This window comes from Trachurus japonicus, chromosome 17 (genome assembly GCF_045865225.1).
Source record: "Trachurus japonicus isolate A0001 chromosome 17, Traja_1.0".
Classification (NCBI taxonomy): Eukaryota; Metazoa; Chordata; class Actinopteri; order Carangiformes; family Carangidae; genus Trachurus; species Trachurus japonicus.
This window is the reverse complement of record NC_140923.1, coordinates 11853709-11925797: the sequence shown is the minus strand read 5'-3', so window position 1 is coordinate 11925797 and position 72089 is coordinate 11853709. Positions and strand designations below refer to the sequence as shown.

General features: G+C 41.7%; 4 protein-coding genes across 4 annotated transcripts; 1 reads left to right on the top strand and 3 right to left on the bottom strand.

The window, feature by feature from the left end:
- Positions 1–7233: 7233 nt before the first annotated feature.
- LOC146970197 (myeloid-associated differentiation marker homolog) lies at positions 7234–14724 on the bottom strand. The gene is made up of 2 exons (XM_085804264.1): positions 12773–14724; positions 7234–7717 (listed from the first exon to the last, which is right to left on the bottom strand). Exon 1 carries the CDS (start codon positions 14669–14671, stop codon positions 13790–13792), a length of 882 nt encoding a protein of 293 aa, XP_085660390.1. The 5' UTR covers positions 14672–14724; the 3' UTR covers positions 7234–7717; positions 12773–13789.
- LOC146970198 (myeloid-associated differentiation marker homolog) lies at positions 8444–9352 on the bottom strand. Its single transcript, XM_085804041.1, has one exon. The coding sequence runs from the start codon at positions 9335–9337 to the stop codon at positions 8459–8461; it is 879 nt and encodes a 292-aa protein (XP_085660167.1). The 5' UTR covers positions 9338–9352; the 3' UTR covers positions 8444–8458.
- Positions 14725–24879: 10155 nt separating the features above from the next.
- pex19 (peroxisomal biogenesis factor 19) lies at positions 24880–38191 on the top strand. The gene is made up of 8 exons (XM_085804363.1): positions 24880–24955; positions 27009–27103; positions 28797–28959; positions 29069–29154; positions 30951–31124; positions 33150–33320; positions 36002–36046; positions 37704–38191. The coding sequence occupies exons 1-8, from the start codon at positions 24892–24894 to the stop codon at positions 37788–37790; spliced, it is 885 nt and encodes a 294-aa protein (XP_085660489.1). The 5' UTR covers positions 24880–24891; the 3' UTR covers positions 37791–38191.
- A 6830-nt stretch (positions 38192–45021) lies between these two features.
- Positions 45022–71655, bottom strand: LOC146970195 (inter-alpha-trypsin inhibitor heavy chain H3-like). Its single transcript, XM_085804666.1, has 23 exons — positions 71557–71655; positions 69432–69592; positions 69232–69336; positions 68182–68344; positions 67973–68083; positions 66732–66860; positions 66320–66436; positions 66027–66195; positions 65826–65936; positions 62366–62547; positions 60367–60546; positions 60186–60292; positions 59419–59660; positions 56348–56416; positions 55719–55844; positions 53774–53842; positions 51258–51515; positions 48152–48238; positions 47466–47573; positions 47176–47344; positions 45723–45874; positions 45455–45539; positions 45022–45233 (listed from the first exon to the last, which is right to left on the bottom strand). The coding sequence occupies exons 1-23, from the start codon at positions 71626–71628 to the stop codon at positions 45128–45130; spliced, it is 3078 nt and encodes a 1025-aa protein (XP_085660792.1). The 5' UTR covers positions 71629–71655; the 3' UTR covers positions 45022–45127.
- Positions 71656–72089: the final 434 nt, after the last annotated feature.

The following is a 72089-nucleotide window of genomic DNA, read 5'->3' as shown; positions in this document are numbered from 1 at the left end:
ATAAAACAAGAATTTTGAAAGTGGCTTTTATCCATTGTTCAGATTTCGGATATGCAAATTAGCGCATATTTAATGAGATATTGCCTCATTTACATATTCAAACATACAATTTGACAAAACTTGTAATACAAAAAATATTTGTCTTAATGTAAGTGATAAACTTTGGAAGTTTCATGGTGATATCTGTTAGTTAAAAATTTTACCCTATTCACCTGTGGTGTCTCCTCAGGCTTCCTATCCATCTTGGACGCCATCTTGAAAATAACACCTTTCTAGTGGCAAAATTTTGGTAAACTTTTAGTATGTTATTAAGGACATCTAATACTATAAAAAACAGCTGAGAAACCTTTTGTTAGAATTTTTTTTAGGGTTAGGTGTTTTTTTTTCATATATGCACCCGCCTAGTGTCTCTCTAAGGATCGACAAAAGTTACGCACTACAATTTTAAAAAGTTACTTGCCTTTTGGGGACCCCCCAATAGTCATGGGGCCCCAAGCAGGTGCTTAGTTCGCTTATGCCTTGGGCCGGCTCTTTGTGTGTGTGTGTGTGTGGGTTGGCCGAGGCTACATCTGGGCCAAGGCCAGCGTTGCGTTGTGACAGCGTTTTCCTGGATGTCACTGCGTCCAGCCAACAAACAATCCAGCACATGACCCGGCTGCTGTGAAAACCACAAACTGGTTTCCTCACGCACACACTCAGCAGCGGTTTGTCCCATCGTGACGAGTAAACTGAGCCGTTTTACGTATTAGAAGTTGGTGGAGTTCCCCTTTAAAAAAAAATGTGATGTTGGTGGTGGATTCCTACTGGAAGCAGCAGATTCATTATTGCAACACACGCCGAGGAGGGTGAACGAAGGGTCGGGAGACAAATGTGTTGAAATAGAGATGAGATTATTAGGAAACGACTCGACCACATTACTTCACTTGTTTCTCTCTCCAGCAGCGACTCCCACACTCTCTCACAGCTGTTTGAGTTGGACAGAGACGAGGTCAGAGATCAAACTCAGGCCCCGAAGCAGGGCCGTTGCTAGGAATTCTGGGCCCCCTTAAAGAATACTAAAGTGGGCCCCTCCCCCTGACTTTTACCTTTTTTTTTCTTAGACTACGTATGTATTATCGTTTTTTATTTAGCCTTCTTTGTTTTGATGCTAATGCAGCATTACACTGCAAAAACTCAAGTATCTACGGTATCTTACCAAGAATATTTGTCTTATTTCTAGTCAAAATGTAATTTCTAGTCAAAACAAATCTCATTATACTTAAAATAAGACACATCATATTAAAAGTAGCTTGTTTTTAGACACTTTTTACTTCTTTCAAGCATATTTTCACTTGGAATAAGTAGAAAAAATCTGATAGTGGAGCAAGTTTTTCTTCCTTATTACAAGCACAAAAAACTTACTTTCACTGGCAGATTTTTCTATTTATTGTGAATTTAAGTGAAAATGATCTAAAAACAAGTTAATTTTTAGGTAATGAGTCTTATTTTAAGTGTAAAGAGATTAGTTTTGACTAGAAATGAGACATTTGGACAAGAAATAAGACAAATATTCTTGGAAAGATGTTGTACTATAGTATATAGGCCCCTAGAATTATCATCACCTTTCTCCCCTATACAACGACCCTGCCCCGAAGAAACACACGCATCACTCTGTGTTGTGTTGTGTTGAGTGTCTATTTTCATTAGCTGTGTATATTTAGTGTTATCATTCAAGGGGCTTGTTTTTTTCCATATTTTTATTTTGGCTGCATGCGTAGAGAACAACACATCCGCTGTGAGAGGGGAAACACGATGCTGAGCTCTCTGTGTAGCCTCTTTCATATGAGATTGTATCAAGCTATTGTAGTGCCGATGACTTACACTCTTTGTTCTTTTTATGGGTCAGAGTGGGAAGGCCAAGAATTACTTTAGTTAAGGAGACTAAGGAAAAGACCACTCCCCACAGGGTTTTTCTTCTTTTCTTTTTTTTTTGCTGCTGCATGTAACAGTGGCAAAGCTTCTGTGCGATAGTGTAAAACAAACAAAAACAGTGCAGACGAACCTCGTGCCAGTAGAGATTTAGTCTCGCCAAAAGTTAAGTGGTCACAGAGATAGGAGAGAGGAGGGATAATAATGGAGGGGAAAGGCCGGGAATCAGTCTTTATACAGCTGTTGCATTTTCACCCCAGGGGGTCAGCAGCATATGAATAACGTGAATAATCAAAAAATAAAGCATATTTTCACTTGGAATAAGTAGAAAAAATCTGATAGTGGAGCAAGTTTTTCTTCCTTATTACAAGCACAAAAAACTTACTTTCACTGGCAGATTTTTCTATTTATTGTGAATTTAAGTGAAAATGATCTAAAAACAAGTAAATTTTTAGGTAATGAGTCTTATTTTAAGTGGAAAGAGATTAGTTTTGACTAGAAATGAGACATTTGGACAAGAAATAAGACAAATATTCTTGGAAAGATGTTGTACTATAGTCAGGGTCTTACGCAGAATAAATCAGTCATACAAAGATTAGACTACTGGGGTTTTTTATGGGCCCCACTGGGCGCTGGGCCCCTAGAATTATCATCACCTTTCTCCCCTATACAACGGCCCTGATCACATGTCTTATGATACTCTATAAAATGCATAACCTGCTTTATAGGGACTGGTTGTGACTATTGAAAATCATTCGATGGAAAGGAAGACCTTTTCACAATAAAAGTCCCCCCCCCGAGCTGATGACACAAGAGCAGCACTTACACACATTAATGACGATAAACCATAAATATGAGGGAAAAAAAAAACCCTTCACCTGTGATGTCATAGAGACAGATTTCTTACAGACATTAAAAAAAGAATAATATGTATATGTAAATTACTAAACTTGAATTCTCACCCTCACTCTGGGACTAACGGATCATAAAACATTAAGATTAAAGCTTTTACATTGAAAAATAATTTTAAAAATATATAAAATATGACACATTGTGGTAAATTAAACTACAAAACTGTAAATACAAGTAGAGCAGAAGTTATGGGTCATGCTTCTATGTCTCATTAGGCAAGAATTTGATTATCTTAATAATTAAAATTTTTTTTTTTTTTTTTTTTTTGTCCATTGGCATGTTTTGCTATTTTCTTAAATTTTAAAGACCAAACGGTCACTCAGCTATTGAAAAATAATAAACCGATTAATCCATAATTATTTCTATTTCAGTTATCTATTATATTAATTCTGGTGAATAATTTTAATTTGCTTCATCTCTACCATCTACAACAGAAAAACACTCACATGTAATCTAATGATATAATATTTCATAGTAATTCTATTTTTGGTAGGCTACTTCTGGCACTTCATCTACATTTTCCTTATGTTTACAGAGTGATATTATTGCTTCTCTTGAGTAAACAGCCTGAATACTTCCTCCAACGCTCTTTGCACATGGATACTTGTGAAGTTGAGTCATGATGTTCCTGCCTTCTGCTCCGGCCGGGGACACTAACTCTTAAGCTGCCAGCAGCCATTGTAGCGGCCACGTTCCCATGCCTGACGGACGGTACAACCCTTCCCCAAAGAAAAAACAAACTTCATGACATGTCATTGTGTCAGAGCTGGGCGTCGTTGCCGTCTCTCTTCCTGGCCAAAAGATTTATGGGTGACTAATACGTTCGTTGACTAATACGATCGTTGACTGTATTCCAGTTCGTCCTCCAGTAGCCACCAGCGGTCAAACCTCGGAGACCCGCGGGGAGCTGGAGGGAATCTGTCAGGAGAGGGAGGAGGTGAGGAAAGTAAAAAATGTGATGAGAGATACAGTAAACAGTGTAAGTATAAATAGGGTAGCCTACACTGCACAGATGCTGATACACTCAGATTGCTCTGTTTTGTCTTGTGGTCAATGAACTGCATGTAGGCTATACACAGAACGACCATTTAAAGTGCTTTATTTATACCTCTAGTCACGTTCATCCATTCAAATGCACTCATACAGTGCTTTATCCTACATGTGATTTCCTACCATGCATTTACACATGGCAGCAATTTTGCAACTTACAGTAACACAAATTTTTTGTTTAAGTGTCTTATCAGTTGGGGCGGTGTGTAGCGCAGTGGTTAAGGCGGCCGCCCCATGTAGAGGCTACAGTCCTCAATGCAGGCGTCCCCGGTTCGAGTCCCGTGTGACATGCATGTCAGTTACAAGTCATTTATTCAACCATCACATTACCAAAGTCCTTATACTCCGAAGCTACAAATGCAGCATAGTTAAACTAAAAATCCTGCATAATATAGCTAGGCCTACAACTTTTTCATCAAATAATTTTTCCAAAATAATACATCCACAGAACGTCTAGAGGGGTGTAGAATAAAAGTATTAAATTTACTGATTTTTTTTTTATAGTATATAATTATTTTATACGTTTTTACGGGTCTAAAATATATAAATATTTACATCAGGTTACGTTGAAATGATGTCACGTGAGGCGGAGCTCAGAGGAGCCAGATCGTGATAGCTCTGTCAAAGACGGTTTATTTTTTTATTTTACCTTTATTTTACCAGGCAAATTGCTTGAGATAAAACAAATCTCTTTTACAAGCATGGCCTGGCCAAGAAAGCAGCAACAAGATAGCCTATACACACAAAGAAGTGGGGACAAATATGAGAAAAGGGAGACCAGAGGCAGCCTGGAGTGTATTGACTCCAATGGGACAATTTAACGTGAACACCGATTATGGTTGAGTCTTTCTCCCCACAGTCACTGAAGTAAATTTTGGACTCATTTTTCACAAGCCACATCTCTTCTGAACAGTTTGACACCAAAATGGCCATTTTCAGACGGAGAGATCCGGAGAAAATCCACTTTGTTCCAGACCTGTCTCTGTCTCTACGACACACTCTCGCCAGATTTGTCACAGATCTCCTAGGCAACGTCAAACAAACGACCGCAAACTCCCATGAAAATGATTTAAATTATTTTTGTCATGCTAAATATGACTGTTAGTAGTGTTCATATTTAATGTTATCATAAGAAAATATAAACATCTCGCTTTCATCTACCTACAAATTGTATCCACACACACGTTCACAGCATAGACTGTAAAAAGAATGGACGTAGCGTCCGTGACGTCACCCATTGGTTTGGGGGAGTCTGTTTTGTGCCGCTACTACGGGGGTTTGAGCCGCGCCATGTTGGATTCTACTTGCCATATTTGGAGCGGTGCGGCCGTTAGCCGGCCAAGGGCCCGCCCACTGGCCTCGAAGCAGCGGTCTCCAGACCTGTCACTCAACGGTTCTGCGCCCTAATTGGCCAGAACTTTAAACCTAATAACAGTAAAACGGTAGAGTTTTAAAAAAATTCACCCCCCTCAGAGTGTGTGCGGGGGTAGAAACTATCGGTTGAGACCAAAAAAATGAAATGTACCAGGCTGTAAATATGTTTTTTAAAGCTGTAAAATCGGCTATTTTAACATGGGGCTCAATTGGAGTTGCTCCCTTCTGGAGCCAGCCCCCAGCGACAGCCGAGGGGATTGCAGCTTTTTGAACGCGGAAGTGAGCTTCACTTCTCAGACCGACAACTGCCCCCTTGGTTCACAGACGAGGTGGTGACGGTTGGCCACGCCCATTTAGAGAGACAGGAAGTGAAACCATTTCTATCACTGGAGCAGCCTCTCATGGAGTATCTTTCCATTTATTGAATATCTTTGGCTCTGTGGAGAAATGGCATGGTGCTAATGCTAATGCTAACTAACAGTCAGCTGGTACTGTAACGTTTCCAGTGCAGGCGTGATGCTGCGGGTTTGCTGGGTTCGTCTGCAGGTGAGTTAGTGTGAAATTATTCAAATGTGTTTTCATTCCGCTGTCAACACCAGAGCTGCTGCTCGTTAAATACGGTTAGCGTTAGCTTTAGCTACTAGCCACTCCCTACAGGTGTAGCTAGAAGGTTGGAGCGAGAGCGAGAGCGAGAGCAGGCAAGTGCGAGTGCGACACGTACTGGCCAGGAGGAATTAAACTTGTAGATAACCCCTTTAGATAAAACATCTTTACATCACTTTGCCAAGACAGTGGAGCATTAGCGAATCAGTTGGGAGCAGCATCATGGACGGCAGGCATGCTATCGTTAAAAAGAGCAGGCAACGCCACAATGACATTGCTTACATCCTCTACACTGAACTTTTTTATTTACTTATAATATACATAGGCCTATTAGTAAAAAATCATTTACTGCAGATCCAGTTATTTAAGTGGCTCAGTCTTAGTGAGCTCACTGCCGTGCAATAGACCGAATCTCCTTGTTGTTTACATTCTACTTCCGGGTAGAAAACCAGCACGTAATTTGAATGAGATCAATAACGAGAGTTTAGCTATATATCATATTTTTCACGCCCTATCACCGTTTAGACAAATCTGAAATGATTGAAGAAACATTACTATTTCTGTGTGTGTGTTTTGTGTTGCTATGTGTTGTATTTATTCAGTTTGGGGGAATCACAGTGTCTAGAAAGCATCAGTGGCTCAGCTGACAGGGACAGCTAACAGTAAGCTACCATCAGGACGTCAGCTGTTAAAACCCTCCCGTTGTCGGACACAACATGAAACTACTCCAGTTAGCTCAGTCATGTTGGAACTCAGATATCCGCTGGAGAAAATATTTTTTCATGGACCGTTTATTGAGTCACTGAGTTATTAAAGTTAAACAGGTAGCTAACCGTTAGCCCGGCTAATCTATGATAATCATGACTAATTACAAAAATATGCACACATAAATAGTAATGTTTGTCCAATCATTGGTTTTATAGACTTTACAAACATCAGATTAGTCTAAACGGTGATATAGTGACATGAAAAATTAGATATAGCGAAACTCTCGTCCGTCACTATTGTTCGAATGCTGGTTTTCTACCCGGAAGTAGTTGTAAACAACAAGGCGATTCGTCCTATTGCACACATCTCAAATTTGTTATCTTGGGAAAATGGAGGAAATAAACTGAAGTTGAACTATTAGACAAATTAAATCTAGTGAGGTTAGGAAGTTGTAAACCTGAACTACATGTGAATGTACAATATGGCCACGAGTATTTGACGAATTAAAATCCTTTAATTAGGCTACTGGTTGAGGTCTTTGAGTTGATTTCAAAGTGGTGCACGCCCCCCACTGTGGTGAGAGACTAAAAAGGAAAGTTTATTTAAGTTGATCATGTGACACCTTTAATCAAACCAGAAAACAACATGACACATGACACACACATGCACACAGCAACATCTGTTTACCATGTGGTTTTATTGAAATCCTGGGTTATCTTTCCCTACAACAGTGAAATATAAAAAAGTTAGAGAATATAACAACATCTAGAGAGAGAGAGAGAAAACCGTCTTCTGTGGTTTCTCCCTCTCAGGTTTTGTCTTTTTTGTATTTTATTTTACAGCAGTATAAAAACCAATAGACCCAATCAATATGTGTGTGTATAAATTTAGTGGTATGAGTTTTGTGTTAATAGATGTTTTGATATCTGTGGGACACCAAGCACAGAAAATACACAACATTAAGTGCACTATTACCATACATGTTTTGTAAATCCACTATCCTGCTTTATGTTCTTTTTCCACATATTCTTACTATACAATTGTAGCTTGTAGCAGATACAAATACCTCATAACAGGAGCAAAAAAAAAAAAGGAAGCAGGCCTATAGCATTCGTCTTAACGTCATGTAAACCTTTTTTTTTTGCACGTCAAGTCTCAAAACCTCGGAGCAGAGTTAAATGCACCGTGCACTGGGAAACCAAAGCAATCAATTACATTAATGAAACCATGAAAAAAAAATCTCCAATTGTTAATTTTTTCTTGGCTCCCTGCAGCTTGTATATAGAAAGCTGCCATTTACTTTGGTTTTTCATCATTTGTCATTATGGACTATGTTTACATGCACATAGTATTTTGATTGTCAGTTCCTCATCTTCTGTTAAAGTTCCTCATATCCAGACATCACAAACATATTATGATGGGCACTGGATAAACAGCTAATTTGATAATAATCATCATGGCTAATATCAGCATGTTCCAGCAATCACATTTTATCATAAGATAAGATAAGATGTTACATGACAGTTACATGCTCCAACACGTGAAGTCTCATGAATTTAAGGGAATATTGTTGTACACGTAAACATAGGCACTGACCTCTTCCTCCTTCTCGCTCTCTCTTTAAGCTCCTAAAGCTTGCAGGATACTTCACACAAAATCAAATCTGGCAGGTTTGCAAGTGAGTTTTGACACAAGAAAGTACAAAAAATAAAAAACAAAAAGTTTGATTTGTGTTCATTACACCTTAAGTCAACCATTACTCAAGTACTAATGAACATATTTCAAAGCAGAGTGACTGTGATCATGTCCCTCAAGCTTTTTCTATCTGGTGTGTGCACCATTAAAAGTGCGACGGCGCCATATTTGATTTTATTTGGAGTATACTGCTGGCCTGTAACGTCCCTCAAGCGCTGACAAACCCCAGGCGAGTGTAGATCAGGTCGGCCAGGTAGAGGACAAAGTTTGCACTGGTGAGCACAGCCACCGCCATGCACCTATCCCATATGCACAGCCCGTGCATGGAGGTGCAGGAGTACGGCCGTTCTTTTGATCCGCCGTTTCTGGGGTCAAAGTTGAAGATTGGCCAGATGAGGGTCGCCGACAGGTAGAGAACGGCAGCCATTATGGCGTAGCCAGACAGGAAGCGAGCGAACGGGAAAGGCAGGCAGCTGGTGCACTCACCAATGCACAGCAGGATGATGGCTGCGGACAGGATGAAGCAGAAGCAGTAGACGGACATGCAGTACCTGAGCGCCTCGTGGCGGTCGTAGAGCACGGGGTCGCTGATGAAGACGAATATGATGCAACCCACGAAGGTCTCGCCGACCTTCAGGAGGCCGGGGGCCGTGGCCATGTAGCCGGTCACCTCGCCCGGACGCGCCTTGCTGATGCTCACCTCGGTGATGTAGGCGATGGTGGCCAGGCAGGAGAAGATGGTCGTCAAGATTCGGAGGCCGCTCATCTCGCCGTAGCCCGAGGTTCCCTTGAGGAAGTAGAGCGGGAAGATGATGGAGGTGGACAGGCAGAGCAAGGCGGCGTAGCAGGCGAACGTGATGGGGAAGTTTTTCCAGGAGACGGGGGCTCTGGTCTGGAGGCCGAACAGCTCCACCAGGATGACGAGCAGAGTCCCGGCGAAGCTGAAGCCCCAACAGAAGATGCACCAGTCCCCGGTGCCGTGCCCCAGTCTGCCGCCGTACACGGCCACCGAGAAGGCCAGGCAGGAGAAGATCAGGGCCGCCAACCGCGTCCATAGCAGGGAGCTGGAGTGGAAGACGATCGCCATGATAGGTGGGTGATGTCTTTTGTCTTTTATTTTCTTTTGCAGAGTTCCCTCCTCAGATGTTCACCGTCCGCTGCTCAGAGCCGCAAGAAGAAACAACAAACAACCAGCTGGGCAGGTCTAAGGGCTTTATGTCATTTGTTGTGACCTTTAGATGAAGTACAAGATACAACCACATGATGGCGGCTCTCAAGTCTCTCAAGTAAACAGCCAGTGTACTCCTACGTACAGTTTGCTTGGACGCACAATGCTGTTATTGTGTTTTTATGAATGGCTGATGCAAGTAAACACAATTTCAAAACCAGAAATAATGACGGCACTGTGGCCACAGTCGTCACAGCGCATTTACATCTGGTCAAATCATCGGGTTTAAACACTCTGTCTCTTTTTCTCTGGTTCTTTTTTCTGCCTCCCATCAAAAACTCCAGCCTGCTTTCTTCAACAGCATTCCTTCGCTGAGAGCTGAGGCTGTTTCGCTCTGACATTCCTCCATGGCCATGGCCTCGGAGATGGGCGTGGCGCTGCAGCCTCCACTGACCCCCACAGTGTGTCTGTCATCATGATCTAAACACACCCCGCCCCCCTCCTTCGAAAGACTGTCACAGCTCTCTTTCTCCTCTGAAATGTGTGCCTTGGTCACACAGGAGCTTGTGGGGCTTTCCGCGTCGGGTGATGAAGTGTCTCAGAGCCATCAGGAACGCGTCAGTGTCTATACTGCTGAGAAGATCTACATGAACTGCTCGGGTTGTCACACATTTGAACAGTATCCCCTACCATTTCTCATTTCTGCGACCAACCTTGATGACATTTGGCCCGCCTGTGGATTAGGAGGCAGGCTCAAAGGTGTCCTCTCTAGCTGGGTAGAGGTCAGCCATCTTGGGTGGATCTGGTCTCTCTCTCAACTTCCTACACTCTATTCACTTCCTTTGGTGTCGACGCACTGCTTCACGTCCCCTCAGTATCCAATACCTCCTTCTGATTTTTGCAAACACTCTCTAGATGATGCAACCCACTGGTTTGCTTGCAGTTAGCAGAGAAGACTCCTCTGGGAACGAGTCTCTTGTTTCAAGGCTTCCAGTTCAGCAGCAGCATAGTCATTGGCGGTCAGAGGGGTTGAAAGGTCGGCCGCCCCATGCCGTTGGTGGGCAATGACCTTCAGATAGTCACTCAGGGTTTGATGCTGTTGTGGATCTGGCATCAACAGCACAGCCAGAGTAGATTGCCTCATCTCACTCTCTGGCTCATTATGGGGTAAACATGGGGGCTTTGGCCACTCCTCTGGTCGCTACTTCAGGAATGGTGGGCCATGGGTCCACCTGCCACCATTAGCCAGATCCTGGAGAGTGAGGCCTCGAGTGATGTCGTCTGCTGGGTTGTCTCCTGATGGCACGTATCTCCATGTAGCAGATCCTGTCAGCTCTTGGATTTCCGCTACGCGCGTGCCTACGAAAACCTTGTAGTGGCATGAATCTGATGACAACCAGGTAAGAACAGTTGATGAATCAGACCATAGGGTGAGACTATGGATGGTGAGGGTCAGCTCTGTGGTAATGAGTGCGTGTGAGTGCCTGAAGCAAGCCTTGTGCTTTTTTCGTCTCTCTGTGGTAATGACCTTGGAAAGCTGCGCACCAGTGAGGACCGCACACAATTCCAGAGGAGGGATGGACTGCTGTTTCTTGGGGGCCGCATGGGACCGTGCAGCATGAGACCTCTACTGTGCCCTGCGGGTTCTCAGTCATGAGATAGGCCACGGCTCCATACGCCTGCTCTAATGCATCAGATATGGTCATGGATATCTCTCACACTGTAGGAGTGGTGCATATCATCACTGGAGTAGCACCTGGGCAGGGTTACCTTTGGCAGGTGTTCAAGCTCTGCCTCCCACGAGCACCAGGAATGCAGCAGGTCCCAGGTCACTACCATGCATTTACACATGGCAGCAATTTTGCACTTGCACAAAATTTAGGTGTTAAGTGTCTTATCAGTTTGATTGAACCACCAACCTTCTGATAAATGGATGATCCACTCTGCATCCTGAACCACAGCGGTCTATGTGAACCCTGTAATTTGAATTCATGTTAAAGTTTGAAATCTTTACATGGACTCACCAATGTAAGACAATATTCAAATCGTTACTGTCAGATCAGATGACCTCAGTAGTGATAGTAAAGAGGTAGTTGTGTACAGTCAGCTTGTCTTTGAGTCTGTCCTGTTTTGGTTGTGCTCCAAACCATCAGCTATTTTCTTTACTAGAAATATGTTAAACACAACATTTTTGTATCACTTTTCAGAGACAGTGACTATAGCCACGTAGGAGCATTAGCTAATCAGGTGGGAGCAGCATCACGGACAGCAGGCATCTTAGCATAGGTATGGAAGCTCCCGTTAAACTCAGCAGGCTAACGTCACAATGACAATGCTTACATCCTCTACACTCAACTTTTTAACTCCTACTTTATATCTTATAGTAGACAATATATGCATCATAAAAGAGGTTAGAGAGGCTTCAGTTAGAGAGGCTTCAGTTATTTCGGCGGCTCAGTCTTAGTGAGCTCACTGCCATGCACACATCTCAAATTAATATCGTTATCTTGGGAAAATTGAGGAAATAAACTGAACTATTAGACAAATTAAATCTAGTAAGGTAAGTAAGTTGTAAGTCTAGTGAACTAGATGTGAATGTCAGGGCTTCTTTAGGTCATAAAAAAGTATTTGACCGATTAAAATCCTTTCATTACTGGTTGAGGTCTTTGAGTTGATTTCAAAGTGGTGTGCGGACCAACACGCCTCCAGCCGCGCCCCCACTGTGGTGAGAGACTAAAAAAGAAAGTTTATTAAAGTTGATCATGTGACACCTTTAATCAAACCAGAAAATAACATGACACACGACACACACATGCACACAGCAACATCTGTTTACCATGTGGCTTTATTGAAACCCTGGGTTATCTTTTCCTACAACACTGATGTGGTAAGCACACGTAAAACATGAACAGTGAAATATAAAAAAGTTAGAGAATATAACAACATCTAGAGAGAGAGAGAGAAAACCGTCTTCTGTGGTTTCTCTCCCTGAGGTTTTGTCTTTTTTGTATTTTATTTTACAGCAGTATAAAAACCAATAGACCCAATCAACATGTGCGTGTAAATTTAATGGTGTGAGTTTTGTGTTAGTAGATGCTTTGATATCTGGGGGACACCAGGCACAGAAAATACACAACATTAAGTGCACTTGAACCATACATGTTTTGCAAATCCTGCTTTATGTTCTTTTTCCACATATATATATTCTTGCTATATGATTGTAGCTTGTAGCAGATACAGATACAAATACCTCATAACAGGAGCAAAGAAAGGAAGCAGGCCATTAGCATTCGTCTTAACGTCATGTAAACCTTTTTTTTTTTTTGCACTCCTTCAAGTCTCAAATCTCAAAACCCCGGAGCAGAGTTAAATGCACTAATGAGGGACACAACCCGCGCAGCTGCACCGGGAAACCGAAACAATCAATTACATTAATGAAACCATGAAAAATAAACTTTCTGTGAAGTCTTAGATCTCCAATTGTTAATTTTTTCTCGGCTCCATACAGCTTGTATTCAAATTTATTTTTCTACATTTCATCCACTAGAAGAAAAACTTAAGGCAGAGCATTGACATATACATTATGCAAAAATAATAACAATAATAATCAGAGATAACAATATAGAAAGCCGCCATTTACTTTGGTTTTTCATCATTTGTCATTATGGACTATGTTTACATGCACATAGTATTTTGATTGTCAGTTTCTCGTCTTCTGTTAAAAAGTTGCTCATATCCAGACATCACAAACGTCCCATGAAGAATAGTAATCATGTAATTATTTGAAGTACTATGATGGGCACTGGATAAACAGCTACTTTGATAGTAATCATCATGGCTAATATCAGCATGTTCCAGCAATCACATTCATGGTCTCTCATAGATAAGATAAGATAAGAATCTATTCAGGTCACCGGAAGCAACGTTACAGGACAGTTACATGCTCCAGCACGTGAAGCCTCAGGAATTTAAGGGGATATTGTTGTACGTGTAAACATAGCCATTGACCTCTTCCTCTTCCTCCTCTCTTTGCCTTCTCTCTCTCTCTTTAAGCTCCTAAAGCTGGCAGGATACTTCACACAAAATCAAATCTGGCAGGTTTGCAAGTGAGTTTTTGACACAAGGAATTACAAAAAACAGAAAACAAAAAAAAAATTGGATTTGTGTTCACTATATCTCATCAGATACACCTTCAGTCAACCATTACTCAAGTACTAATAAACAAATTTCAGAGCGTATTTCAAACAGAGTGACTGTGATCATGTCCCTCAAGCTTTTTCTATCCGGTGCGTGCACCATTAAAAGTGCGACAGCGCCATATTTGATTTTATTTGGAGTATACTGCTGGCCTGTAACGTCCCTTCTCCTCCCTCAAGCGCTGACGAACACCAGGCGAGTGGAGTAGATCAGGTCAGCCAGGTAGAGGACGAAGTTCACGCCGGTGAGCACGGCCACCGCCATGCACTTATCCCATATGCACAGCCCGTGTATGGAGCCGCAGGCGTACGGCCTTTGTTTTTCTCCACCGTGCTTAGGGTCAAATTTGAAGATTGGCCAAACGATGGTCGCCGACAGGTAGAGGATGACAGCCAGCATGGCGTAGCCAGACAGGAAGCGGGCGAACGGGAAGGGCAGGCAGCCAGTGCACTCGCCAATGCACAGCAGGATGATGGCTGCGGACAGGATGAAGCAGATGCAGTAGACGGACATGCAGTACTTGAGCGCATCGTGGCGGTCGTAGAGCACGGGGTCGCTGATGAAGACGAAGATGATGCAGGCCACGAAGGTCTCGCAGACCTTCAGGAGGCCGGGGGCCGTGGCCATGTAGCCGGCCACCTCGCCCGGACGCGCCTTGCTGATGCTCACCTCGGTGATGTAGGCGATGGTGGCCAGGCAGGAGAAGACGGTCGACACGATGCGGAGGTTACGCGTCTCGCCTTGTACGTTGGTTCCCTTGAGGAAGTAGAGCGGGAAGATGATGGAGGCGGACAGGCAGAGCAAGGCGGCGTAGCAGGCGAACGTGATGGGGAAGTTTTTCCAGGAGACTGGGGCTCTGGTCTGGAGGCCGAACAGCTCCACCAGGATGACGAGCAGAGACCCGGCGAAGCTGAAGGCCCAGCAGAAGATGCACCAGTCCCCGGTGCCGTGCCCCAGTCTGCCGCCGTGCACGGCCACCGAGAAGGCCACGCAGGAGAAGATCAGGGCCGCCAACCGCGTCCACAGCAAGGGGCTGGAGTGGAAGACGATCGCCATGATGCCAGATGTCGTGGGTGATGTCTTTTGTCTTTTATCTTCTTTTGAGAGTTGCCTCCTCAGATGTTCACCGTCCGCTGCTCAGAGCTGCAAGAAGAGACAACAAACAATCAGCTGGGCAGGTCTAAGGGCTTTTTGTCATTTGTTGTGAAGAAAACCTGCATTGCAAGCTACTGATGGTCTTCTACCGCTCTACCATTGAGAGCATAATCACATACTGCCTTACGGTGTGGTACTTATTAGCTGATAGAAAAGCTCTGCAGAGGGTCATAAGATCTGCACAAAAAATCATTGGCTGCCCTCTTCCCACACTCAAAGACATTGCAGTCACCCGCTATGGTACCTCTCCAGGGCAAAAAACATCACTGAGACCCCTCCCACCCGAGACACGTCCACTTTGAACTCAACAAAACTCCAACAGGTTCTTGCACAGTTTTTCCCCCAAAGCCATTCAGACTCTCAACAAACACACACAGTAATTCCACAACTCCATACACATTCACCCATATCATGTCACCAATTACAAGCACACTCACAAGCACTTTATCCCATGTAACCTGTCATGTTGTGTTCATCTCCTTATCTTAATCTACCTCGTTCCTTGTTTTTCTGTTTCCTGCTTTTATGTTGTGTAATGATTGTAATGTATGCCACCATTGTGATGGGCAGTTGCAATTTCATTGTATTTTAATGCAGTGACAATAAAGGCCTCTTAATCGTAATCTTAATTTACATCTGGTCAAATCATCTGTCTCTTTTTCTCTGGTCCTTTTTGGTATTGACTCACCACTTACGTAATACTTTGAGCATCTTACTCTAGACTACTAGAATACTAGAATATTAAGAGATTAAACTTTAAACACAACAGAATACTACAGGACATTGTTTAGGTCAAGATAAGCACAACACAAACAACAAAAACACATTTTTTTCCGTCTTGTACACTGATTTATTGGAGTGGAATTTCTATTAAATTACTATTTCATTTGCTGAGAAGTGGCCACAACAGCCACTATTGACAATACGTCTCAGTCAGGACAATGGTAAATGCTTAAACGTGGTGTAACAATGCCACACAACTATGTACAGCAATATCTTCAATTAAATTAACTTGAATTTGCCAACAACAGCCAGAGTGGCTACGAGTCACGAGGGTGTAGCAGTTAAACCAATGAGTATATTGCGTTGAGCAATGGTGCGTTTAATTGCCCAAGAATGCGGCTTTTCATTTACAATCGAATGACTGTGTGATGATTGTGTATGTACTGAATCATTAACATCACTAATACCAAGAGCAAAATAGTAAATGAGATTAATGCTTGATCAAACCTTTGTTTATTGATAGATATTGGACTATACTATCTTTATTGACTGATGGATCTCTTCTCTCAAAGCTAGATTTTTAGAGGCGACTAAAAAACCTGAGGAAATGGTGTCTAACTTAGCTTCAGACTTTAATGACGCACTTTCTTAAAAAGTCCAGGTGACATCATGTTTTCAACAAGGGCCCAGAGGCGAGCGACCAGGTGTGGACAGCTGTGTTCAGCGAGGCGGAGGTGAAGGGAATTTCCATTTGAGACAAATTAGTCAAACCACAACTCGTTCTGCAGATGCACCGACCGCTCTGACTTAACAACACGATATGAACGATACGACAATCATTTACACACCGCAGCTCGTGTCTTCCTGCTCCTCTACAATGGCTTCGTATTGAATGTTTGAGCATAATGGCATCTACATAAGGAAGGATGGACACTGGAACAACCAAAATTTGTTTGATATCAGCATCAGAATGTCAAATGTGCTTGTTTTAAAATAGAAAATAACATCTTTACAAGTCAGAGTCATCAAAATACCAGAAAACTTTGAACATTTTCAGGTGTTTAAATCCTTTCTGCTTGCGGCCATAATGATCAATAGTGTGCAATAAGTTGCTCTTACCTCAATTAGAGTTTTTAATTATTATTATTTTATTTAATGGTTGTATTTAATGGTTGCTGTTTTCTTTTGTGTCTGAGATACTGCTGCTGTGACACTACAATTTCCTTTATGGATTAATAAAGTATCTTGAATCTTGAATCAGTTGCTGGGGCGAGAACCCTTTTCTCTCCATGGCTGACAAATCCCAACTCTATCGAGGCCTATAAAATGTGGTTAGGAAACTTTTTTTTCAATTTAAGTGACTAGTGTGTTAAAATTTTAATGGGATTTTCTGTCCATTTCCAACACTTATCTGCACAAATGAACTGTTCCCAAAACTAAATCACAGTTGAATATACGTAACACACCTGCACATACATAGCCCACCACCATGAGGACTGGTGATGGCAGCAAAGACAAACACACAGTTTAAAACCATCTCAACACTTACAAATGTTACATCTTAACGTAGACGTCTAAATAAATAAACACTTTGGACCAAACGGTGCTCAATAAATTTGGTCGCCTTCCCAGAGAACACGTATTGCTTTTCAGCAACAGGTCACCAAGCCAACGCCTCTCACCTAACTACAAGAAGCTCGTTTTCTGTTCTCAGTTTGTTCGTCATGGCCGAAGAGACTTAAGAAAGAAGTTGGAAGGAGAGAGAGGAACAGAAATCTTAGACTGGATGTTACTCGTTGGCGAGAAAGGACAGGATGTAAGACTGACGCCATATTGTTGCTAGACTATCTAGAACTAGAAAGTACCCTATAACGTCTTTAACAATGACTAATGCTGCCTGTGAGTGAGGCTCGATTCACAACTTTTATTTTTTTGGCAATACTGTAAAAATCCTAGAGAAGAAACCAAAAAAAAAAAATTAAAAGTCAGACACATTTTTGTCAAGATTGATGTTTTTACAGTTGAGAAACACCCCGACCCGTCCGCCTGTCCTCCCTCCCATCGCCCACCCTTGCACAGCCAACGCCGCAGTGCTTGTTCCCAGTTTACACAGAGAGACAGATATAAACAAGGAGAAAATGCCTGTTTACATTAGTCTCTTTAAACACCTGTGAAACAGTCGAAGACGGCGGAGAAGGAGGGAGGGAGGGAGGAGGAGGGAGAGAGGGAGGGAGGGAAACTCTGCGCTCTGTGTCGACTTAGGAATACAAAGAAAGAGACAGATTTGGGGGGGAAAAAAAGAAAAACTCTTAAAAAATCCTGCAGGATGACTCACATGAAGCCAAGAGGGAGGAGGAGGGGTGAGGAGGGGGAGGAGGGGGAGGGACACGGGGGAAGCCCTGTGCCTCGGCCGCAGAAGAACACACAGTTTAAACACAGTGATGATGGAGTGGAATAGCAAAAGAGTGAGTCACCAGCGGGCCCCTCTTGTCTTTCACCACTCCTCTCTCCCTCTCTCTCCCTCTCTCTCTGACCCCCACCTCCCCCTCCTCTTCCCTTATTTCTTGTAAGATTTTCCAACTTACTGATGTGTTCCAGATGTGCTACAGTCTGGCTGTTGCCGAACAACTGGTAACTTTGTCATATTTGCCAGCTCCTTTCCTTTCCTTTCCTTTCCTTTCCTTTTTCTTTCCTTTCCTTCTTTTCCTTTCCTTTCCTTTCTATTCCTCTCTTTTCCTTTCCTTTCCTTTTTCTTTCCTTTCCTTTCCTTTGTCCTGTTACCTTTTCACATCTCTTCTGTTTCCCTTGTCATCCTCGTCCATCCATCCTTTCCTTTCCTTCCCTTTCCCTTTCCTTCTTTTCCTTTCCCTTTCCTTTCCTTTCCTTTCTATTTCTCTCTTTTCCTTCCCTTTCCTTTTCTTTCCTTGGCCCTGTTACCTTTTCACATCTCTTCTGTTTTCCTTGTCATCCTCATCCATCCATCCATCCATCCATCCATCCATCCATCCATCCATCCATCCATCATCCATTCATCCTTACCTTTCCTTTCCTTTTTCTTTCCTTTCCTTTCCTTTGTCCTGTTACCTTTTCACATCTCTTCTGTTTTCCTTGTCATCCTCGTCCATCCATCCTTTCCTTTCCCTTTCCTTCTTTTCCTTTCCTTTCCTTTCCTTTCCTTTCCTTTCCTTTCCTTTCCTTTCCTTTCCTTTCCTTTCCTTTCCTCTCTTTTCCTTTCCTTTCCTTTCCTTTCCTTTCCTTTCCTTTCCTTGGCCCTGTTACCTTTTCACATCTCTTCTGTTTTCCTTGTCATCCTCATCCATCCATCCATCCATCATCCATTCATCCTTTCCTTTCCCTTCCTTTCCTTTCCTTTGCCTGTTATCTTTTCACATCTCTTCTGTTTTCCTTGTCATCCTTGTCCATCCATCCTTTCCTTTCCTTTCCCTCTTTTCCTTTCCTTTCCTTTCCTTTCCTTTCCCTTCCTTTCCTTTCCTTTGCCTGTTATCTTTTCACATCTCTTCTGTTTTCCTTGTCATCCTCGTCCATCCATCCTTGTTTAACCATCCTCTCGTTTCCTTTCCTTCTCGACTACTCCCTCTCTTCTCCACCTCCGCCCACCCACCCACTCACTCCAGCCTTAAACTCAAGGTACCAATTATACCTCGTGTAAACCACTCAAAACAAACGTATATACAGAGCGGCCGTAATGGAAAAATCAATCGCGCCACTCCCGCTGCCACCGTTACTCTGCTGCTTATGGAATCAGGTCAGGAAAGAAACGGGAGAGGAAAATGGCAAACGAGAGGAGAGGAGAGGAGAGGAAGAAGAAGAAGAAAAAAAAAAGAAAAAGAAACAAGAGCTCAGTGTGGAAAAAAAAAGTCTTTTCACAGCACAGCACAGCATGGAAAACACGACACGATCTCACAAACAGGGACACACTTCCCCAAATGGAAGAGGTGCTGAAAATAGGTTCACCCATCAGGCATTGCAGCAGCAGGACAGCAAACAGGATGTGACACACACACACACACACACACACACACACACACACACACACACACACACACACACACACACACACACACACACATGTACAACATACTATAAGGCCAACAACAGTACACACTCAGGAAACAGTGTTTGTCTCAGGCTGAGAGGTCATGAGCGCTGCGTTGTTTGGTTGTCATGACACAACATCACTAACTTAATTTTACCCATAATTCACTTACGGGGGATCCGTGGGTCGGAGCACAAGACGAGCTCTGTTGGGAAACCATCCCAACATGTGTGTGTGTGTGTGTGTGTCAGGAAGACCTTAATTCACCTATATTGGCTTATCAAGGTACAACTCTTCTTAATTTGGAATGATTTCACCCATTTTTTCACCTTTTTAAGACAAAAAAATATAAATATTTATAATTTTTTGTCTTAAAAAGGTGAAAAAATGGGTGAAATCATTCCAAAAAATATAAATATTTATAATTTTTTCCCACTGAATACCAACGACATGAACCCACCCTGATTATTTCTTAAATCATCATTGCCTTTCCTTCTTTCTTCCTTTCTTTATTTTGCAAGGCAGACTGACTCATCACATCTAATCTACAGGACGAAAAAAAAAACTTGATTTAGTTCCTCTTTCCAATCAAGAACAAAGTGGGACTAAGAGTCTAAATCATTATCCTGATTAAGTCAAGTAAAGAGTAAAAGTCCCCTCTGAACTGCAGTGACAGCTGAGCTGTGTTTCCAGGTTCATGCAGAGGTTCATTCATTGACAGTGAGGGTGGGTGTGCCGCCTGCCGCACCCAGCTCCCACCACACACACTCTCCACAGAAACACACTCACACTCACACACACGTACGATGCATTTAGAAAAACATACTGCACACAGTCACACACCGAACATAACTATGGTGGAAAATCATTTTGAGTATATAATAGTATAGCCTAAACAGTATAATAAAGTTGCTGAACTCTCTGAGAAGCAAATAAGAAATAGAGTATTTCAAAGATACATTTAGATTTTTTTTTTTTAACATGTAGCCTATAATCACTTTTTTGGGTTTGGTCACAATAAAATCTCTTTTTTAAAACTTTGAAAGCTGTAAAATAGATTACAAAAAAAAAAAGTTGTCTGATTTGTTCCTATAAGGCAAAGATGCAACAAGTGGATGCAGAAAACAAAACAACAAAAAAAAAGAAATCTCTTCCCCTTGTCACAAGTTTTCACTGAAACTTTCCCTGACAGAAATAATCTCAGTAGTCTGTATGAATGTGAGAGTTGGTTTGTTTGTTACCTTCGTGCTGCTGCTGCTGCTGCTGCTGCTGTGGCTCGTTTCTCTCTGTCTTGTTCTCCAGGTCGCAGACAAGTCGTAGTTTGCAGTGCACCTCCTCAGCTCCCTGACTTTGGATTTACTAGCAGCTCCGAGGAGCAGCTCCCCGCCCAGCAGAACCAAATTAGGCATCAAATGTCCGCACCGTTATTCACATCTGTCTGGATTCCCCCTCCTCCTCCTCCTCCTCCTCCTCCTCCTCACACACCCACCCAGCCCTCAGCCGAGCTTCACCCTCCTTTACGCAGCACATTTCTGGAGCACTTGGACACAACAAGTCTCCAGGATGTAGAAACAAAACCTCGAGTTACACTAATGTTATTATAATTACAGTCTACATTGATTTATGCGTTAAATATTCACGCGGAAATGTGAAAAAGAAAAAAGAAAAGAAAAAAAAAGTTTCCCCCTCCCGCCCTTTTGTTGAATTACTAATGAGGATGTCGTCATTTTTTATTTTAACGCCTCTCCATCAGCGTTACTATCGATACGGGCCGGATAAGCTAAATATTTGTCATCGTTCCGGCCTCGTGTCATCGCACTCCTGTTGTTATGTGTGTGCGCTGCTAAGCAACGGCAGCAGCTGTAACCCCTGGCAACCATATTTATTTCCTGAGAGTTATGAATCAATCGGCGCGTTTCCTGTGCGTGAAACAAGAAGAAAACCCGAGAGAGAGAGAGAGAGATGCAGCAGCAGCATGCACAATGTTCTTTAATGCGCTTAAACTGCACATTTCACCGAGTCATTATTATCTATAGGTGCACAATAATGTCAATCTGTGCTCCTGTAAATACAATTAGATATATTATATTCTTTATTTATGGTGGTTCATTCTCAAATGTGCTTTTATAAAGTTTTATAAAGTTGGTTTTGGTTTCTCAAGAAGGATTACCGGTATACTTTTGTACTTTTTTTCCCCCACATCCCTTTGGCAAAGATAAGATAAGATAAAAGTAACATTGTCACACACTGAAAAATACACAGAGAAGGTATGTAGGCTGAGAATTGTCCATGTGTGATTCTCTGTTGATCTTTAACCAGCTAAATAAATAAATGAAAAAGATCCGAGATGTTAATAACACTCCTAAATCCTCACCCTTTTTAGTAGGTATGTCTGAAATTAAAAGCCCGTAACACTGTAGCCTATATTATAGCTTAAGGAATATTTTTGAAAATTTTCTTCGAGCAAATTATAGGCTTTTTTTGTTTGTTTTTTTCGCCGATATCCATATAAGTTTGTCGTCTTGTCGTTGGTCTTTCACAAGGTAGCTACATCTTTATGTCTCATACCAAGGTCACATTACTCTCTCAATATCAGTTATAACACGTTCCCTATGTGATAAATAATGTATTATTTCAAGTGTGTTTTACTGCTTTGTAAAACATTACAGTATTTGTTTGCAGGGCCGTTGCTAGGAATTCTGGGCCCCCTTAAAGAATACTAAAGTGGGCCCCTCCCCCTAACTTTTCCTTCTTAGACTACGTATGTATTATCGTTTTTTATTTAGCCTTCTTTGTTTTGATGCTAATGCAGCATTACACTGCAAAAACTCAAGTATCTTAGCAAGAATATTTGTCTTATTTCTAGTCAAAATGTCATTTCTAGTCAAAACAAATCTCATTCTACTTAAAATAAGACACATCATATTAAAAGTAGCTTGTTTTTAGACACTTTTTTACTTCTTTCAAGCATATTTTCACTTGGAATAAGTAGAAAAAATCTGATAGTGGAGCAAGTTTTTCTTCCTTATTACAAGCACAAAAAACTTACTTTCACTGGCAGATTTTTCTATTTATTGTGAATTTAAGTGAAAATGATCGAAAAACAAGTTAATTTATAGGTAATGAGTCTTATTTTAAGTGGAAAGAGATTAGTTTTGACTAGAAATGAGACATTTGGACAAGAAATAAGACAAATATTCTTGGAAAGATGTTGTACTATAGTCAGGGTCTTACGCAGAATAAATCAGTCATACAAAGATTAGACTACTGGGGTTTTTTATGGGCCCCACTGGGCGCTGGGCCCCTAGAGTTATCATCACCTTTCTCCCCTATACAACGGCCCTGTTTGTTTGTAAAGTCAACTGCTCAGTGTCCACTATAGTATCGGAGCAGTTAAAGTTGTCAGCAAATACACGAATAAATTGTGAGGGTGGGTTCAGGTTGAGTGTGACACTTAATGGATGGTCCAGTGTGTGAGTGCTGATGGCCGGTCACAACAACAGCTCAGTGTTTTCTGCTGAATGCCTGCAGCAGGACAATAAACACAGGTCCTAATTGGTGAAATGTCACAGCTGTGGAAGTTATTACCCAGGAAAGTCTCACGGTGAGCGGGCCGACAAATCTACTAGAGTGATGTGGCCCTGCAAACAATTTAACAATATAATTATATAAAACAATAATCTAAATTATACTTTTAATATTCAGACTCTTTGTGTGTGAATATATTACGTAAAAGGCTGATGAAGAACATACTAGGAAAGAAAAATACAGCGTCTCACTGAACATGTGATAGATTAGATGGTGTTGTGATTAGATTACATGGGACTATGGGGATTTCAGGTTGAGCGTGACTAAGCAAAAAAAACAAAACAAACATTTAAAAAACTCATAAAGTAATGTGTATATTTATTTTCTAAATGTGTAACTATCGGTAACTATGCACACGTAGCTACAGGGCATTGGTAATTCATATTTCAAGGAGTGTGTATGTCTATGTAAATGTGTATTTATTCTTATTTATTCTTTTGTCTTAATCATATTCTTAATGATACTCTATTACCAAAAAAATGGATTATAATACCAGTGATTAATTAAAAGCTTGAGTATAAAAATAGGTCTTCAAATAAATAGGCTAAATGATTATCTTATTTTATCTTATCTTTTATATTAGACCTATTTATCCTTCAGGGAATGACATACACATTGCAAAAAGTGAAATATTACGTAATACAATCTTAATAGAGGAAGTATAGAGTATGGACTATATTCTTATGTGGTTAGATGCTGTATAAACAAGTAGTGATAAGTAATCGTTATCTGCGTAATGATATGTGTGATGATGCTGCTACGTTCTGTATCTATGGTAACATCTTCTTGTGCTGCAGAGTCAGGCTGGTCCTGAGTAAACGTCTGTGAAGTGGAGCCTCAACATTGCGTGCATGCACCGCTAGTCTACTTCCTTTTAAATATATGTTGTTAAAGACACAACATAAAGGTAAGATAAAAAAAAAGAAGAAAAGAAAACACAAAGTATATATTAGCCCACTTATAAATGCTAAATATTGTGGTGTATAAATAAAGTAGTACCTCTGTGATTCTTTTTTTTTATTTTTTATTTTTTAACAACTTTATTATTGCTTTACAAAATACATAAACAGTGCATAAAACCATATGATGAGCATCATATTAATAACAATTGGATAACAAATAGACGTGACAATAAAATAAATACAAACATAAATAGAAATAAATAATAGTAAAAAAAAAAAAAAGGAGAAGAAAAAAAGTAAGACACACCAGGGGGGTATGAGCAATGGAAATTAAATTGAATTAAAGATATTAAAGTGGGAGCACAGATTTATAGTTTTGATAGCTTTTTTGTTATTAGCAGAGGAAACTGACTTGAAATACACCTCCAGTTCTTTCATGAAAACACAAAAAAATGGGTTTTACTTTGGCAAATTTACACTAGTTGTGGATATAAAACTTTGCAAGAATTAAAATTAGATTAATTAAAAAATATTCTTTTTCAGCTGGAGCGTCACTCTTTATAAATCCAAAAAGGACATTTTGCCAGAGGAGCTCAAAATCACAGCAGATATTATCTAAAATAAATATTGTGGTGTATAAATAAAGTAGTACCTCTGTTGTGATTCTCGCCGCTGCCACCAGATGACGCCACGTGAGTCAGAGTTCCAGAACGTCCAGCTCAGCTCGTAGCTATGACGACCTGATTCCGCGACGCTGTCGTCAGTTTTCGGGGACTTGCGCTCGGCGGTGCTCGGTCGGTGTTTGTCGGTGTTTCACAGCAGCAGCAGAAGGAAGGAAGGAAGGTACCATCATGGCGTCGGGAGCAGGAGAGCCGTCCGCCGCACACGACGCAGAACTGGACGAATTACTGGACAGTAAGAGATGACACTACAGTATTTACTCCTCTACTTAGACGTTACCGACGTTAGTTAGCTCGGTCGGTTGCGGTTAGAAAAGAAAAGAAAGGGCCCCGGTCGGTGTCGTACTGGGACCCCACATCTCTCTCTGTGTGTGTGGTTAGCTTAGAGGCTCAGATTGAGTCCCTAAAATCTATAGATTATTGCCAATATTCACTTAAATAAACGAATAGGTTACGAGTAGCGTTGCAATAAAACCCCCGTGTGTGGATAATGATAGCTACCTTAGCTGTGATCCAGCTCTAAAACGTTACACAGCGATTTTTATACATGTTTTATCTTTGCCCTTGAATCAAGTTGCTCAACAGAGAGTTGTTGTATAAAGTTCATCATTAGATCTGCTAATGAATGCACCAGTGTTTCTGTTTGAGCTCCTGTTATCTGCTAGATGTGTTTTTTTGTGTGTGTTTTTGGCTGCAGGTAATGGTTTTTACTTACTGTAAACACGCTGCAGTGAACACCTCATGGCTCCACTGACAGTGCAGAAAGAAATGCTCACTCCAGTCCTTTACTAAAACATATACCAATACAAAAACAATGTGAAAGTACTTTATTACAAGTACTTCTTCTTTTTCTTTTTTTTTAAGTAAAGAAAAATGATCTGTATTTAAACATTTTCAAGTAAAAGTGAAGCACCCACTCTGCAGAAACGCATCCCTCATCAGTGAATTTACCATCTGTTATGATGCATTGTTGTGTTGTAGCTGTCCCATATGCAGTGATGATCCCTCCAGAGACCCACAAGATAAATAAATCTGAGGGATTCAGCAAATGATTATTGAGGCTTTGACAGATGCAAATTTATTGTCATTTTATGGATTATTTGTCAGTGTTGTAAGGCTGTTTGGACATTGGACTGCAGTGGGTTCAGTGTTGTGCCTCTTGAACTGACATCTGAGTGTGCATTTCATGAGATACTTTTGCTGTATAAGAAGTGAAAATCATTACAATAGCCTATATGTTTGTGCAAGAGCTGAAATGATTGTTAATCATCAATTGATCATTAGATGAAACAAAAATGAGAAAAACTCCAGCTTTGAAGCATGATTATTTTCCAGTTTTCTTCGTCTGTTCTGAAAAATATTGGGGTTTTTGACTATTTGTGAGACAAAAACAAGCAGCTCGAATGTGTCTGAAATTATGATGGGCTTTTTCTCTATTTTCTTACATATCAGAGACTGACAATAATCTGTAAAGTTATCTTTTTTATAAAAACGATTCTTAGTTGCATTCACCTCTCAACTTATATTTCCTAATATTGAAGGAAAGAGTCATAATGTAGAAATCATGTGTAGAACTGTTTCTTAGGTGGCCCCAAGGCAGGAATGAGGACCACCACACTATTTTTTAGTTAGTTAAAGTTTATTTCGGACATGTTAAAAGAAATACTAAAACATAATACAGAAATGACAGACAGACATAACATATAAAAACTTTGCAAAAACAACATATGAACAACAACAAAAAAATAAAAAAAAATATATATATATATATATATATATAATAAAAAAATAAAAGAAAATAATTGAAAATAAAGGTAATTTGATTTTTTTTTGTTTTGTTTGTTTATTTGTTTGTTTCATATCCGAAAAGGAGTGGGAAGAAGTAAGACTTATTTACTCCCACCCCTTATTCATAAATTATCTATCAAGTTATCTAGTCATTATTACTTGAATTTATCTATCAAGTTATCTAGTCATTATAATCTATACAGTAAGTTAATTTATGAGTTATTTAACTGGATTTATTCTAATATATTCTTATATTTATATTTATATACATATAGATTTATTCTAACATATGATTACTAGTCTTTATCTCTCTATATAGGTAGTCATACTATAAACTGTATTACTGTATCATACTGTATAGGGTTAATGTTTAGCTTTAGACTCAACTGGAAACCAACTGGAACATGCTGCACACACACGGCGCTATAAAATGGAAATGAGTAGAAGAGCCGGTCTGGTTTCTGGCTGTGGTTCTGATGCTGTGTGTTTCTTTCATCCAGGTGCGTTGGATGACTTTGACAAGGCAGCGGCGCCTCCAGCTCCTGAACCTGCAGCTGCTTCCTCCTCTGCCAACAACAGCGGTACAGCGGAGAAGGTCTGTATGTAGGAAAATGACATAATCATCAAACAACTAAACTTTTCTTTGACTTGTTGCTTTGTCATTTTGTTGCTTGAATTTATCTCAAAATATCGTTAGTTAAGTGTCCAACGTCATTTCATTATGTCAACATCAGGCGATTCTCAACCCAAAGATCAAGGGGTGTGAGTATAGTGAACCGTGTAAGGGAAAGGTTTTGTTATTGTTGTCAGTTTTTATGGTCTTAAAGGGATAGTATCATTTTTTGAGTGGGGTTGTATGATCTACAAATAGCCCCTAATATGTACTTTAATTGCAGTAGAAGACTCTCTGCACTCCTCCCGTTAGCAACGCCAGCCCATAATAGCCCTGCCCAGAGATTTACAACATACAGTGTTGTGAACAGACCCAAAGAAACGGCCTACTTTCACGGCCTAAAAGAGGTTTTACCTGGAAAAAAAAAATACACAGTTCAATTGTTCGCTATAATATAATTTTTTCCAGCCCTTCAAAGTGCAGGAAAAACACAGTTTTTATTTGGACCTAACCAACTGCTGATCGGCGGCGCTAACCCTGGGCGGAGGGATACGTGAGTTGGTTAGGTCCAAATAAAAACTGTGTTTTTCCTGCACTTTGAAGGGCTGGAAAAAATTATATTATAGTGAACAATGGAACTGTGTATTTTTTTTCACGTGAAACCTCTTTTAGGCCGTGAAAATAGGCCGTTTCCTTGGGTCTGTTCACAACACTGTATGTTGTAAATCTCTAGGCAGGGCTATTATGGGCTGGCGTTGCTAACGGGAGGAGTGCAGAGAGTCTTCTACTGCAATTAAAGTACTTAGGGGCTATTTGTAGATCATACAACCCCACTTTAAAAAAAAATGCTACTATCCCTTTAAGTTTCTAGCTGTGCTGTCTGTGCCTCATTTTCATTAGGAAACAATAGATTGTTTTTTTTTTAGATCATGTCATGTTATTGTTTCCAGCCCTGACTGATGGACAGTATTTGTGTTTGTCTGTTGTCAGGAGAACTTGACTTGGTCGGTTCCTTGTTCTCTTTTGGTGTTTGTTTCCTAAACTTGCCCCTGCCATATGTTTAAAGGGATAGTTCAAAATGTTGGCAAATTGGCCCATTGCCATAATCCCCATAGTCATAGCAGTAGGTTCGTTACCTTTAATTGTGGGTGCAAGCTATTTTTAGAACGGCAGAGCAGAGCCGTTGTTTTCGAGGCAAATGCAGAGACTGCTCGCGGGAAAAGCTGCCCCCGACGGGAACACGCATCAGCAGTTTTGCATGAATTTCCCTCTAAAACAACTCTGTCTGGTAACGTTGTGTTATTATCTCATAGCGTGGTGAATGTGCAGGTCACAACTTGTCCACCAGAGCGTTGTGGAGTTGTTGGATTGTGTATTTGATGAGTTTGATGAGGGAAACCAAGAAATCCCATGAGCCTCCGTAGTGTAGCTCTGAGCAGCTCACGGCTCTGCTCCACCGTTCTAAAAATAGCTTGCACCGACAATTAAAGGTAACGAACCTACTGCTAAGACTATAGGGATTATGGCAATGGGCCAGTTTGACTAAATGTTGAACTATCCCTCCAAAACAAAATTTCCCAATTGGAAAAAACTGAACCTTTGCAACATCTATGGAAAAGTGCAGCTTCCTCCAGGTCTTTAGAGAGACCCTCATCTGTCCCGTGTCCCTGTGCAGCCCCCCCTGCTGGAGGACTGTAAGCTCTTTGAGAGTCTCTTCGAGGGAGAGATGGCCTCTCAAGCCAAGGAGGAGTGGGAGAAGGCCATGACCGAGCTGGCCCAGGAGGAGCCCGAGCTGCTGCAGCACTTCCAGAAGCTGTCGGAGGCTGCCGGGAAAGTTGGTGAGGGCTTCCTTCCTTCTTCATCCGCATCGCTGTTGTTAGAGGGCATGTTACGTCGTATTGTTTTTGTGTTTCCGCTCTCAAACCGTTGCCTGTGTTTTCTGTGCAGGCAGCGACACGGCCTCCCAGCAAGAATTCACCTGCTGTCTTAAAGAAACCCTGCGTGGCCTGGCCAAAAATGCAGACAACCTCCAGGTGGGTCAAAGGTTTAATGCACAGGGTTCTTACGGATCCTTAAAAAGTCTTAAAAGGCATTGAATTCATTAATCTAAAAACAAGGCCTTAATTGGCATTAAAATGTCTTGAATCAATTTTTCAAACGTCTTAAAAATGTTAACACATGGTAAGTGGTATTTTATGGTTGTAATTAGTCTCAAATCTCAAAATAATTGGTAACATTCCGACATAGAGAAGTTAGTGGCGGCCGTCAACGCTAAATTTCTCACCACCACCAGCTCCCAAGTCAGTTTTTTTTTTTTTTTCTGGACTTTTTATGCATTTATTTTGAAAGGACAGCTGCGGAAAACTTGCACGAGTTTGTAGTTTTCACCAAAGTCCGTACTTTTAATGGAAACACACAGAACTCAAATTTCTTTTAATGCGCATTTCCCAGTTATTTGAATCACTTTGGATGGAAACATACGAACGAGCAAACGTGTCCTTTTTAGTTTATCATCTCCTCTCCACAACTACACAGCTGTTAAATGATGTCACTCACTCACTCACTCACACCCCCCCCTCCAATCATTCATGTAGCAGTCACTTTACCTTGGACCACATAGGAAAGTGGGTAAAATTGTCCCTAACTCTATGTAATATATGTGGTGACGTTTTTGTTTTTTCTGCATTTGTGTTTATTGTGAAGTCGGTCTTAAATTTCATTTCAAGTGGCTTTAAAAACGTCTTAAAAAGTCTTAAATTTAACTTGGCTTAAGCTGTAGGAACCCTGATGCAGTGGTTCCCAACCTTTTTTGGCTCGTGACCCCATTTTGACACCAAGATGCGCAAGCTGAGATATTTATATATGCTGCATTTTATTTGAACTCGCTTTATATTTGAGAAGGTGAAAGTATAGAATGCTGTTGTTTAAGATTGTGTGTGGTGTTTTTAATCATCATTTTAAAAAGAAGAATAATTAGTAAAAAGAAAAAATTTGATTAGTAATTTTATTTTATCAATTACTAGACATTTCAGGCGACCCCATTTGAATTCCAGGTTGAAAAACACTGGTTTAATGTTTTGAATCTCTTCACTGCAGGGCCTCATCGCGACCGTCATAACGACCTTGAACAAAAGATTAATCTTAAGATCGATTGTTAGAGTTGCCCCAGTGTTAATGGATGTGAAATGAAGAGGTCCTGTGAAAAAGAACTTTCTTAAAGGGACAGTTAAAGCAGATATCATCGGCACGGCCGTTTCGGCTAATGCTGTGTTCAAGGCAGGCTTTTGAAACCGTAAGTTACAGCTTCAAGTCACAACTACGACTTGGTAGCGTTCCAGGTAACCCGTAGCTCGTGTTTTTACCGTCCTGTTGTCTGTGAAAGTTCCCTATAACGGCCACTCGTAACTTCCGACCCGTGAACTCGTACCAGATCGAACTGGTATGACTTCACAGGAAGGAAAAACACAAAGTACGAGTTTCCTTGAACGCACCATGAGTTAGCAGCCCCCGCCCTTGTCAGGCATCAATTGGTCCTCGTGCTACGTCACCACATTCACGCGCATCCCTTGGCTGCACACACAGCCCTTCATGCCGTTCTCTCTCCTCATTGGATAACACTTGTATCCCACAAGGAAAATTTTCTCCTCGGGTTACAGCAGAGCAGAGTGACGGAGAGACTCGTGTTTAGGCTGAAATACTTCATGTAAGTGATTGCTGACGGAAAATAGGACTATTTAGGACTTATATTAACAAAAACATTCCACTGATATCTGCTTTAAAGCCCAAACTAAAGTCTCTCGTCTAACCACATGGTCCTGTTGTGTCACAGTCAGCGGGACTGGCCGGGGACGACCTGGTCAAGGCGCTGGAAGGCCTGGGACTGGAGGAGGGAGGTGAAGCCGGCGGCGAGGAGGGAAACATCCTGCCCATCATGCAGTCCATCATGCAGAATCTCCTCTCTAAGGAAGTGCTTTATCCGTCTCTCAAAGAGATCACTGCCAAGGTTTGTCCTCACAGCGCTCGCTTTACTCTAGGATTTATGTACACAATCAGCTTTTTTGGGGCTGATTTGGATTTGTGAATAGAACAACAATTGTTGTATATACTGTATTTATCTTACACGAGCCCTTTGATCCAGAAGTGCGAGTGTCAGAAGAGCGACAGACACAAACAGAGCAGCTTTCATAAAAGACGCTGGATCTCCTTTTCTAGAAAAAAAGCAGGGATTTTGGTGAAACCCAGCCATGTTTAGCTTGAGTTTTCTCAGGAACAGAGGCACCTAGAAACAAACGGTTTGTGGCCATTTGAAGCATAAAGTTTCACCTTTCAAATGAGCTACAGTATGTGTTGGTGGCAATAATATAGAATACACTGTGGCTCTACAAAAATCGTCAAAAATGGTCTAAATTGCCGTTACACTTGACTAAAACTTTGGAAAGGAGCGCGGCACTCGATGAGTTAACTAACGTGTTTATTTACTGTATATATACGTATCTACTGAGTATCAACAATGAGACGTGTCTATTTTGCTTTGTTGGTTTGTTTAAAGCAAAACAAACTCGTCTCATTGGTTTAAATGTTTGTTTTATGTCTTTGTGGCGTTTATGTTTTGAGCCCTGTCACTATGTGATGGACAATAAAGCTTTTTGAATCTCGAATCATTAGCTAGCAACATCATCACCACTAGTAAACAAACATGTCGGTGCCGTGGAACTTCTTAAGGTGCAGCCACATTATACCCGACTAAATAGCAGACCGTCGTGTCGCTCTCATTGAAAAAACATTGGGTTGCACCTTCGGGTGTCGCCGTCGCTGCACTAAGCATGCTGGGATACCCGAAGGCACGACTCAATGTATTCTCAATGAGAGCAAAACGACACTCCACGATTTAGTGTGGCTGCACCTTTAGGAGCAAATGGGACAGATTAAACACAAGCCACCTGCAATCGAATCTGCAAAAAGTTTCAACAGGACAATGACGTCATTGATCGAATCGGTCACGACATTTTCCTAAAATAAAATCTCAAAAATATTAAGGGAATAGCTGTGACCCGATCCATCAAAATGAGTCACAGTGACCCAAATTTCAAAGTTGAGATTTTGGTATCAATGGAAAGATTAGAAAATAAGCTTTAAAATGATACCCTAGTCAGAGTCATACATTTGATGGTTTTCGAGATGTGGCCATTTGAATTACGATCTCCTACTCTCTTATTCCGTTCTAAAATCTGAGAAAATTGCAGTTAAAGTTTTTGCCAGTGACTCTAGAATCTGTTCCTGTACCACGTGATTACACGCACCCTATACGGCCCCTTGTTGTCATAGAGGTAGCATTCAATGACCCTCGGAAAGCAGGGAATCTCACAATTCAGATGCTTTTTACAGCTCGTCTCTATCATAAACGGTTCAGAAGTTGTCATGTTTTGTTGACATTTTGTAAAACATGTGCAAGCGTGTACGTTCGGTTTAGCGTCGATGCTACGCTCTGTTAGCGTCGATGCTACTCGGTTTAGCATCTGTTTCTGTACCCGTCCCTTCTCGTCATAGAGGCACCATTCAATGACCGTCGGAAAGCGGAGAACCCCGCGATTCAGATGCAGTTTACAGCTCGTCTCTATCATGAACGGTTCAGGAGATATTTCATGTTTTGCACCGATGCAACGCTCATTTTCAGAGGGCTTAAGTTGCAAGTCAACTTTAATCATCATTTACCTGCCTTTTCTCAATTATCTGGACTGTGAAACTTTGCGAGATTGTTTTTGAATGTCATTGCTTTGAAATTAGGGTAAAACATTTTTTTTGATTTTCTATGGGTTTTCCATGTTATCAGCTGATTATCTAAAAATAGAACGTTGCGACATCCGACTCATTTTGATAGAACGGGCCACATATGGCATACGGCCGATCTCACGAATTGCGCAAAGTGCAAAATATCGGCCGATCCCATACAGCCGATCAGATCAGCGGAAAGCTACTTTCCTCTTTATGTTACTGGAGCTCCTGTAGTAACTGTCCCTCGCCCTCTCAGTACCCAGACTGGCTGGACGCCAACAAGCCGAGCCTCAGCGCCGAGGACTACCAGCGCTACGAGCAGCAGTCCAAGATCATGGGAGAGATCTGTAAGCAGTTTGAGAAGGAGGGGGAGGGGCCCGAGGAGAAGGAGAAGACGTTCGAGGGCATCATGGACCTGATGCAGAAGGTAGAGACGACGCATCTCACTTCCTCAGTGGTTCGTTATAGTCCAGTAATTTTACGCCAAAAAAGGGGTCAACGTTAAACAAATTGCAACAGAAGCAAACTCAACTGATTTTGTATCCTCAACATGTCCTGAGTGAGGGAAAAAAAAAAGCCCCGAAGAATCCCATCAGGGGAAAGTTTAGAAAAACACCCAAACATATTCCATTTATACGCATAACATTTTTTTCACGTGTATAGAGCAGGTATGACATGCTCCGTCTCTATTAATGCTCATGGGCCTAAATTGGTTCCATTCCTTAAGTTTTTTTAACTGTAATATCATATTACAGTTAAAAAATGTCTTGTTCAATCTTGTTAACATATTATATGTTAACAATCTTGTTAACATATTATATGTTCACAAGATTGAACAAGACATTTTCACCTGCTCTACCCAATGTTTAGATCAGGTGTTGTATGTATGCAAATTAGCCATACGTAATTGGATTATGCACTGTTGGCTCATGTCATACCTGCTCTACTAAGGATGTGGCTGTCTTGAAAAATTGCAGTCATCTTGAAATTTAAAGTGGTCAACTTGTGGGTTGACCGATGGAGTCGACTCATTCCAGTTTTCATGCCGGTACCACCACAGCAACTTCATATACATGTGCCGTCAAAACGGTGGGATTTATGCTAATTTATGCAAATGTATGCAAATTTGCTCATGTTAACAAAGAATTTCAAAAAACTTGTAATACATTTTTTGTTTGTCTTAATGTAAGTAATCAACTCAGTAATTTTCATGGAGATATCTAAAGGTTCAAAATTTTACCCTATACACGTGAAAAAAATTTTTTTATATGCGTATAAATGGGATATGTTTGGGTGTTTTTCTAAACTTTCCCCTAATGGGATTCTTTGGGGCTTTTTTTCCCTCACTCAGGACATGTTGAGGATACAAAATCAGTTGAGTTTGATTCTGTTGCAATTTGTTCAACCTTTTCTCATAAAATGACTGGACTATCTAGGTTGCTTCTTTGTTGTGTATATTGTCTAGACATTGCAGGATATATTTTTGTCATATATTTTCCTCCTTGTATCCTATTTATTTCTTTAATTAAGTATTTTCTCTGGAGCGGCCTGGCCAAATAATTTCCTTCGGGATGAATAAAGTTCTATCTATCTATCTATCTATCTATCTATCTAGAGTTAGGGTTGATACACGTGAGTCTGTATCTAATCAATACTGTGATGGATCAAATACTGATATGATACAGATACTTACATTAAAGGGCATTTCCAGTTGTAATCAATGTTTACCTCAGATATCATATCACCTATGATCAGTTAATTTCATACCATCCATACTCCTACCTAACTGCATAACTGCTATCTATATTTTTTTCCAATATTCATTAATGGGCTCCTAATGGACTAATTTTAAAACTGTTCTGTGGTCGCAACTAACGTCCTTTTGACCATCAATTTTAAAATTTGCTTTACAATTAAATTAAATCAAAATTCGGACCTACCGCGGCTTCTGCATTGTTCTTTTCTGGGTCAGAGAACAAACGACACTGTGGCTCAAATTCAGCGGCTTCAGCCTTTAGTCTGTTGTGTTCTCTGACCCGGAAAGGAACAATGCGGAAGCCGCGGTAAGTCCGAATTTTGATTTAATTTAATTGTAAAGCGAATTTTAACATTTAAATGATGGTCAAAAGCACGTTACTTGCGACCACAGTTTAAAATTAGTCCTGAACCCATTAATGAACATTGAAAAAACGACAGATTCTTGAACAAAAACAAATCTAAACGTCCACACGCTGCAGTTGGGAGTATGGATGGTATGAAATGAACTGATCATATGTGACCTGATATCTGAGGTAAACATTGATTACCACTGGAAATGCCCTTTAAAAAGCTGTTAGTGTGAGAGGAAGCCCTTTACATTGACAGTGGAGGGCATCGGCTTACAAACTGTTGTACATGATTGAACCTTAAAGGGATAGTAGCATTTTTTAAAAGTGGAGTTGTATGATCTCCAAATCGCCAAATAGCCCCTAAGTACTTTAATTGCAGTAGAAGACTCTCTGCACTCCTCCCGTTAGCAACGCCAGCCCATAATAGCCCTGCCCAGAGATTTACAACATACAGTGTTGTGAATGGACCCAAAGAAACGGCCTATTTTCGCAGCCTAAAAGAGGTTTTACCTGAAAAAAAAATACACAGTTCCATTGTTCACTATAATATAATTTTTTCCAGCCCTTCAAAGTGCAGGAAAAACACAGTTTTTATTTGGACCTAACCAACTCACGTATCCCTCCGCCCAGGGTTAGCGCCCGCCGATCAGCAGTTGGTTAGGTCCAAATAAAAACTGCGTTTTTCCTGCACTTTGAAGGGCTGGAAAAAATTATATTATAGCGAACAATGGAACTGTGTATTTTTTTTCACGTAAAACCTCTTTTAGGCCACGAAAATAGGCTCTTTCTTATGTTGTAAATCTCTGAGCAGGGCTATTATGGGCTGGCGTTGCTAACGGGAGGAGTCCAGAGAGTCAAAGTGCAATTAAAGTACTTAGGGGCTATTTGTAGATCATACAACCCCACTTTAAAAAAAATGCTACTATCCCTTTAATGTGAAGAGACTTTGTCTTGTTGAGAATGAAACGCATCAATGTGTTTGTTGTGTTTTTGTTCACAGCTGCAGGACCTGGGCCAGCCGCCCAAAGAGCTGGCAGGGGATGCGGTGAGTTTTACTGTTCTCAGTCAACAACAACAGCAACAACAACAACAGCAACATGTATATGACAATTCTTAAACAACATGACATCACTTTTACAGCATGTCTGTGTTTTCTAACCTCATTTCGAGCAAACGAGTTTTTTTTCTTTTTCTTTTCTCTCACCACATCGACAGAAGACTCCACATGGTTTTAGTTGGACACATTCCTCTGTGGGTGTTTGGTCTCAGCTACAGACTGAGACAGAGCTCAGGCTCCACAGAGGACGGTCATGTTGACATTTCAAGCAAAGAGTAGATAAGATACGGTCGCACACATCCAGTTTAAAAGGTGCTGGCCTCAAAATTGTAGACAGGAAAGGCAAAAAACGGAGACCGCACACATCAGCTCCCTTATGTGCAGATTTATTAGCACATCAACAATAGTAACGTTTCGAGCGCATTGCTCTTCATCAGACTAACTCATACAAATCAGACGCCCCATTTTTGAACCATCCCCTGAGGGTCACATGATGAGTCACATGGTAAAGGGAATGTATAAATCAGAACACACCTTGTGCAAAACAAAAACATACAAAAATATATCAGTCAAAACTCCATCATAATTTAAATAGATCAACACCCATCAGGCCGACTGGCCGTCATACAGATCTAATAAATTAGAGGCGCCTCTTAGTAATAGGATGGCTAATTTTCAAAGTCTAAAACAAGGTTATCATTATTCTTTGGGCAAGTCAAGTCCAAGTCAAGTCACCTTATTATTGCAATTTCACCCGCAGAATCTGATCTAAATAAAGTGTAGACAATAGAGTAGAATAGAATAGAAAATCTATTATATTCTATCATGACAACACCATTCTCAGCCTGCACTCATACCAAGTAGTTTTAGATATTAATTTGATATTTTATATTCAAAAGTCAAAGAATGTGGAACATTGAAACATCCCTGGATGCTATGAGTGACAGGCAAACAGCCAATCAGCTAACAGCTGTGTAGTCACTGCAGATTCTGCAGCAGTGAGAACTTGAGGTCTGAAGGAGAGGATATTAAAAAAAAGGACACGTTAGCTCCTCGCTATGGTAACGCTGGTAACAGGTGACTGTTACTGTATGTCTGTGGTTACTGTGCGTCTGCCCCGACTCTGAACAGCGGCGGCGACGCGGCGTTAATGAAGCAGCGTCAGGCCGCTCACCGTCACTGAAACTCCGGATGAAATCTCTGATTAAAAACACTGAGCTGTGAGCGTCATAGCACGCTATGGATGTATTATATTATAATAGATATGTAGCACCAAATAGCACGCCCGCTGCAGCGACCCTGGTGGCCTCTTTGCTCCGTATCAAATCCCAAAGTCAGGGGAAAAAAAAAAAAAAAACACCGACTGAGCTGGTGCCGTGCCGGTGAGAAATTCAGCGGTGGCGGCTGGTCATTCAAGTCATTCAAGTCATCGTGTCTCAAGTCAAGTCCCGAGTCTTTAACCTCCAAGTCCGAGTCAAGTCGCAAGTCTTTTATTTTTTGTCAAGTCAAGTCAAGTCGCATCAAAATAGCGACTCGAGTCGACTCGAGTCCAAGTCACAGTGACTCGAGTCCCCATCTCTGGTATATGGTATTGTAATGTTGCCCCACTCTTAGTGTGTTGTTCCTCTTTCTTCCTCCTCCGCAGCCTCCTGGATTTAACTTTGACATGGAGTCTCTGAACCTGCCTGGGGGGCCGGGGGCCGGGGCGGCAGAGCAGTGCTCCATCATGTGATGACGAGGCGGCGGCGGCGGCGGCGGCGCGGTCCATCAGCAGCACTGCAGCCAGAGGGTCACGTCACTCTGTGTGTGCGTCAGCGATGAAGAGGAAGAGACAGAAGCAGAGAGTCGACCGGACCGTCGACTCTGTTTCTCTCCTCGAGCAGAAGAAGGTGTGTGGACGGCGGCAGCAGCAGCAGCATCATCATCATCATCATCATCAGGAGGAGGAAGAGGAGGCACGACAAAACCACCAGGAGCCACAAATACACACACACCAACAAACCAACAACAAAACAAACTCTACACACACTCTACTCTGTAAAAATCACTGAACGCACAACTGAGAACATCTGAACATCTCTGCATTAGTTTGTCAGCAGCTCCTCCACGGTTTAGGTTTAACTGCATTCCTTCAAAAAAACAAAAGAAAAGAAAAGAAAATGCCACTGCCGTTTCCATTTCGTTTTCACGTACTGTTTAGCCTCAAGGTAAAAATCTATCAAAAACCACTTCACGGGTATAAACGGTGCCTTTACACACACAAAAAGAAAAAAAAAAAGACTTTAAGTCTCATGATGAAGTGAAATACTCTGCTGTCACTCAGCTCAGCACCTCAGATCATAGTTTTAGAGTTTAGAGCGATATCATCCACCGACGCTCATGATCGATCATTCATTGGTATTTTAACGCACCTCTGTCTCTCTGTGCGACGTGGACAGGAGCCGACGGTTTATAGACATGTAGAGGAACTGGAAGAAGAAGAAAAGAAGAAAAAAAAACGTGTGTACAGTACATGTGTTAATTATTTAATGAATTAAAAAGACTAAAAAAGGATTCGTGACGAGTTTCCCCAGCACTTACTTACTGTAATTCAGCCAACTAATAACGACGAGAAAGACCCATTCCCTGAGTGTTATTCCCTCATTCCCAGGTGTTGATTTGAAGTGTTTGAGATGATTGATTGATTGATTGATTCCCGGATGCCTTTGCTGTGGTTACAGTGATCATTATAGTGTAGAGTTTCCAGTGCAAAGTGCTTCCCTTGTGATGATTTCCCCCCCCTATGTTTTTAATGTGCAGAGTGGTGGTGTTTTCTTTGCTATGGGGTCTCCCCCCCTGCTAGGAAAGAAAAAAACACTTTGAGTGGCGTTCAGGAGCGTTTACCGCCTGATAGCGCATATGTATTGTATGTAGATCCTCGGTACCCAGTCCATTTTAAAAGTACATCATGTTCTTTCCTGAAAAAGCTGACCGACAAAGAGGAGGAGAAACACAACTGTAATGATCGATGCTGATTGATAACTCTCGATGAACCACGCACGCTGCTGGGCTGTGGTGGTCGCCGGGTTTGTTTACTCCCAGCGGCCGCTACTGTTTTGCCAGTGAACAAAAGTTAAACCGCAGAGAGAGAAGAGAGAGAGGTCTGGAAATCACACGACCATCAGCTCATCAACAACTGTATAATAAAAGGGGTACTACTACTGTGAAAGGATTCAGTCAGCCGTGCACTGAAGAGAGATCAGATTTACTTCAAACACAGCTACAGTAAGAGGGGGGAGGTGGGGGTGGAGGGTGCAATCGTTTGAACTCTCAGGGCCGATGCAAACATGCCCAGAGCACCGTTACAAAAAAAATGCAGCCTGTCGTTTGACACTATTTTGTTTTTCTTTTTGTAAATATGAAATAAAATAACGATATATTGCAAATTAATTTTGCTGTTGTTTTGAATTATTCTTATTCATGATTGCTTTGATGTTTTATCGTATTCATAGTATCAAGTGGAAGAATATAAGAAGTACATTTATTCACATACACGACTACTTACAAAAAGTTAGGGATGTTTGGCTTTTGGATAAAATTTCAGAATGCACCTGAAATGCACTATAAACCTTTACAGGTGAACTTAAAGCAGAAGTAAGCGACCCGGTCGTTTTGGCTAATGCTGCGTTCCAGGCAGGCTTTTGAAACCGTAAATTACAGCTTCAAGTCACGACTTTGTAGCGTTCCAGGCAACCCACTCGTGTTTCTCCGACCTGTTTTACCTGTGAAAGTCACTATAACGGCCACTCGTAACTTCCGACCCGTGAACTCGTACCAGATCGAACTGGTACGACTTCACAGGTCGGAAAAACACGAGTTACGGGCTGCCTTGAACGCACCATAACGTCTTGTCAGCCGATGGAGTTAGCAGCCCCCGCCCTCGTCATGGATCTATTGGTCCTCGTCCCTACGTCACCACATTCAGGCGCAGAGAGGACTGCCCCTTTATGCCGTTCTCTCTCCTCATTGGATAAAACTTGTAGGATACGAGAAAAGTTTTCTCCTCGGCTCAGAGCAGAGCAGAGTGACTGACAGACCCGTGTTTCGGTCCAAACACTCTATGTAAGTGATTGCTGTCGGAAGATATAACTATTTAAGACTTATATTAACACAAAAATATCGCTTACTTCTGCTTTAACTTTCTCTAAACTTTTGAATTGTTTGAGTTGTTTCAGTACTTTTATTGAATAACGTGCTGTTCTCTAACAAGGTGATTAACCACAAAAATCACAAACACTATATAGGATATGTGCAGTTTGGTGGATTGGTTTGTGTGTGTGTTTTTAGTGTGTGTGTTTTTAGACAAAAAATAGATATGAAACAAGGTAATAATCAGGCGAGACGGTAATAAAAAACAAAAAAACAATAACAATTAGAAGAGGAGAGAAACAAACAAAAAAAAGAAAAAGGGTACATACATACATTGGTCACGCATAGAATACATAGTACACAAAGACTATAATCATTGATTTAACAAAAATCCATGAAGTCATTAGAAATAACATTAAGATTAGACATTCATCAGGCTGTCGTAATACTGCAGAAATAGATAATTTTTTTTGTCATTTATAATTCTGAGAGACTTAAGATGAAAGTTGAATTCAAGTAGAAACACCTTAAACTTTGGTTTAGTTTTGAGAAATCTGTGTTTGTGTATAAAGAATTTACAGGAAAGAATTAAGTAATTAGTAATGAATTCAACAGACTTGCTGTTATGAGAAAAATAACAAAGAACATCTTTTTTGGTGAACAGGTATGAGACACTAAGAAAGTTAGAAAAATGATTTCTCAGGTCGATCCAAAAACACAACATTCATAAAATACATGAGCGATAGATTCCTCTACATCACAGAAGACTTTTTACTGTTCACATCCATAAACTTAGATAGGAATGCATTACAGGGGTACATTTTGTGTAAGATTTTAAAATGTATTTCTTTGACCTTATTAGAGATGCAAAACTTATAAGGCAGTATCCATGCTTTCTTCCATTTAACACCATAAATTAACTCATCCCAGAAGAATTTCCCTCTTGGAGAACACTTCTTTTTAGCATGGATGGCGTTACGTATGAATTTATTATTACATTTTTTATCCAGGAGAGGGCGACCATCAATAATTAGTTTAGAGTCAATTCTTCCATTTGTGCAGTAAACAGGAGAAGGTGAAGACGCACATGTGCTGTAGTTAAGCTAACTAGTGAAGTTAAGGACCAATTTAAGTGGTTACAAAGTGTTCGAGTGTTCAAGGAACAGCCGAAGACCAAAGATAATTCCCCCTTTACACGGCACGCAGCCAACGAGGTAATTAATGTGTTTTCTGTATTTTACTTTGCCGAGTGTTTTCATGTTTATGTTTACTTTGGTGATGTAATCATTAATATTGTGTGTCTGTATGTGTGTATGTTATAGTTTTCACGGTGGATTTGGAGAGAGCTTCAAATAAACCAGTACCAAGAAAGCCACTTGTGTTGTTCGTGCCTCGAGGGAGTTATAGAACTAATACAGTGTAGAGAAAGCCATTTGTATGTGTTTCTACTGAGGGTTTAACTATGTGTTGTACAGTAACCTGACAGTGCCAGAGGCTGTAGCCAGGTTCAAAAAGGGACCAAAATATGAACCATAGTAAGATGAATATGTAAAGAATTAATGATAGACATATTTCAAATGCAACATGTAATTGAAAACCTTTCATGTTTGTTCTTTTTTTGACAGTGAATTGAAAATGATGGAGGAAGCTTTGGTCGGGCACCTCCACCATAGGAGGCAACAGTGAAGCTCCAAATGTTTCCTATAAGATAAATAACACAATAAATTGTGTGAGAAGCCTTGAAATGTTTTGTATTTTTTTCTATTTATTAGATATTTTGTTTTTGTTGAACATATTCAGTTTCTATACTTCACAGACAGAGCCATTCACATGACATGAATTCATAAAAAAAAAAACTTAAGTACATAAAGTACCATCCAAATTAATGTGATAAGATCTCCCTCTTCACTACAATTATCTATTTAGTATTTAGCTCATGAATTCTTGTCTGTTAATATCTTGTGTTTTTTTCTCGTGGCAGAGTCAAAGAAAAAATTCTATCTCAATCCCTAAGACTAATGGAAAATAACGTTTTCTGAGTCTAAAGTAGCCTAATGCCAGCTTTTGTAGGCTACTTTAATATTAATAAAAGCCTGCCTTAAAAAAAAAATCTTAACATTTGTACGCTTTTGAATACATTTATTATAGGGCAAAGAATGCGTGGGCAAAATCGTTGACTTTTGTGTAGCTGGAACATGCTCAAACTGTACTTGGGCTCATATCCCTTTAAAGGTGATAGCTACAAGTTTAATTCCTCCTGGCCAGTAGGTGTCGCTCTCGCTCCAACCTTACGTTTTACTGGTCGTCAGTTACAGCAGAAGACACATGACATCAACGTTCTAATGCTGTTGCCACAGAGATCATTCCATGCCGCCGTTGCCAACGTAACCAGATGTAAATATTTATATATTTCGGACCCGCCAAAATTTATTAAACAATTATTTATATACTTTTTTTTTTTTAATTCAGTAAAATTAATACTTTTATTCTGCACCCCTCTAGACATTCTGTGGATGTATTATTTTTTTTAAAATTAATCCTTTTGATGAAAAAGTTGTAGCTATAACCTTTAAGAACTATGTGTAGGGCGTTCCTTGTAGTGGCCGGGGGGCGTGTCGTGTAATGACGTCACTATGCGACAGGCCCCCTATTCGACACGCCTCTCTCTTGCAGGCTAGAGCCTAGAGCACTGGAAAAGAGAGTAATAACGACACCACCATTGACTCCTGTGGTAAGGGTTTAAGCAAGGGGGTGGATCGGACTACACGCGGGCGTAGCTCACAGTCGGCCATATGAGGACGGGCAACTTGCTCTGACTCTGGCTGCAGTTACAGTGCAGTAGATAGGTGATCCAGTCATCTTCACTAAAAAAACTATTCATAACTCTGTGTAAAATAAATCAGTAGGCTATGTAGCTATTTCTTTAATTATTTGCATAATGTCACTATAATAGTCTACTTGCCAACAATGAGTACCCGGAAATGTTGAGTACCCCAAAGTTTTATGTTAGAAATGGATAGTATGGGTCCCCAGTATTCAGAAACTGCCGGATGCTAATTTATATATATTGGGCAATTAGCACAATTGACATAATTAGCATAAATTAGCATATTTTGCCTATATGGGCAATATTTCAACAAAATTGACTTGGCTGATCTGGGCAATATTGGAGTGGTTTTAGGGGTTATTGTTGATGCTGAATCCATTTCTGACATTTTCAAAATTCAAAATGGCTGTCTAAACCGGAAGTGACCAGATTGAAATCGATCAAAATCGGCCCACTGGCGGTTAAAATCTGGTCACTTCCGGTTTAGACAGCCATTTTGAATTTTGAAAATGTCAGAAATGGATTCAGCATCATCAATAACCCCTAAAACCACTCCAATATTGTCCAGATCAGCCAAGTCAATTTTGTTGAAATATTGCCCATATAGGCAAAATATGCTAATTTATGCTAATTATGTCAATTGTGCTAATTGCCCAATATATATAAATTAGCATCCGGCAGTTTCTGAATACTGGGGACCCATACTATATATTTCTAACATAAAACTTTGGGGTACTCAACATTTCCGGGTTCACAATGGGGCCCAATGGGCTGGCAAGTAGACTATAATGTTACTTTTACAAAAAAAAATACATTATTAAAATGATCCGTGATTCTAAATATGCTGCATCGTAACTGCATAAACGTTCATAAAAATCAAACCGTTTTGAAATCGGACAAAAACTGAGCAAGTTCTAGTCATTATATCAGAACATGCAGCATAGGCTTAATGCTCTGAGGGAGAGAGTTGCCCGTCCCAAGATGGCCGCCGTACTGGCTACGCTTTGTCATTGGGAAACAGCTGCGGGTGAGTCATCTAGTTCTCATATATATCTATGGGTTTAAGGGTTTTGCGCCCCGAGTGGCAGGATATGGGTATTGCAAAAGCGCCCAGAAAACCCATTCACTCCAATGTATGTGTGTTGCCCACTTGCTTGTAAATTGATGAAAACGGCCGTGTTTTTGTTTTTAGGTGTCTTGGTCATATCAAATTATACTTATAATTTGTTTATTACAAAATGTAGATTGAAACATGAATGTAGACAACTGTTCTGTTTTTTTGTTTTGTTTTTACTCGCCTATGTGTTAATGTTTATCTGTAAAGGATCCTCAATGATGCTATTAACGTGGGTGATCTATAAATGTCCTTAAATTATTGAAAACACCACACTTGCTCATTCACCAACAATGCAGAGATGTCAGTTCTTGGGCGCTTTTGCAAAACCCATATTCCGCCATCAGGAGGCGCTTCCATTGGACCAATGTAATACATCCATGGTCATTACTCTCTTTTCCAGGGCTCTATTGCAGGCCGCAGACGGAGGGCCTGTCCCAATATGCACACTCGATCACACTTACACACTTGGGCACTTGGCGTGTGCGTTCATGGGCTTAGTGTCAGTGCGCAAGTGTGTCCCGATTCTCCAACGACTGAAAGTGCAGCAGCTTGATTTGCACTTTACCCACACTTAAGGTAAGACCGCATCCCAGCGGTATTTGGCCAAGTATAAATCCCACAATGCACCACGGTGAAGTCCGCCGTCACCGGCAGCCACAAGCGTTTAGGAAATGCGATTGAATTAATCTCAATAAAATGAAATTAACTTTCTATCTCATAATTATGACTTTTTAATGTGTGTGTTTTTGTCTGTGATGTGACAAGCTGGTAGGTGGCTGTAACCCTTGGTCTGTTTTTAATGAAATGTTTGACAATCAAACATTAAATCAGTGTGAAGGGAAATAGTCATTAAATATGACATGATTAAGTTCAAGACAACCAAATATGTACTGTAGGAAGCCATTTATTTCTTTAGGTTTGTAACATGTTGAACATTTTTGTCTATAATGATGAATCTTATTTCTATTCTGAACTAAATTGATTGAAGTAAAGTGATTCAACACTTGACATCATCCAGGGGTCTCTGCAGGGCAGCCTGGGCAGACATAAACCAGCAGTCCGGTGTGGTGGGAGGGTCAGTACTGTGGTCGTCAGCCCTGGATCTGCACAGCAGAGACACATATTGTCATAATCTTTGTAATCATAATTGGTTGTGTCTTCAAAACATATGTCAAATGAATTGCACAGTCTGCACATTACCTTGATAATGTAAAGATCTCCAATGCTTTCTCTAGGCAACAAGCTAGTCTAAATGTTTCATGTGTACACAGCTAATAAAATAGTAATTATTCTATCGCTTCCCATTAGTACTATCTAATCGTACCTGGTGACGTCAATCTCCTGGTCTTTGATCTTCAGTTTTGTTGAGGGAGTTTGCTGCACCTCCTCATAAACGGCTGGATTTAGGCCTGAACACACAAAGGACACATAGATATGATTTCATTTAATAAGACACTTTATCAAACTCCAAAATTGATGCAAATATTGATTCAATCCGTTGCTTACTTGATATTACAGCTTGAAAGCAAATGCAACATTTTCACATGGTGCACAGATGTACATACAAGAACAAGCAGCCTATTATCACCCACCGAAAATCCCTCTGGTGTTGGTATCGTCAGATGGCTTCTGTCTCAAAACCGGCCACAGGAATTCCGCGCCATCCTTCTCGCACATTAAGATAATGATGCGAATGTCTCCGACTGCCACGTCTACTTCCTTGTTCCTCCTGATTACTGTCAAGCTAGAAAAATATACTGCTTGTTTAACGTTTCACTTTCACATTAACTCCCCAGGATCTTAGTTTGGAACACCTGTGTAGCTGTTATTAGTAATTATTCAGCTTTCCAATCGACCTATCACCTGGCAGAAACGCAGTGCATAGAGCTGTGTGGGTGCAGGTTGAGAACTGCATGAGTTTTCACATTACACATCAGAATATGAAAAAATGATGATGGGATTGAGCTTTTCTTATGATCTACAAAGACAATCAATAATCTATAAACATGTAATTATTATTATTAATAATAAAAATAATAATAATACATTTTATCTATGTTTTAGCATGTTCTTATTTGAATTAGTTCTGTACATATTACGCACTGTAGTATGTGTATTAATTCATCTTTACACCTGAAAGCGATAGTTCAACATTTTGGCAAAGTGGCCCATTGCCCTCTAAGAGTAGGTTTGTTACCACGCTATGAGATAATAATGGAACGTTACGAGACAGAGTTGTTTTCGAGGTACTTGCCTCGAAAACAACTCTGTCTTGTAATGTTATTATGTCATAGCGTGGTGAATGTGCAGGTCACAACTTGTCCACCGGAGCGTTTTGGAGTTGTTGGATTGTGTATTTGATGAATTTAATGAGGGAAACCAAGAAATGCCATTAGCCTCCGTAGTGTAGCTCTGAGCAGCTCACGGCTCTGCTCCGCCGTTCTAGAAATAGCTTGCACCGACAATTAAAGGTAACAAACCTACTCCTAAAACTAAAGGGATTATGGCAATGGGTCAATCTGCCAAAATGTTGAACTATCCCTTTAAGATAGCATTTCCTCAATTCAGTTCAGTCCCTGCTTTTAAAGTAACACTGCGGAGTTTTTCGGCCTTAAAATAATGTTTCCAGACTCATTGCAATGGTAGAAAAATGGTTAATAGGATGAATGGTGCTGCCGCCGCAGCCTGAGCGGGGTCGCGTCGGCTGAAACTGCACTATGTAACTTCCCTGCACGGGTACGAAACACCCGTTTACACTCTGACAGGTTTGCTGTGTGTCTCTCAGTTTTTAAATGCAGTGGTTGTATTGGTGAATTAATAAACACCCTCAAGCGGTAGAAGGTGCATGTATGGATAAACACTCTCAGTGATGTGTAGTGTTTGGGGCTGCACAGCTCTGTTTGATTAATAATTAATTCAGATGGAATATTTGTGTGCCTTGATTAGACACATGTGTGTTTCATTTTCATTTACAGCACAGGGGCACTTGGTTTAAATGAAAAGTGATGCCTCAACTCATGATCCCTGAACATAACGCAAAGTCACCTTCCGACTGAGACGGGATCCTCTCCTGTGATGCTCCTCCGTGTCTGTCCGTCTTGTAAGTTGACTTCAATGGTGGTAACCTCCAAAAACTGGCCTGCTTTGAAGTGGATGGTGATTTTTGAGAAGCCTCCATTTGTTACTGAATCAAGCTCACCATTCACAGTCACCTCTGGTACAGGAGAGAACAAATGCAACTCAACGCCACACTTCAAACTGGGTAAAACTATGAAATCAAATAAAAACAAATAGAGGAAGTTCAATTTTGTGAATGAAAGTGGCACATTACTGACCCCTGCTGGGATAGTGAAGCAGCTTAAGGCAGATATTTCCAGTGATATCAAAACAAAGTGGAAGAGAATGAATCTCACTTTTAAGCAAAAACCTGTGGGACAGAGGAACTAGAAAAACACAGACACAATGTCACACACAGGGAAACACACGTGCTGAAAATAAACTGACTTTGCTTTCAATTACAATTGAACAAACTAAGGGTGCATTTTGATAATGACAAATCTATGCAATTCTTGACTTTGGTGGTGCCCAGTAGAGATCAACATGTTTTGCAGTAGACAGGGTATTTTTATTTATTTTATTTTTTTTAGATCATTTGAGATTTGTATTGCTATGATAAAATAATATATGTGCTTGTGTGGAACCAGCATAGAGAATTGAATAGTTCTACTACTATGTTCTCTGACTCATAAGATTCAAGGAGCCCCATTGGCCTTATGGTGTGTACCCATGTCTACTAGTGGAATACTATGTGGACCTAATTCATATTTTTTTAAAAATACAACAAAACGGAATACGCCGCATGTGCAATATCACAAAAATGTTAAGTGGTTTAATTTCTATAAGTCAAAGGCAAGTTTGTCTACATCTTTAAATCCTATGAATCAGCACCCTTTGTATAAATATTGACAAAATAATAAATCAATAAATCATAACTATACAAGTAATTAAATGTATGCAGTACCAGTACCAGTGGTTGTTGCTGCTGGTGATGATACAGTGGCCGGAATCACAGGCGCATCAAAAGACCTCTTAATACCCAAAGTACGATCTGTAAAAATGCACACAAAGCCAGTTTAATGCATGTGTTATCTCGGTAAAAATATATATAAATATAAAGATAAATATAAGATCTAATAACTCAAAATAATGAGATAATTTCTCAAAAATAATGAGACACCCGAAATAATGACATATCAACTCAAAATAATAAGATACTTAGTCAGATTCAGATTCAGATATTTTTATTCATGTACTTTGCAAGAGAGAATATATTACAGATTTATAATTACGACAGATGTACATGAAAGGGAACCCCAAGGAAGCAGAAACTGCTTATAAATAGGGGACCCAACCCAAGTCCCTAAGTCAGAATATTACATATATAAATGCAGTTTTTACATATGCATAGTTATTACATATATAAATGCATTAAAATATCACTGATTTTATGTGTTCTGTTAGGACATTAGATTAAAGTTAAAGGTTGGGTCTGGAGTTGTACAAATGAAACGAGAGTTACAGATTTAACTAAGGTTCTATGAATTCTGGATGACCGCCAGAGACGGTATGAAATACCTGGATAAGCATCACATGCATGCGCAGATCGAGACATAAGCAACCTGATAAAGGGGCAGGCACCCAGAGATCTTCTCCTACAGAATCTTCTCGTCAAGATTTCGAGTGACAATGAACTCTGGCGGTCATCCAGAATTCATAGAACCTTAGTTACATCTGTAACTCTTGTTCTATTTCATTCTTCCTTACCGTCAGAGACGGTATGAAATACCTGGATGACCTATACCAACAAAGTCATGAGGAATCCGCGCTCTCCGAGATTCAGTTGCAGACCGAAGGAACAGACAAGACAGCTGCTGCCACAGGATGGGGAAAGGCCACATTGACTCTGTAGAAGCGGGCAAAGGTACAGGAAGAAGCCCACGCAGCGGAACATCCCTCAAAGCAGCCCACGACGTGGAGACGCTCCTGGTCGAATGACACCTCACTGGGGGGATCCAAAGGCCCCTGAGCCTGTATGCATGAGCTATGGTATCAACAACCCAATGTGAGAGCCTCTGTGTACGTGCCCTTCTTTTCCCTATAAGAGGGGCACGGTTGCTGGTCTCCAGTGTTTGGACGCGTGCAAGTTAGGTGACAACAAAGAGTGCCCAAGGCGAGGTTCCAGTGCTAAAAACACACATTTATTATAACAATACAATACCTCCTTGGCAGGTAGGACACGAAACCACACAAAGACACGGTCAAAACTGTATGCCTTCGACCAGCACACCTGGTAGGCTAATTGTCCTGGCTTAAATAACCCACCGTGACCCGTAGTGCATCATGCACTTCCGTTGTCAACGGAAGTCGTCACAATAAAACCCGCCAACATTTAAATAACAAAATAAAAGTGCAAATGGCTCCTACACTCTGTTTGTACAAGGCACAGCCCTTCCTGTGTCCTCCATGACAGACAAACAGAGCATCAGACTTACAAAAACCAGCAGAAACCTCAATGTACTGTTTCAGGGCGCGAACAGGACAAAGAAAGGTGACATTAGGAGGTAGTTCCTCCACACCTGACTCTGGGGCAAAGCCACCAAACTGATAGGTTGATTAACATGAAAAGCAGAAAGCCTCTTTGGGAGGAAAGAGGGGTTAGGCCACATATAGCGCTTTTCCACTGGTGCGGCACGGCACGGCCCGCTTTTTTTGCTTTTCCACAAGCCCTAGTACTATAACGTGACATCAGCCAACTGCCCTCCACTGATTGGACAGAGTGTTGTCACTGGAAGAGTGCGAGCGCTACGTCCAACATGAGAATCAAACCCGGAAATTTCAAAAACAAAGCGGCAACAGCGCCAGCTGATCTGTACAGAGACTGTTGTTATTCCCTCACCTGAGTTAAATGGCTGTGTGTAAAACCACGCTGTGGTCCGTAATCGAGGTGCAGACGAGTGAGTTTGGAGCTAACGAGCGGATCGAAAAAAGAGAGACGGACAATGCGGCCCCGTGATTGCCCCGCAATCACCCCCGTCCCCGCTGAGGAGGTACTAGAAGAACTCAACTGTAGTGGAAAAGCACCTTTACCGAGCCGAGCCGTGCCGTGAAAGTGTATATAGTAGTGGCAGAGAGCCCTTTATCCAGCAATGTCTGCAGGTATTTGAGCAGTACAGGTACAGAGCAATGCTCTGGGTCCACATTCTGACTGCCACACCACCCAGCGAAGAGGGTGCACGAGCACTGACTACGGTCTGGACAACAGCCTGACTACAAAAATTTTGTAACGAGTCTGGCCCTTCAGGGGTCAGACATGGAACTGGAGGCGCTCCGGGTGAGGATGCCAAATGCCCCCCCCCCCCCCCCAACTGTGACAGGAGACCCTTCCTCAGTGGGAGGGGCCAAGGTACCCCGTTGAGAAGCCGACGGAGAAGAAGAAACCATATTCTCCCGGGCCAGAAGGGAGCCACCAGTAACACTGAGTGATTGCTCCTGTCTATCCTCAACGTGAGCTGTGGGACTGGAGGAAAGGCATACAGGAGGCGGTCCAACCCATAAAAGACGTGCTAACCAATTTGTCTGGCCAATTTGTCTGGCCCTCGTAGTTGTGTAGCCGTGGCCTTAAGCCAACAGAACGCAACATGACCAACTACAGCTCCATGAAATTGGAATTTCTCGCCCTTAAATGGGCTATGTCAGAAAAATTCCGGGACTATCTATTGGGACAGAAGTGTGTGGTGTATACAGACAATAATCCCCTCAGCCACCTGTCCACAGCCAAGCTGGGTGCTACTGAGCACTGTTGGGCTGCACAGTTGGCTTCCTTTGACTTCCCTCAAATACAGGTCTGGTCGAAGCAACAAGAATGCAGATGCACTTTCCAGGCAGCACCCACCAAGCATTCACACATCAGAGCATGTAGCTCCAGGCACGTCGGTCCCGGAATTGCTACAACAGGTTGTTGTGGAGAATCGAGTGACCCAGGCCACTATTTCAGCTTTCCCTTGCTACTCTCCCCCTGACTTGCATGTTTTACAGGAAGCTGATCCAGTAATCCGAGAGTTCCTGACGTTTTGGACCAGAAAGAGGGCCCCGGATGCAGCTGAGCGACGGCAGGCTTCCAAAGAAGTCCTGGTGCTGACCAAACAGTGGGACCGGCTGGTGGAGCAAGGAGGAGTGCTCTATCGCCGTGTCACCGTCCCTAGAGGAGATGAAGTGCTCCAGTTGGTACTCTCTGCATCGCTCAAGACACAGGTACTTCAGCAGTTGCACAATGAACATGGGCACCAAGGTGCTGAGCGGACAACGGAGCTGGTCCGTCTGCGGTGCTATTGGCCAGGGATGCACCATGACATCAAGCAATGGTGTTGGGAATGTGCATATATGGGTCACTTGCTTGCTTCTCGTCCAAACCAGATCCTGGCCATCGATTTCACCATCCTGGAGCCTTCGAATAATGGAGCAGAGAACATCTTGGTCATGACCGATGTCTTTTCAAAGTATACACAAGCTATCCCAACCCATGACCAATGAGTGGTTCTGCAGGTTCGGTGTGCCTGGTCGCCTCCACTCTGACCAGGGCCGGAACTTTGAAAGCAACCTCATCCAGCAGCTCTGCCAGATGTACGGAATTGAGAAGAGCCACACCATTCCCTACCATCCAGCTGGAAATGGCCAATGTGAGAGGTTCAACCGCACCTTACACAACCTTCTCCGCACCCTGCCCATCACCAAGAAGAGAGACTGGTCAAGCTACCTGCCCCAAGTGACTTTTGCATACAATACCACTGCACATCAGTCAACTGGTGAGTCTCCATTTTTCCTGATGTTTGGCCAAGACCCACAATTACCTGTTGACTTTCTGTTGGGCAGAGTACAGGAACCTGTAGCCGGCCACCCCCATGATTGGATCATGGAACACCAGACACGGCTACGTCATGCTTTTGAGAGCACAACCAGGCATCTGGAAGCTGCAGCTGCCCGGCGGAAGGAAAACTACGACAAACATGTTCATGATGTCCCACTACAAGAGGGTCAGCTGGTCCTCCTCAAAGACACCAGCGTAAGGGGCCGCCACAAAATTCAAGACATCTGTAGCTCAACAGTGTACAAAGTACTGAAAGCCCCTGGAGTGGGAGGATCCGTGTATACTGTGGCTCCAGTGCATAACCCCCAGCAGGTAAAGCATGTTCATTGTTCTCTCATAAAAGGCAAAGTAGATTGTGTTGCTAATTGTCCCCCCAGAGAACCCAGTGAATCCCCTGAACGGATGGGATCCACCCCAGCAGACAAGTCATCGTTTGATGGTGACTGGGCTGTAGTGATCTCCGAACCCAGGGCTGTCCCAGGAAACCATCCACCAGCTCAGCCGGTCACCAGCACTCTCTCACCAAACCAAACTGATGCTGTTGCTACATCTCAGCCAAGCGAAGGCCCAGTGAATTCAACAACTAGCACTGAAACTCCAAGCACCAGTCAGGCCTCCCTGAGAAGAACTACCCGTCCAAATGCAGGCAGACACCCAAACCATCACCATTTCCCTCAGGTTGCTGGGAGTAGTGCTATTGGGGCTACTAACTCTCTGAGGCCTGTGCTTAGTAGCTCTGCTATGTTTGGGCCATGGCAGTAAGTACAAATCGTCGGGCCTACGATTAAAAACCCAGGGGTAGATTGTAGTGAACCTCAGTTGTGGTTGTGAATGTAGCTCACCTCTTTAGCCCCTCCCAGGTGCAGTATAAAAGAGCCAAGATGGCTGAGCTCAGTCTCTGCTGGTTGCTTCCCAGGGTGGTGAGTAGGGTCCCCGCTTTTTAATTCATTTCAGTTTCAGTTGTTTTCCTTTTATTAATTTTTGTCTTTTGTTTTATAGGATCCCCTGCTGCTGTTCTGTTTTGTTGTTTTTGGTTAGGTTTGCTTTTGGTTTATTTCCCTCTTTTCTATTTGGACCAGTGGTTTTGCTTGGCCTTTAACCCTTTTGTTTATTTGGCCATTTGTGATTTCTTGTAGTTTTGATTTGCTTTCATGGTCCTTTTTTTGTTCTTCGGTCAAATACATTGTTGTCAGTTGGGTTGTTTTGTTTAACCTCTGTTTGCTTTTTGTTTCAGGGAGATCCTTTTGTTTGGTTCTTTGATTTGCAGTGTGGCCTGGGTGTCATCAGCTGGGAGGCTAGGCACAGTGGTGAAGACCTCACTTCCGTTGCATGCAAGTAGGCACTGGGGCACCTTAGTGCATGATTTTGTAGTGTTTTGTGTTTTTGTTCCAGCCTAGACTCTTTAAACAGCAGTGACAAGACATTGAGTTGTTTTGTGAGCAAATCAAAGCCCTAACCAGTATCAGTGTAGTGTTCCTGTCTGATAACATGCTCAGTGAGTGAATCTTGGCTGTAGAGTCACTAAGCTATGCAGGCTCACTTGATCTCATTATTTTAAGAATGAATCTCATTAGTTTGAGTTAGTATCTCATTGTTTCGATAAAGTATCTCATTATTTTGAGTAAGGCCAGAGACGTTCTACTGTATATTGCCTATAAGGACTTTGGTAAGGCTATAAGATCAAGTGGCAGAAATGGTGTTCCATTAAAAAAAACCTACCGTTGTAGCGAGGCCCTGAGAACCCTTGAAATTGTTGACCACGGAGAGAGGGTCGGTAGGGATCTGGATCTAAAACATGGTGTGGAGAAAAAGAAAATCAAAAACTATATTCCATGTTTACTGTCATGCTGTATGTGGGTGTTGCGTGTGTATGTGTGTGTGTGGGGGGGTTGATAATAATGATATAGTGAGCTTGTTCCAGTAGTAGGAATCTGGCTAACAAACGCGGTAATCAACCCAAGCTGAGTGGAGGTGCTTAGTGGGGATGAAGCACGCCCGCTGGCGATGAAAAACAAGCTGAGGTGACAACTGCTGCTGTCTGGGGCAGGAGGCTACACGGTTGAGCTCTACCTTTAAAGGTAGAGTCTGTAGGATTTTCCCAAGGGGGCAGTTGTCGGTCTGAGAAGTGAAGCTCACTTCCGCGTTCAACAAACTGCAATCCCCTCTTCTTCCTCTGGGGGCTGGTGTCAGAAGGGAGCATTCTCCATAGACCCCCATGTTAAAATCGCCGACTTTATATCCTCAATAAACATGATCAAAGCCTGGTGTCAGAACGTTTTTTCGTCTCAATCGATAGTTTCTACCCCCGCACACACCCTGAGGGGGGTGAATTTTTTTTTAACTCTACCGTTTTACTGTTATTAGGTTAAAACTCTGGCCAATTAGGGCGCGGAAACGTTGAGTGGTCTGAGCAGCTCCGTGGACAGCTGCTTGGAGGCCAGTGGGCGGGTTCTCGGCCGGCCAATCCAACATGGCGCTGTTCAGGCCGCCATGTTGGAGTCACAAAAACGACTCCCCAAAACCAATGGGTGACGTCACGGACGCTACGTCCATTCTTTTTACAGTCTATGGATTTTCCTAAGAAAAATCTAAGACTGACACCGCAGCAAGCGAGTGAAACTGTGACGGAATCTCGCGTGAAGGTGTCCTGATATGCAGTGTGACGATTTTGTCGTGAGTATATTCTATTGGTTCAGAATCCAAACCACTTTAATTATTGAGGGATGTAAAGAAACCTCTCGCGCTATTTTTAGATTCCTGGTTGCTTTTCAGCCAATAAGAAGTGTTTAGGAGCGGGACACCGCTGCAAAATGTTGTCCAGAGAGAGACAGAGTGAGCGATTTTTTCAGGGTTGAGCGACATTGCTGGACAGAGCGATCAGTGATAATAATGATGATGAGAAAAGAAAATGCATTGTTCACTAAAACTGAACACTGGGATTCGATCCCAGACTGGAATAAAAATTGCTTATAATGAGAGCTTCTCTACCAGGTGAGCTATACATCACTTGTAGTGCTGATGTTATTGTGTCTTGAGTGTTTCAGAGTCGGCAGGCTGTAAACCAGCTGACCCTAATCGGGGACAAACACTCATTTGCCCATATTGTCCTGTGGCCAGTCCGAGAGTCATTTCCACCGGGCACACCGCAGCAGTGACGGTGAGCGACGGTGCTTCATTATCACCGCCGCTGCTCCGCGCCAGCCTGTGTCCATGTGTGTGTGTGTGTGTGTGTGTGTGCGTGTGTGCGCGAGAGAGAGACCGAGTCCAGCTGAACGAGGGGCTGACTGACAGAGATGAAAGGTGAAACGATGTTAAAAACAAAAACAAAAAACGTTTGTTTGTTTTTTCTCGGTGAGAAACTGTGGCGGACCCATACAGACTGTTGCAGGCCGCTACACCGAGCTGTCGAGCCTTTCACTCCTGAGCCAGATGCAGAGCGGGGCGGGAGCTTGTAGCACTAGTGCCCTCCCCTGGGGTTGTGACGCGTCAACCCCAGTCTCCCTGAAACCGCCAGTTTGCGTCTGTCATTGGTTCACAGCAGTTTGATCTCAATCTCATTATTTTGAGTAAGGCCAGAGACGTTCTACTGTATATTGCCTATAAGGACTTTGGTAAGGCTATAAGATCAAGTGGCAGAAATGGTGTTCCATTAAAAAAAACCTACCGTAGTAGGCAGTCATCCCAAGATAACGGGGAGCTGGTGGATCAAGGGGAGCTGGTGGACCACGGGGAGCTGGTGGATCAAGGGGAGCTGGTGGACCACGGAGAGAGGGTCGGTAGGGATCTGGATCTAAAACATGGTGTGGAGAAAAGGAAAATCAAAAACTATATTCCATGTTTACTGTCATGCTGTATGTGGGTGTTGCGTGTGTATGTGTGTGTGGGGGGGGGTTGATAATAATGATATAGTGAGCTTGTTCCATGGAGGGAAACACTTCAATGATGAGAAATAAATATGAGATCCAGCCAAGACTCTTTAAACAGCAGTGACAAGACATAGAGTTGTTTTGTGAGCAAATCAAAGCCCTAACCAGTATCAATGTAGTGTTCCTGTCTGATAACATGCTCAGTGAGTGAATCTTGGCTGTAGAGTCACTAAGCTATGCAGGCTCACTTGATCTCATTATTTTAAGAATGAATCTCATTATTTTGAGTTAGTATCTCATTGTTTCGATAAAGTATCTCATTATTTTGAGTAAGGCCAGAGACGTTCTACTGTATATTGCCTATAAGGACTTTGGTAAGGCTATAAGATCAAGTGGCAGAAATGGTGTTCCATTAAAAAAAACCTACCGTTGTAGCGAGGCCCTGGTAACCCTTGAAATTGTTGACCACGGAGAGAGGGTCGGTAGGGATCTGGATCTAAAACATGGTGTGGAGAAAAAGAAAATCAAAAACTATATTCCATGTTTACTGTCATGCTGTATGTGGGTGTGTTGTGTGCTATAGTCATAGCAGTAGGTTCGTTACCTTTATTTGTCGGTGCAAGCTATTTTTAGAACAAACGAGCCGAGCAGCGAGCTGCTCAGAGCTACGGTATGGAGGCTAAGGGGATTTCTTGGTTTCCCTCATACTCAAACTCATCAAATACACAATCCAACAACTCCAAAACGCTCTGGTGGACAAGTTGTGAGCTGCACATTCACCACGCTATGAGATAATAACACAACGTTACCAGACAGAGTTGTTTTAGAGGTAAATACAGAGACTGTTTGCTGAAAAACTGTCCCTGAAGGCAACACGCATCAGCGGTTTTGCATGAATTTCCCTCTAAAACAACTCAGTCTTGTAACGTTGTGTTATTATCTCATAGCGTGGTGAATGTGCAGGTCACAACTTGTCCATTTGTCCTTGGACTGTGTATTTGATGAGGGAAACCAAGAAATCCCATTAGCCTCTGTAGCGTAACTCTGAGCAGCTCGCCGCTCGGCTCGGCCGAAATAGCTTGCACCGATAAACAAAGGTAACGAACCTACTGCTATGACTATAGGGATTATGGCAATGGGCCAATTTGCCAAAATGTTGAACTATCCCTTTAAGAACTAGAAGTTCACCTTGGTGTGACAATTCACGGGACAGTGAAGGGACGCTTTGAATCCCGCGTGTAACTGGAAAACAAACAGTCAAGCTTAAAGGGATAGTTCACCCAAAATTGAAATTTCCCTCATTATCTCCTCCCCCTCATGTGGACTAAGGGCTGGGAGAAGTTTCAGAGTCCTCCGTGGCTTCTCTGAGTTACAGGGGGTCTCGGCGTAGCAGTGTACGTATGTCCATATGACGGTTGCAAATGGATAACAACTGTCTTCGTAACAAAAAGGCACACCAAAAAACATCCAAATACCTCCATGCTGCTCGTATGTAATGTCCGTCTTGTATTTAATGCTGCGTTCGATTGCACTCGGAACTCGGAAAGATCCCGGTCGGAAAGTCCGACTTCCGAGGTAAATGCGTTTCATTGCGCAACCTCGGAAAACATGGCCGGCCACAGTAAGCTCATATCTTTCGAGCATCAAAAAGTACTGCTGGGGAAGAACATGCTGCTTGGGGGAGAGAGAGAAATAGAAACGCCACTTCTGCAACACACAGTCTTGAACGCACCAGAGAGGGGAATCCTGCATGTGTCACAGCGAGCTGTGCAGATTCAACTCTTGCTGCAGTAGCGTGGAACTAGGCTATATTCCCTTTTCCACAACTTCTCCCTTCTAGGTTGGAAAATAAATAGCCTAAATAAATAAATACCTCTCGCGGTGTGCGACGCCATATTGCTGTGACGTAATTCCGACCGACTCGGGCTGCTTGGATCCAACCCGAGTTCCCGAGTCGGAGTTCCGACTTCAAGGGCCGTTCTATTGCATTTTTCCGAGTTGGAGGTCGGATCTTTCCGAGTTCCGAGTGCAATCGAACGCAGCAGAAGCCCCGAAGTGCAAAATTGTCCCAAAAAAAATTAAATAAGTCGAATACATACGAGCAGCATGGAGGTATTTGGATGTTTTTTGGTGTGTCTGTTACGAAGACAGAGCGGGCCTCAGACCAACTGGCCTGTGTTGGAGGTGCTCAGCTCACAAGGGCACTTATCTGCACATGGTATGGGACTGTAGGCCAATTAAAAAATTCTGGACTGAGGTCTGCCTATGTAATGTGTGAGCAAAATAACTAGAACTCATATAGAGCCGGACCCTGCTGTCTGTCTTCTGGGTATCTTTTCCAGGCTTGCAAACCAGGCAAATAATAAATGGCTAGCAATAGCCTTTACTGTTGCTAAGAAGTTACTATATTGCCATTGGGAAGATACATCAGCTCCTAGTATCCAAGTCTGGTTCAATGTACTGTACTCATTAAAATAGCAAAACTGGAAAGAGTCATATATTGTAACACGAACTCGGTGGATAAATATGAAAAAATGTGGTCTTGTTTTCTAACTGCTATGGAATGAGTGGCGGAAAAAGAAGAAGAGGAAAAAAAAAAAAATTTGGTGTGGCAGTATCGTCCCTGTTTGTGATTATGTGATAGAACTATGGTCCCCATTTTGTCTTTGGACATACCTGTTTTTGGTTGTTTGTTTACCTACTTATTTTTGTTCTGTTTTGTTCTGTCTTGTATTTTTTATTTTTTATTCTTATTATTATTATTATTATTTTTTTTTTAAATATTTTTCTGAATTTTTCAAATTCTTCAGTTCAGCTTCACATCCCACACTTGAAATCTGAATTATCATTACACACAAAACATGAACAGTGAGTTCTACAGTGAGTGTACCAGGCATAGTTATTATTACTAGTTCCCAAATAAAGCAAACATGTTTTCTTCTGGAATTAAAAAAAAAAGTCTACTGATTGTAAACAAGGGGGCAGTTGTCGGTCTGAGAAGTGAAGCTCACTTCTGCGTTCAAAAAACTGCAATCCCCTCGGATTCCTCTGGGGGCTGGTGTCAGAAGAGAGCAACTCCAATTGAGCCCCATGTTAAAATAGCCGACTTTACAGCTTAAAAAAACATATTTACAGCCTGGTACATTTCATTTTTTTGGTCTCAATCGATAGTTTCTACCCCCGCACACACTCTGAGGGGGGTGAATTTTTTTTAAACTCTACCGTTTTACTATTATTAGGTTTAAAGTTCTGGCCAATTAGGGCGCGGAAACGTTGAGTGACAGGTCAGGAGACCGCTGCTTCGAGGCCAGTGGGCGGGCTCTCGGCCGGCCAACGGCCGCACCGCTCCAAATATGGCAAGTAGAATCCAACATGGCGCGGCTCAAACCCCCCGTAGTAGCGGCACAAAACAGACTCCCCCAAACCAATGGGTGACGTCACGGACGCTACGTCCATTCTTTTTACAGTCTATGATTGTAAATAGCATGTTTTGTTCACAAATGTGTTGCTCACTTTGTCCTGAAGATGAGGATCTTGCTGCTCCTGCTGCACCAACCATTCCAGGATCTCCCTGTGGTGGCCGGGGCTGGCACTCCTTGGGTTTATCAAGCACATCTGTGCTCTCCCCCGGAGGCTTGGTGACCACCATGGATGTGAGCGGGGTCACAAAGCTGTACTTCAGCGACAGCTCCAGGGCCTCTTTCTTCACTTTTTCCTTCTCAGTTTCATTTAACAGCAGCCTGTGTGCACGTGTTTTAAACATGATAGCTAACAACACAGTAGGCTTGTTTGTTATTTGAAACAGTAGCCAACCCAACTATCTACCACTGTTTGATTTCAAGAGAAAATCATCAGCTACAAATGAGAAATCTGTTTTTTGTTTTTTTTTTAAAACCAACCTGAAGTTCTGGGAAATTGTGATTAGCCTTTTCCAATATTTCTTTACATTTTATAGATTAAAGGTAGAGTAGGAGATCCTATGCAGGCTAGATTTTGAAAAAACGTCATTCAAAAGTCCAAGCCCCTTTCTTCAAACTTCTCTCTGAAGCTGCCATAGCGTTGCTGCAATTTCGTTGAATCTCTTTGACTTTACCGAAAGCACGGCAGTTTGAAAGTAACATCCATTCGTGATGTTCAAAATGATTGGATGATGTTTTTACAGGACTGTCTGTTCCACAGCTGAATGCTCAAAAAAAGATCTCCTCCCCTATACCTTTAATAATAATAATAAAAAAGAACAAAAACTCAGAGAAAAAAATGCTTACTCTTTCTCCAGGAGCTGTTCGACAGTGAGGTGGGCCCAGACCCTCTCGAGGCCGTAAGACACTGCTTCAGGAGACTTCGGCACAGAGAACGTTACCCTCTGAGTGCCCTGTGATGAAGTCCACATGAATCAGGGAAACCTTTGAGAAGAGCATATCTCGTGCAGATTGGACTGATTCTTACCGAAATGGCTACTACTTGTGGGCTGAAGGTCTCGATGTCGTTGTCAGTGATCTGACCGGCCACCACGATCTCAGATCCATTGTAATACTGGCTGAAATGAGTCTGGGTTAGATTGCTCCCTCCTGTATAGATCATTGTCACATTCGTCAGCAGAGGAGTGGCCACCTCCTCAAGGAAGCCCTGTTGATACACAGAGGACGTGTCAACTATGCTCAGTTTGTTTTCGGTGAAAATGTATCAGTGTGTTAATTTTAGTCAGGCTGTTATATGTAGGTAATGTCATGCCTTAGCTTCATGTTTAGTCTTTGTGTCCTTTTATGTCCAGACCAAACACTCTATATAGCTAAGTGATTGCTGAACAAACGGTGGGTAGCTATACAAAATAAAAAGAGGAGTAAAGCAATATCAAAGTCCTTCTCTGGCAATATATTAAGCGGCAATATTTAAACATCAAAGATGTTCAATCAAACCCACATAGTTTGAAACAACGTTCAAAACACACACAGCTCACAACTAAGCATATAAAGCCCGCTAGCTTAATGCTAACGTACAATGTAAAACACCATAGACGGGCTAACAGAAATTAGCATCGGCTATCGCCAATTCGCGGCAACCGAGCCACAGCAGTAAGCTGCTAAAAACTGTTTTAATTTTGGCTTTAGCGCTGTTAACACGTGGCTGGTTAAATTGTTTTTGGGAGATTAATGTTGGTCTCATTGATGAAATTTAACAACTGTGGCAGTGGCATTATTAGTTTGTTTGAATGAAAAGTGAGCAGGGCTGCCTCTGGGCTACGGACTGAAATCACCACAGTTACGTAAATAAATAAATGTTTTACAATGAACTGATCAGTCTTTACATTTTATTTTGTTAAGTCAACATGGTTACTGTACATGGCAAAGATTATTACTACCACTTTATGACTTAGAATTGGTCTGTATTTCTATGGGGGAGTCCTCGCCACTCAATCGCTCTGGTCGGCAGTCGGGGCAGTGTGTTTCACTGTTTCCTTTCTCCCGACGAGAGGCGACAGACTCGTCGGCCAAAGCCGTCGGCGTCGGGACGTGTCGTGGCGGTGTGTTCCTGGCTTAAGACTTATATTAACACAAACATTCCGCTTACTTTTGCTTTAACTTTTTAATAGATGAGCAATAAAGTATATATTAAAGCAGAAGTAAGCGGAATGTTTTGTTAATATAAGTCTTAAATAGTTATATCTTCCGACAGCAATCACTTATATAGAGTGTTTGGTCTGAAACACGGGTCTGTCAGTCACACGAGCTCGGGGGGGGGGGGGGCTTTTTTCAAATTTTTCTCATCCTCTTTCAAATCATAGACCATAGCTTTAAGCATCAACAAACCGTTAACTAAGTTTATTATTAAGTTATTATAAATCTCTTATAGTCTGCTATTAACTATATTATAATGAGACTATTAATACATATATAGTCTTATAAACGCATAATAATGTTAATAATCATCTTGTAATCACTTATAAGGGCCTTATTACCTATTAAATAATGCTTATTAGAAGGACCCTAATATAAAGCGTTACAGAGACTTTTGCATATCTAGTTAAAAGTTATTTGTAGGTGAAGCTAATGACACTCATGCCTATAATCCTGTAATGCACTTCCTGTTTTATTTTGTACTCACCTTTTCCCTCTCGTTTCAAACCCTGACTTCCTCCCTTTGTGTGATTTTCCCTCCAGTGCGATGGTCAACCGCACCTCTGATTAGTTTCACATATTTTCTCCCGTTGTCTTGTTGCCAGTTTGTCTCGTCCAGTCTCTGAGTCTTGTCAAGCATCCCAGTCAAGTTTTCAAGTCGTCAAGTTTCAGTTTTCTAGATAAGTTTTGATCCTCACTGTGAGCGTCTTTTGTTTGATTGAATTTTGTGTTAAAATAAAAAGTTTTGTCATACTGTATCCATGTCAAAGGTCGTGAGGCCTACAGTACATATTCACCATGTGAAGGAAGTGCAAGCAATTCAAATATACCTTCAGCTGTAAGTCAGCGTCAGAGTCCTCATAAATCCGTCGTGCCTTGCCGTTGTTCTGCAGTGACATGGTCTTCAGGAAGTCAAAATTGACGTCAAAGCCAAAACCGAGACAGTAGAGAGAGAATTTGTCTGCGATGGCCTTTCTCACATTTGACTGTATCATTTCCAGGTTTGTCACCCCTGCGAAAACACAAGACATGTGGTTTAGAAAGGTTAGAAATCAAATTCTCCAAACAACTATCATGTGATCAGTAAAAGGTATTGTGTGCAAAGAGTTAAAGGTCCCATATTATGCTGTTTTTCAACCATTTCACATGGTTCTAAGTTGTCCAACCATATAGTATTCCTAGTGTATTGTCCCCAAATCAATCTGCAGCTCTACATCTCAGTAATCTAAAAGTGGCTCTCCAGAGCTCTCCTGTGAACGACCACCTGCACCTTGAAATGCAAATAAGATTTGTAAACCACGTCCACTCCACACCTGTCACGGGGAGAGAGGGTGTGGTTTTCACTACAGGTACATGTGGACATGTGGACATTGGGAATATGGATGGGGTTGGGCATTGATTTCCGAGAAGAAAAAAAAAGTTTCTGAGACTCTCATCTTGTCTGAAAAAATGTAAATGTTCCTTTTTTTACTGTGGCAGAAAGAGATACATGGAGAGACTCCTACAGCCATCAGAAGGTTCTGTGTGAAACTGTCAAATAAAAAAAACAAGTGAAACTGAGCAGCACAAACTGTGCACGGTGCGACTGATGAGAAGCTACCGGAGAATATTGACGTGGTTTTGCGCCGGGAGAGAAGACTTCCTCGTTCAGATGCGATGAGGACCGCTGCGCTGATGAGAAGCGGTACAGTTCCAATATTCTCTGATCCGCGGTTTCATTTTTAATGACCGGCGGCTGTTTTTCAGTCAATGATTCAAAATGATCATCTGGCGGCCGCGGTACCGACCGCTCCTCCTGTATCTACCGCTTCATGTCAAATGACGGACCGGGGGAGAGAGAGTGAGAGAGAGAGTAGGGGAGAGTGGGGTAAGTTGAGCCACTTTTTGTATTCAGGATCACTACATCAAGACAATTATAGTTTTGTTGCTAACTAACACATCTGCATATATTTCAGGATGTTTTGCATCCCTACAAATTAACAGAATGAGTGTAAATATAACTGTTTTTAAAATATAGCATGTTCAAAAAAAGTGGTCTTGTGACTCAACTTACTGTACACCATAGGAGTGGGGTAAATTGATCAACCCCCCCTTCTTTCCTTCCATCCATCTCCTACCTCCCCCTTTACTTAATATTTTATCTGTCCAGGTTACAGGTGAACACAAACTGCAGGGACTTCCTGCTGAGCCACCAACTCACTGAGATTTGGGGAGTTTTGCAAAATTACGTGGCATCTTGGGAAGAATCCCAGATATTTTTCTTTGAAAGTAAAGTTTGGCCTCACTATAAACAACTTTTCCTGTTTAACATACTTACTGTAACCACAAACATACAGAATCTTGATTTAATCATTTGGACATTTACAGCCAAAATACATTCACTAAGTGTATAGGATAGGTGGATCAACTTACCCCACAGCTCTTAGCTTGGGTTTATTGCTCCCACAGCTAAAATGGTGCAGTTTCATGCTAGGTTTACTACCTCATGTTGTAGCTCATAGATACCACAACCCATGTATAAAACAAATTTGCAATCATCTCTTTTGGTCTAAACACAATTCTCATGAAACTTATGATCGACAAAATTCACTCTCGAGAGTGAAAAAGGATTTTTTGGTCATAAATGTTAAACCACTTTACTCACGTGGTTCTAATCTTCACAGACTCCATGAAATGATGCCTGCCTCCCAAATATTTGGTCACATGCTAACTTTTTCCTATAGTTTCCTAGAAACAAGGGGTGGGTCAACTTACCCACTGGCTCATCTTACCCCACTCTCCCCTATGTGTGTATGTGTGCTCTGTGACGTCAAGTCTCACAGCACTTTCAATTTGCCCGTTTGGGAGACACAATCTCAAAAAAGTGTAGCAATCAATTAAGGGAGTGAAGAGACTTTTTTCACCTCCAGGCGTCATAGAAAGGCCAGGGGAACACATAGGACCACTGCTAAACCAGTAGAAAGTGGATTTTGCATAATATGGGCCCTTTAAATGTAAATAATGCAAATGAAATAATCCAAGTTCAGACAGAATTTAGAAAAATCTGTGAAAGATCCACATAATTCCTTTTATTTTATATTTGTTAGTGCTGGGCCGTTAACAGCGTTGTGCTTAAGTTTTTTTTAATAATTTTTTTAATTTCTTTTTTCAGTTCATGATCCATCTCATATATATACACAAACCCACACACACCAAAAAACTGTTAATCTATTCTCAAAGTTGAATCTAGGAGCTGGGTCAACATAGTGGGCAAGCTATGAATTTCACTTTGATATTTTTGCACAGATGTATACTTCACTTTTCATTCAAACCAACTAATGCGGCTTCCACAGTTGTTAGGTTTCATCAGCGAGACCAACATTAATTTCCTAAAAAGAATTAAACCAGCCGGCAGTAAACCTCTAACAACCTGCAGGTAAGTTACTAGGATCGTTTTCTCCCCACGGGATGACGACGGCAACGCAGGCTGACCGTCACGTCAGCAGACCGGTGTTATCGGTGGCAGCTGCCTCTGTGACGAGCTGCTGCTGCTCCCAGTCGACCGCTCCCACAAAGTTGGAGCAAACAGGTGTCATTTAAACTAACCACAAACTGGGGATCTACACGGTTAGATTCTCTCTGAAAAAATATTAAAACGCAATAAAGTGACATATTAACAGCTCTACAGCGGGAATTAAAACAGCTTTTAGCTGCTTTACCACTGTCGCTTGGAGCGAATCACACATTCAGTACAGTACATAGTACAGTTGTTAAATATCTGTAGGCTACCTATACCTCCTCATGCGCTTTAGGTTGAATATATGTATTTCTTATGCATAAATACTTGAATATGAATCTTGTTATTTAAACCAGTTATAGTTCTGTGAAACAATTTTCTTGAGGGATGCACTTTTTGTTTTAATTATGATGATTTGATATGTCAGTGCTTTTGATTTATTAATTTCATATGGTAAATGTTTGGCCTATGAGTGTCTTTTGCTGCTATTTTTTATTCACAGCAAATTACCACAAATATTTGTGTGATATGACATGAAAAAAATGAATGAAAAGTTGAAGAGCCAGAGCATTTGTTAGCTGTTATAGAGAGCTAGAGCCTATTATGTTAAATATAAAAATATGAATTTATCGGTTATCGGTATCGGTTGAAATTTTTCATATCGTGCATCACTACCTATTTTGAATGCCTTCATCAGAATTCAAATGAGCCAAGATTGCAGTGAGATTAATCTAGATTAAAAAAATTAACCTATGCCCAGCACTAATATTTGTTCATGTGTGTTTTATCATAACCTGCGGTTGGGTCTCCATCAGTGAGAAATATGAGGATGGATGCTGAGCCTTCTCTGGGATGGGCATTCAGCATCCCCGCTCCTTCCAGCACTGCTTCATTGATGTTCCTGGCTGAAATACGAAAAAAAGGGAAAAGTTTCATTCCTTACACTCTGCTGTCAACCATTGAGATCCCAGAACTTCTTCATTGCAACACCTCACCTCCTCTAGCTTGAATTCCCCGTGCAAATGTCTTGGCACTATCCAGGTTTTCCTTGCTGGCCTGGACAAGTTCTCGTTTCCAGTGAGAAACGAAGCGATAAAAGGTGATGAGACCAAAGTAGTCATCCTCTGCCAGGTCATTCAAGATGTGGATTAAAGCAATTCTGGTCTGAGGGAGAAATATGAAATAAGTGATATATGATGCGTTTGTTTCATTCATGTTTATATATTTTCTGCAAAGTAAAGTTGATTGAAAATACATGACAAAAAATAAAATGCTTCGTCACACTGACCTGTTGAATTTTTTTGCCATGCATGGAGCCACTTTGATCAATAATAAAGACAACATTCTTTGGTATGCGTGGAAGGCTGGATGGAGCTAAGTGATGAACGAAGTACCCGCCTGATATCTTGAGGGAAGTCAGAAGAAAGTTGGATTTGGTTGAAAGGACAGGAAGATAAAATCGGAATTGAAGGTATTTTAGTTATTTGTTGGTTTGATTTTAGCTCTTACAGATTCATTATGTACCAAGTTAAAGGTAGAGTCTGTAGGTTTGTTCATTGTGGTTGGTACATTCAGACACTCATCAGTAGAAGCCCAGGTGATGATGAAGCAAGTTTTTTGTTGTACAGTATTAGTTTATATTTTGTTTTCGGGAAAATCCTACACACTCTACCTTTAAGAAAGACAGGGTGCTGCTGTACCTTGAGGTCTCCGAATGTGGTGTTCCTGTTGACATCATACACAACGACCAGCTCTCCATTCATACCCTCCTTTCCACAGCTGTCACATATTAACTGCTGACCCTCGGTGGGGTAGAAGTACACCCAGGCCTGAAAACAGGATGAATGAATAAATGGCTTTCATCGGTCGAAATGACGAGTCTTTAATTTCTATATCACATTCGATTGGATTCATCTATGGAGGCATTGTGTAGTGTTGGTAGAAATAAATACAGCTGCACATCTGACTAAAGTACAAATGTGCAGGTAGATGTAGGTGTGTAGCTGTGTTAGGAGATGGGCTAAAGGATGAGCAATATTGGTATGTATACTGTGAGTCAAACAGTTAAATATGGATCAGAAAATGATCATGATTGTGTTATTATTAGGGCTGCGACTCGATTAAAAAAATTAATCGAATTAATTAGAGGCTTTGTAATTAATTAATCGCAATTAATCGCATTTTAATCGCATATAAATATTTGACCTGAGAACAGTGAGAAGCATTTTTTTTTTCACATGGATTTTAGTATACCATTAAGCATTCAAGGTGGTACTTAACCAAGACCAACAGACTAGGGATGCAAATTATCGATTAATTCATTAATCGATAATTGATACATACAGATTAAATGGTCTTTCCTTCCAATACACTATGATGATTACTGTAGTATTTAACTAGGCTACTTAAATCACAGTAGCATAAACTGATTTGTTGAACTCAGCCTGATGTAAACATTAATAAAACTCAGTAACCAATCACACAGCAGCTCATTGTCGTCCCTGTGTGATGTTCAGGGACAGGTCAGGACAGTCTGAAGACAGACAGCTCTGAGGGTGAAGTCCTATCATAATGAGATGAGCTGCACCTGTGACAGTGACAGGTCATAGATATAGCGCTGCAGCTGAGCAATTAGCGCTATATAGCGCATTTAGCGTGCGCCCGTGTCTGTGTGTCTATGTGCAGGCAGAGATCAGAGATGGTGTTTTAAATAACCATGCTAGCGTTTCACCAGCTCTCATCTCTGCCAGTCAGCCTCTCAAACTGCCGCCTCTCTCGCGTGCGGGCGCACCGCACGTAGACACACGTGAGAAAAAAAAAGTGCGATTAAAATGCGTTAATTTTTTTTAGCGCATTAATTTTTGTGTAATTAATTAATCGTAATTAACGCGTTAAAGTCCCGGGCCTTGTTATTATGTGTTATGTGTACAACGTGCTGTACCTCTTTGTCAAAATGTGTTTTGGTGATGGCATCAGCCAGGGCTTTGGTGCTCAGTCCTCCTTTGACGTCAACGAAACTGATGCCGGCTTTCTCATGAATGTACACATCGACCTGTCATTGAAAAAAACGCAATATTTAGAAGCTCTGGCCATGAAAGCTGTTGTTAGCACAGCAGTGATTTTCCCCCCAGATGAACAGGACAAACACACCTTGAAGTCTTTGACTGGCTGCATGGGGCGAGCGTGGATTTGCAGCTCATATTTCCCAAGCCTGCGTTTCAGCAGTTCCTCATATAGGAGTTCAAAAGTCACCTTTTTGTGCGGTGCAATGGTCACAGAGGTCTTAAATTCCTCCAGGGTCCTCCCTACAGAGCTGCAACACATACCATTAACATAGTACTAAATCAAAGGCATCCATGCCCCCACCCTGTCTGGCTTGTGTTATGACCCTTTAATATGAAACCATGTATTGTTGTGGCCCCTCGTCACATGTTATGAACTTATAGGTATGAATTGTAAGTGATACTACTGCAACAGGGACTTTTTCCATCTGACCTGAAGATGTCAAAGCATTTAAAAGAAAGAAGCAAAAACAAAAAAGCATAATCAAGAAAAAGAGAAGTCAAAATGAACAAATGAACAATGTATGTATAAATGTACGCATGTACAGTACTGTGCAAACGTTTTAGGCGCTTTAAGTAAAGTGAAGGTCATGAATAGTCTTTATTTATGGATTAACTTCATCCAAAGTTATGTCAACAGAAGAAACCTAAATCAGATCATCACTTGCTGTGACCACAGCTCCAGTTCTCCTCCAGACACTTGCACACAGTTCTTCAAGGTTCTGGTCTGGCAGCTTGTTGAAGCGTCTCTGAGAACTTGCCTAGTTCATCTGTATCAGCGTCTGTCTGTCTCTTCATAATGTTGGGATTGGGACTCTGTTGTGGGCTCTACCATCTGTTGCAGGACTTAGTCTTTTTCTTGTGAATTGAAATAGTTATCTTTGACAAATGTAGGACTGATCAGAAGCCTCTTTGATGGTACTGCATAATGGATAAGAATCTAAACATCTTAAGTGCCTAAAACTTTTGTATAGTACTGTATATAGTATAAATGTGTGTGTGTGTGTGTGTGTGTGTGTGTGTGTGTGTGTGTGTGTGTGTGTGTGTGTGTGTGTGTGTGTGTGTGTGAGAGAGAGAGAGAGAGAGAGAGAGCTGTATAAGACTTGGCAGAAATTTGAACCATTGATCCATGTAATACCTGACAAGCCCAGCACTTTGGCGACGGGACACAGCCTCAGCGTACTGCTGCCGAGCCTTCTCCTTAGCATTCACAATGCCATTGTACATCTGTCCATCTATAAGCCTGAAGACCACCAAGAAAAAGACCATGTTCATATACTTTCTCCTGCTTAAAATGTTAACTTTTTTATGTGCAAATAGCTGTAAATATTCACATACATTCTGAATTTACTGATGAAGGCATTCTTGGGAATCCGTACAAGGAATTCTATTTCTTTTGACTCATCCATACGATTGGCCACGCGGCTTGTGATGACAGTGGTGGCATGGCGACCGGTCACCGTGGACTTGATGTGAAAGCTGTAGATGTCCCAGTCATCCTGCGTAAATATGGGAGGCAGATTTCACAATAAAATAAACAAGACTTCATTGATCACTTGGCTGAACATGAGCAGAGCAAAGATCAGATGGAGGAGAAAAACACAGTGTTGGTGGGAGGCATCAGTGAGGTCTCAGTGGTCTAACTGCAGAAAGTCCCCGTTCTCACTATTCTTCATCTTGATATTACATGGAAATGACTTGTACATATACATTCCCAGTACTGTGTGTGTGCGAAGCAGTTGCATTACACTGAATTGTTTCATTCATTCATTGTCATCTGACCGCTCAAGATGCCTTACCGGAGAGTTTTGTCAGCTCTGAGACGAAGATCGGTCCGTTTAGAGTTGCTGAAGAGTTTCTCTGACGACTTTAGGTGGAGGCAGGCTAACACTACCCATACACTTCCAGCGTTTGAGCTAAGCTAATTACGGGCAATACGGCTCTATCTCCCTCGTTACTGCACGCACAGTCGAAAGGACGGTGTCTATCTGCTTGTTATGGACTCGGGAGTGAGGCAAGACACGGGGAAAAAAAACTGTTGGCGTATCCAGGATGCGATTTGTGAAAAAAACAGGGGGGAGGGATAATTTGCGGCAGCCGGGGGGGGGAGGGGGCAATGACCATACCGCACCGTAACACCGCACCTGACAACGTCTCAACCAGACTCTGGTCTCCTAGTGGACCGGGTCTGGCTCCAAGTTTGAGCAAATAAATGAGCAAAGACGCGACCAGGTCCGACCAGTGTTGAAGCCTGGACCCTGGACCCGATGCAGTCGGACTGACGAGCATTATGTTTTTATTAATTCTGCGCCGGGCTGCGGCAAAAAAAAAAAAAAAAGAAGCCCGTAGCCTCGTTGTGTGATTGACTATGTGGGTCATTTTGCGCATCTGTGTTTTTTCCTTTTAGGCTATGTGCATCGAGAGTGAGTGAGCACACCAGAGAGAAACAGCGGGGGCACCAGATGATTGCCAACCGACAAAAATTGAAATGAGACGGTTAAAGAGAGGAAAAACACAGAATATACATGTAATAGCTACAATCGACCCCCCCGCCTTGATTTTTTATTTTTTATTTTTTTTTGACGGTCTGGGAAACGCTGTGCGCTACTGTAGGGGGGATGAAAAGGCTTGCGGTCTTGATCTAAATTAGGGACTATTACTCTGTCTGACCAGAGGGGGGGACAACACGTATCCCCACCGGGGATAATGACCAGAGGGGGGGACATCAGAGGGGGGGGGGCTCCCTGGGCGTATCCCTTTAAGATTACCCTCAACTGATCATTAACCCTTAATTCTTAAAGCTGTACAGAAATGGCCGTTTGTCCTGTTTGTCGCGCCGAGTTGTCATGAGTTGCCGCACGAGTTTACCCGAGTAAGGAAAACGAATTTGATTGGTCGTTATCGAGCGGGCGGGATATTCAAAGCTTGGGGCGAGACCGAGCTCCGTGTGTGTGTCTCAGACGCTTGATTGACGGATGACGGATCCAATATCAGTGGCTGGTGAATCGTGAGCAGGCTGACGTATAATCCTAATAATGATAGATGAGTTATTACACTAATTTTATGATCCAGAGTGGGCTCAAATTCAATTTTCTTTTCTGTACAGCTTTAAACCTGAAATGCAATGATCAATATGATAGGGACTTTGTTTTTTTGTTGTCTTTAAAGTAGAGACTGTTCACTGTCTGGACAGATATATTCCTCCACAGCATGACTAACACACATTCAAACATACATTTGAACATGAAACCATAAGGGGGGACAGAAACTGACAGACCAAAAAGATTTCCAAAACTATACAAATAATTGCACAAGCACAGCTCAGAGATATCTGTTCATGTCTGTGAAAATTCATCTGCATTAATATAGATGTAGATTCTTCCTTAAGGCAAATGTTCAATGAGGTCTCACAGTTCATCTGCATTTATATAGATATATGTTCATATAGATTCTGTGATCTTACCTTGTTTGGCAGTGCAGTAGCCAAAGCCAGCAGCAGCCCAAAGAGGGTGATCTGCACCACAGCTCTCTCCATGATGGCTCACACCAGACTGCAGCCCAGGCAGCTCACACTGTCTTTTCAACTCAAACAGACAAGGACACACAATGTGTACATCCGGTTTTGGGCAAACTTTTCTCTCTCCTCCTATCTCACTTGCACATAATCACACACATGCACGCACACACATACCCCAACATAGAGAAGTGGTTTGAAAATTTAAAGTGAAAGTGATGCACAGGGACATTCTGGGTTGATCTGCTCAGTCCACACTGTGAATGAAAACAAGAAAATGACTGATACTGCACGGTGTCAAGCAAAAATGAATTTATTATTACTGTCTCCAAGTAGCTATGTAGCTTTTGTGAAAGAGTACCGATCTGACGAGATCGGGAAAGTGTGTAGGGGGAAACAGCAGGCAAAAGCAAACTACATCTAGCTTTCACTGCAAGCATTAAAGCCCCTGTACGGAGCTTTTAACTGGATACACAAAAGTC

Coding starts and splice junctions, on each gene's coding strand:
- pex19 (XM_085804363.1), top strand. CDS start 24,892: ATGGCGTCGGGAGCAGGAGAGCCGTCCGCCGCACACGACGCAGAACTG. Junction 31,125..33,149: donor TCAAAGAGATCACTGCCAAG/GTTTGTCCTCAC, acceptor TCGCCCTCTCAG/TACCCAGACTGGCTGGACGC. Junction 33,321..36,001: donor TCATGGACCTGATGCAGAAG/GTAGAGACGACG, acceptor TTTTGTTCACAG/CTGCAGGACCTGGGCCAGCC.
- LOC146970195 (XM_085804666.1), bottom strand. CDS start 71,628: ATGGAGAGAGCTGTGGTGCAGATCACCCTCTTTGGGCTGCTGCTGGCT. Junction 68,084..68,181: donor AGCCAGTCAAAGACTTCAAG/GTGTGTTTGTCC, acceptor TTTCAATGACAG/GTCGATGTGTACATTCATGA. Junction 45,875..47,175: donor GATCCCGTCTCAGTCGGAAG/GTGACTTTGCGT, acceptor ATATTTTTCTAG/CTTGACAGTAATCAGGAGGA.
- LOC146970198 (XM_085804041.1), bottom strand. CDS start 9,337: ATGGCGATCGTCTTCCACTCCAGCTCCCTGCTATGGACGCGGTTGGCG.
- LOC146970197 (XM_085804264.1), bottom strand. CDS start 14,671: ATGGCGATCGTCTTCCACTCCAGCCCCTTGCTGTGGACGCGGTTGGCG.